Raw genomic sequence first — 72,089 nt, 5'->3', positions numbered from 1 at the left:
AAAAGAAAATCGATATTGATGTCAGGAGACTCCTTATTTGTACATATATTAGGAGTCCGATTAATGTCATAACGTTATAATTTTAGCCTAACTTATAACAAGTCAATTTTTAAGATTTCAAAGACTGAATAACCAATCCGAATCGTTCATCTTGTTCTCCATATTAATATGTGTTTCGAGACAAAATTTTACATTTTTTAGAATTTTTTTAATATTTATTAAGCTACTTTGAAAATCGCTGATCCAACGGTAATAGTAAAACCAAAAGACACCGTTGGATCAGCAATTTTCAAAGTGGCTTAATAAATAGTAAAAAACTCTCAAAAAATGTAAAATTTGGTCTCCAAGCACATATTAATATGGAGAACAAGATGAACGGTTCAGATCGGTTATTCGGTCTTTGAAATCTTAAAAACTGACTTGTTATAACTTAGACTGAAATTATAACGTTATCACATTAGCCGGACTCCATATATTAGATGTGTTTATATTTTAGTAAAAAATATTTATACCTTGTCATAAAATTGTTTATGTTTTGCATGAATATTTGTTTTTAGATTTTAACTTTGCTTATTCAACAAACTATTTAAGTCATTCATAAAATACGGTAAACATCATACATGTTATGATGTTAAGTTCAATTATATTTAGTTGAAAATAAAAATCATTCATAAAATGAAACACTAATTTCTATATTATTATTATTATAGTCATACAAGTTAGTTGTGCAATTCAAAATTCCATAGATTCCGAGTCCAAATCAGGGGTAGGAGAGATGTCAAAGAAAGAAATATTCCTTGTTGTATCGTACAAATGGTTCTGTGGCTTGTCAATTTGTTTATTATTTATTTGAAATTTCTGCCATGTTTTGTTGGCAGAGAGAATGACTTATTCGTTTGTATTCACAGAGAAGTCTGATTCTGACTCATGACCCAACATATTCGCCATTCGTGTTATTCTTCTTTGTTTAAAGCACGCACACTCGCTCACTCTTACTTCTTTTCATGTTTCTATATTTGGAGACTTCACCGTCGTCATCTTCCCTTTCAAATTAATTCAATACAATGAAAAAAAATTTAGTTACATATACCCACTTTTTACAGTCGCTGAGCCAGGATCTATTTTCGATTTACAGTCAGGTCAAGTGAGAGTATACTTAGACACCCTTGTAATTTTTAATATTTGGTAATGTATATTAAAATTTAATTGATTTATTTTAATTTCATATATTTCAGCTCTCTCATAAAATTGTAAACGTGTGCTTGTAATTGTGTTGGTATTGAAGATTTGAGTTCAAATCTCAATCTCAAGTGTCATATGTTGGATTTTATATTTTGATCTCTCTAATTTAAATTTTTTATTTTCACCCTTGTATTTTTACTATTGTAAATGTCGAATTCCACATTTTATTGCAGGCTATATGATAAAAAAAATAGTTACATGTACATAGTGGTTTGCTAAACCCGTTAGGGGTTGAACCCGTTTTGCCCGGCCCGTACCCGTTACCCGTGGTACCCGTACCCGTTGCCCGGGTACAAACGGGTAGACGGGTAGACGGGTACGGGTAATAAACGGACCGGACAACATAATTTTGAAAAAAACCCGTTGTACCCATACCTGTCTACCCGCCAACCCGTACCCGTCTACCCGCCAATCCGTACCCGTCTACCCGTACCCGTACCTGACCCGTTACAAAATTTGAATTTCAAAATTTTTTTGGCGGCACCCTATAGAATTCAGATCCAGTGCAATACCTGACTTTGTAGAATGAGATCTGAGTCATCAATTTTAATTTGGCATGAATCTCAAAACGGACCCCTATATCTAAACTCCATCTGGGATGTCCTTTAACTTGGCACGAATCTCAAAGCATAAAAATTCAGAAAAAAACAGAAAAGAAAAAGAAAAAAAAAAAACCCGCCCGTACCCGGAATACCCGTACCCGTCAACCCGCAACGGGTACGGGTAATAAACGGGTAGGGTAGTGGTTTTGGGAAAACTACCCGTCTACCCGTTGCGGGTTGTACCCGTACCCGTTCTACCCGTCTACCCGCCCTACCCGTTACCCCTAACGGGTTACCCGGAACGGGTCACGAGTAACCCGTTAGCAAACCACTACATGTACACATCTTTTACCGTTGTTAAGTAAGGATCTATTTTCACACGACAGATTTACAATCAAGTCAAAAATACTCAGACACCCTCATAATTTTCAGTTTCTTAATAATGTATACTGAAATTTTCTTGATTATTTTTTTAGATTTTATATATTTCAGTCCTCTCATAAAAATCTAAACGTGTGATTGTAATTTAGTGGGTAGAATTTTATTTTTGTTGTTTTTAAAAATTTGGATTCAGATTTTAAGTGTCGTAGATTGGATTTTGTGTTCCAATTTCTCTAATTTATTTATTTTCATTCCGCCCCAGTGCTTTTACTGTCATAAATGTCGAATTCCACGTTGTTGCAGATAGTCCGATCAAAATCTCTAACTTACAATAAAGCAGCGGATGTGAAATCGAATGGTGGCTATCGATGGAGTAGAATAAAAATAAAATTACAGTTAATTCACTTAGGGCCTGTTCGGCTGCACAGGGGGAATGGGTATAAGAATAGGAATATAAAATTTTTGAACTGAAATTTACTGTTCATGTGGGAAAAAAAAATTCAGTCTGAGTGAATTTTATTTTTTCCACGTGAACAGTATTTTGTGGAGAGCAGCCGAACAGGCCCTTAATGGTGAAACAAGGTAAGAAGAAAGATGATTACAATACAAAGAACTAAGAATTACTATAAAAGATTTGTTGTCCTCAAAATTAGCGAAGTACTACGAATGTATAGATCTTTAAATGCCAACTTTTGGTGAGGTGATGTAAATAAATTTTATGAAGTAAATATGGCAAAATAAAATAAATTTTAACCGTCTGACTTTATTTAATTAAAGCTATTATAGTCCGACAGAATAAAAGTAAAGTTAAAGCTTATTTTACTATTCATTTGTCAAAATAGTTGAAGAATATTTTTCCTATATATTTGTTCGTACAAAAGCTTCCATGGAATAAAGTACTTTTCTATATATTTCTCAAAGGAGTATAAATATCAATTAAAGTTTGTAAAACTTCCAAAAAGGAGCAGAGAAGAATTATGGCATAAAAGGTGCTTTTTGATGAAATTTAAGCACTAACAAAAGCAAATCTTAGAGCCATGCTTCTTTGTTTTGCAAACTTTATCCTTTTTTTTTTCCTCCCCCCTCCTTTTAAACTTTTATTTTTTATTTTTTATGAAAGGTTATATCATTAGCTGAGGAGGGTGATTGGAAATATTCTAACAGTGATGAAGGGACCAAACAGCTTTACAGAGGATATCAAGGATTTGCTTTTGTCATCACATGATTGCATCCAAGCTCCTTTAGCCCTTTAGGCTTTCTCCTCTCCTCTCGGAAATCTCCTCCTCATCACCTCGTAAATGCAAAGCTTCTTTACATAACATTTTAGTGAAATAACCCTATAATACTTAAAATAAGCATGAAGGATTATAGAGAATACTTCTATTAGTATGCCAACCAGGCAGGGGTGTAAACGGAGCGGATAATGCTAGTGCCATATTCGTATCCGCCTTTCAGCGAGCAGATACGGATAGTAAATGGATATCAAAATTTAAAATTAAATCTATCTTAAACGAATACAGATACAGAGCGAATAATCTATGAATACGAATAAGAAACAAATAATTATCGAATAATTGAGTTATACACTTAAGATACAAAAGAGTGTTTTGTTATTGTCTTGAAACAATTGCTAAAACTAATTTAATAGAGACTAAAAACATACTATATTTACAGGCTAAAGTCTTGAATGAAAAATAATAAAAATTGAAGGAATTGAGATAAAAATGAAGGAAAATAGCGCTATTGTATCACCATCACCAGCGAAAAAAAAGATTAAATTGCAAACTAGATGGTATTGTCATTTATCTCACAATCAAGATTGAAATAAATATGAGATAAAAATATATAACAACTTCTATCCGGAGCAGTAAAGTCATAGCCGGTTGGGAGCAATTTCGGATCCAAATAATTGTGGATACAGATACGGATATTCACCTTCATAAAATTATCCGTATCCATCATTATTTCATCATATACTAAAAATATCCGTATTCATATCAGTTTAATTCGGATTTGAATAATCTCCGGATACAGAGCAGATTATCCATATCCATTTACACCCCTACCCGGGCCTAATTTATTAGTATAAAAATCGTTTCTACATTATACTATCAATATATTTCTAATGCTTTTTTTTTCAAATATATAACCTCACATATGAAAGGTATTATCTAATTTTATTTCTACTGTTTTATACTTTTGCTTTCATATATGATCTATCTGGTCTACAACAAATCAATCATATCACATAAAAAAATATCCGCCCTATATAAATATTGGCGGTATATATTTTGATATGCTCTAATCTGTGCTTCTTACTTACTTTTAATGGCACAATTCAATAATTTAGATTGTATTTTTTTTTTAAATGTCTATTAAATAGTTCTTAATTATATGAAGTGGGATATCATACTTTGAGAAGTACAATCCATATTTTACTTTCCGCTTATACCTACATTTTCAAAGTTCAACCAGTCGATCTTTAACCTTTCAACGTGATATTCATATTAAAATGTACTTGGAGATCAAATTTATATATTTTTGAAATTTTTTGCTATCTTTTTATAATTTTTTAAAATCATTGTTTTATTAGAACATTGAATTTCAAAAATTCTAAAAGAAAATATTAAAATTTGGTCTCCAAATACATTTTAATATGCATATTTTATTGAATGTTTCGGATAAATTATTTAAACTTTAAAATAAAAATATGAACGAAAGGTAAAAGATAGGAAATTGAATCGTCTGCCCCCAGAGTCACTGTTGGTGGACCCCCTAAACCCTAAATTCTAAATCTCTAAACCCTAAACCCAGCCCCACCCCGCAGTGACTGAGGGGGCAGGTGATCTGCTTCCAAAAGATAGACTTTACTTCTCTAAATTAATATGGTAGCTCAGCTCTAATTATATTAATTCTAATGAAAATAATAGTGTAATAGTGCTAGCCAAGCAATTTATGCTTCTAGTCATGTTCTTAATTTAATGAAACTAATAGGTCTAATTTTAATGCGTATTATTGGTCCAGCTAAGCCTTTAAGACACTAATTAGTGGAACCTCTACCTTCTACTGACCAACTAACACACTTAACACAGAGCATATTTTTGCATTGATGGTTCATAATTATAATTAGAGGTTAATTATACAAACTATGATATACAATAGAGAAATTATCTAGTCTCAATAAAATTTCTTCGTTTTTAAATTTTAATTCAACTTGTTTATTAAAATAATTATAATAAGACATCAACAAAGATGCCTAATCCCTTCCTTATAAATCAAATTCTATCAGTATAATTTGATAAAGCTGATATTTTATCAGTAATTTTTTTTTTCTAATGCTACTATTTTTTTAACATATATCTTTTATGCTCCTCTTATGATTGAAACATATATAATAACGCAGTCTTAATAGCAAACAAAAGCCGAAAATATTGTAAGTTAGTGGTTGCAAAAAAATGAACGCATTATAAATCAATACGAGCAGTTTTGAATTTTATTGGCATCAAACTCTCATTTAGTCTTGTAAAGACATAAACTGAAATAGCTCTTCAATTTAAATGTTTTCATTGAATCTTATACTTGTTTATTAGAACAATGCTTATAATAAGCAAAATATGTCTGGTCTCTTATGAATCAAATCCTGTTTGTGTAATTTGATAGAGATGATATTTACCATTAAGAAAAAAAAGTATTTTCTAATGTTATTTTTTTCAATATACATTGTGTTCCTCTTATATATGATCAGATCATGATAAATAAATCAGCCTAACAGCAAACAAAAGCTGATAAGTATTTAATGGACTTGATGATGCTAGGATCTCATATTTATATAAACCAACCCGTTAATTTTGATAAAAGAGGGACCTTCTTAAAAATGTGGCATTAAAGAACAGAAACGCCATCAGAAAGGTATTAAATGATCCGTGCAATTTGGTACTATGACCACTCTACAGAATCGTTAATTATAGCTTGTTCTGAAAAAGCCTGTCAGAGCATTTGTTTCGAAGTGGCTGAACAATGCTACTGGCACTTTTCATCTTCCACCCAGAACAACTTAAAATCTTTCTTGAATCATGAATTTCATAAATTTGGCATTTGCAAATTGCAATGAACAATTTGAATTATTGAATACCCAACTTTTTTTCACGGAAAAGTCACTCTACAGTCTACACTGGAGTCTGGTCTGGAGATGGAAATGGAATGCTGTAGGGTACTATTTGCTCTATTCCTGAGTCCAAATATCTTTTGAATGATACAGCATTTGGAAGGTAAAATTATTTATGTGTGGAGTAGAAGAGCCGAATTTTTTATTAATATTCCAAAAAAATATTCAATTTCAAAATTTACACCTCAGTCTGAGAAATTTCGAAATTTGCCCAACTACTGCATTTTTTTTTTTTGCAGTAATTCAGTCTAAAATTGCAAAACAAAAAAAAAAAAAACTACAGTTTTGGATTTAAAAAAAAATTGCGGTTTTAAACTTTGAAATCCAAAACCGCAATTATTTTTGGCGATTTTAAGTTTCTCATATTTTTTTAATTAGGCAGAAATGATTATAATTTATTTATTTTTTGTATTAAAATATTATAAATATTTTATATATTTCTTTGAAAATAGATGGAATGCTATATAATTTGATTTATTTATTAGAAAGACTACTGCAAATAAGCTGGATTAACATTTTAAAAGCATGATTTTTTGATGCTATAAGAAAAATTAAAATATTTCTTTATGTATTATTGAAAAAAATAAAAATATTTTGAATCTGAGTTATTGATCCCGATTAAAAACTCACTTCTAAGTAAATAAAAAAAATATTGGGATTCTTCTATTATCGGAAAAACAAAAAAAATGTAAAAAAATATATATATTTAATGAGAATTTTTGTCAGAGAGTTGTCAGAAAAAAAATTTTGTTTTTTAAAAAAAATAGAAGGATCACAATAAATATTTTATGTATTTACTTAGAAGTAACTTTTGAATTGGGATCAATAATTCAGATTCAAAATATTTTTATTTTTTTCAATAACACACAACTCAATATTTTAATTTTTTCTTACAGCCGCAAAAAATCCGATCTAAAAAATGTTGATCCGAGTTATCTGTGGTAGTCTTCCTAATAAATCAAATTATATAGTATTCCATCTATTTTCAAAGAAATATTTCAAATATTTCAATACAAAAAATAAATAAATTTATAAACATTTATGTTTAATTAAAAAAAGTATGAAAAACTTAAAACCGCCAAAAACAACTGCAATTTCACATTTTTTTTTTGCGGTTTTGGAATCCAAAACTGCAAATTTTTTTTGAGGTTTTAGACTTAATTTATGTAAAGAAAATTGCGTTTTGGGCAAATTTCGAAATTTATCAGCATGGGGTGTAATTTTTTAAATTAATAAAAATTTCGGGTAAAATAGAGTGTTTAAAACCTCATAGTCCAGATATGTTTCACTTATGATGCATTACACGAAAAAATTATAAAAATTGAATTAATTTAAGTATAAAGTAAAAAATGTTAAAAAAATAATGTGAAGTGAATGCACTGAAATTAGTTGATAAAAAAATTACTGCTTGAATTTATATTAAATTAATATAAATTTTATAAATTTTACATATAAACATATAATTGGTGAATTACATGGGATTTAATAATTTGAATTCGTCCTTAGTCAATGTGATAGATTTTAGAGCTAAGCTTTGGTACGGACTTTGTGAGCTCAAAAACATTTTAGTTACTCTTATGTGCATTTTGCCCCCGAATAAATTGCCACAAGTGTATTATAATGGAGTAATATTATTCGGTAGGTAATCAGCAATTTTTTATTTAAAAAAATATATTCTAGCATGCATTCAATTTTTTATGTATATATCATTTCTTAAATAATAGGTGTATTAGATTTGAGTCGATTTAAATTTGATTTTCGGCAAAACAAGTTAATTTTTTTAATGTGAGGGTTTTAACGGGTTTATGATGAAATGACCAATTAAATTTAAAAACTATTAAATAATTAAAACATATATCAAATATACACTAACAGGAAACTATCTATAAAAAAAAAGATCATAGCAAAATTATAGATGCCGGATGGAAACCCTCAAAAAAATCTTCTTGCATTTGTAAATCTTATATTTAATAAAAAAAAGTATACAAATTATATTTTCCTAAATACTTTTTTTTTACAACAATCTACTTGCTATTACCTTGTCTCCTCTATGAAACACAGGACCATTATAGAGTCTATAATATGAGTAAAGTTAGGGTGTGATGTGCTCATGAGTGAGTTTGGTGAGCATAACTCCAAAAGTATATTAACACGGCTTTAAACGACAAATTCAAACTGTTGAAATTCATGTACTTCATGAGTGATGCACGTACATGTAAAATTTTAAAAGTTTTGAATTCATTTGTTATAACTTCAAGTGGTAAAAGAAATGATGAAAAATGAATATATAAAATAACTTATAAAAGATTAATTTCTTTGACCGTTTGACCTTGTAGCAAATAAATTTGAAGCTTTTAAAATTTTGCATGTACTTACATTACTTATGAAATACATAAATTTCAACAGTTTAAATTCGTCATTTAAAACCGATTCGATATACTTTTGAAATAGTGTTCACCAAACCTTTATAGTGAGCACATCACCCCTAGCTTTACTCCTATAATATAATATAATATAATATAATATAATATAATATAGTAAGCGCATGCAAAAATAAAAAAAAATATCTTGATTTGGGGACAAGAGCATTCCATTGAGTGCAACAAGCTAAAATACATTTGTGTGCTCACTATAATTTTTTAGTTAAAGTTAGATAGCTCCGAATTAGCATCCAAATTTTGCCTACACATATTTCACCAACTCGGCGAAATTATAATATCTGTCGGCAGTGTGAAAAGAGAAATTTTTTATTCATAATAATTATAAAAAAAAAGTACGGAAAACATATAGAAGACCTTGTTTTCAATCAATATAGTAAGATCGTCAGCACGGATTACTATTAAACTTTTTATTGATCGTGGGTATTGACAATGATCCATCTTTTATTTTTTATTTTTTTGCAAAATGATTTAAAACTGTAGGTCAAAGTTTTTTTTTTAAAAGAGAAAAAAGATGGATCGTTATCAATGCCCATGATCCATAAAAAGTTGGATCATGATCCGTCCTGACGATCTTACTATATTAGTTAAAAACGAGATACTCAATGTGTTTACGTACATCTGAATTTTATAATCACTATGAATAAAAAATTATAGTGTGAAAAGATAGAATTTGAAGTATGGGATATATAGTTTATGTGTGCTTGATTTGATATTTTGATACAACTTTTTTCCAGAAATTTTGATTTGTAGGGACAATTTTGGATTCTTAACAAATAAATTAAAAACTGCGTGTTAATCACCTAACCCGTCGTGTGGTATTATTTTGCAAATACTATTAAACATGAAATGTTTGTCGGGGTGTCAACACGTAAGATACGAGTCAGGTGGAAGCATTTTCATACTCGTACTCATTGTAATAATGAAAAACTATTTATCTTTATTATTATTTTCAAATATAGTATGAATCAGATCGGATAAACGAATAAAAAATATCATTGAGATCTCAATTTGTTCAAAATAATAAAAAGATAATAATGAATACAACTAATATGTATTATAAAAATTTAATAAACTACAAAATTTTATTATATCATACTTTATCTTCATACACACACACATGTATATATAGAGAGAAGAGGGATCCAATTACACCATTTTATGGTGAAACATCTTGACACCATATTTTTATAAGTAAATTTTGTGATTTTAAAATTCAAATAGTCAATCCGAACCGTTCAATGTCATATCCATATTAAAATGTTCTTGGAGACCAAATTTTACATTTTTTTGGAAATTTATTACTATGTATATAGAATTTTTTTAAATTGCTATTTTTCAATGGTCCAAAATTGTCTGAAAACATTAATTTTGTACACATCTTAATAAATACTAAAAAAATTTCAAAAAATGTAAAATTTGGTCTCTAAGCACATTTTAACATGGAGATTATGTTGAACGGTTCGGATCTTTTGGTTGGATTTTCAAATCGTAAAAATGATTTATACAAATATGATGTCAAGATATGTCAACCTATATATATATAATTTTATTTTTAAAATTATTTTATAAGATAACAGATAAAATAATGAAAAAAAATAATTATTTTCATTCTACCTGATAAGTTAGTAGAACAACAATCTTATTTTTATCTTTTTTTTTTGGATACGGCTAAACGGATAAAAGGGTCAAGGGTGTCATTGATGAGTGAGGGGGGTGTCCGATGGGCATCGGACCAAATAGGGTTCAATGAGGGGTTTAAACCGTCGGATCTGCTTTAAGATTCGCACTCGCAATTTCGCGTCTGCTTTAAAATCCGTACACACGAATCCTAAAGCAGATCCGACGGTTTAAACCCCTCATCGAACCCTATTTGTGTCCGATGCCCATCGGACACCCCCCTCTCCCGTCATTGATACCCCTAATTGTTTGGTAACTAAATTTATATAATATTTTATATCGACAGCTCCAATAAAATATTTCAGATATTTGCACAGAAAACTAGAATAAATGGACAATACAGTTCATATTTGCCTCTACTGGTTCCGGATCTTAATATGCTAACCCGAATCCGACAACATGAGAGCTGATTCATGCCTCCACCAAATCCTCATTCCATTTCATAGTTTCATGTCTTAGATGTATTAAAAAAAAAAAAAAAAGTATTTCTTATCCTGACTTTTATTAACTTCCCTAATATTTAAATCTAGCCATGCGTATCTGTGGTGTGACCCAATTTATTAAACTAACAAAATTAAATTATAATTTAAGTCAAAACTATCAAAATTGAATTTATAAAACTCCAGCTTATTCAACAACTTTGCACTTTGAAGAATTCCTCCGCAATAACTTTTGGAAGATAATATCTGTTTTTAATTTGTTAAGCCGCCATAATATCTGTAGACCGTAGAAATGGTTGAATTAAAGTCCAATAAGTACAATTTTTTTTTGAACACTTCCCATGGCATATTTGTTTTTAATTATACTACACATGACTTAGAAATCCTTGAACTTCATTGTCAATATCTCCAAACAAACAATGTGCTAGTTTCATTAGTTTAAACCTCTTTTAAACATGGGACTTGATGGCTTCATTTTGTTCCTTTTATCTTCTTTAGTTGACAAATTGTAATTCAAATATAATCTTCTCTGGATCTTTTGGTACACAGGAGTAGTAGATGCGGATGACATTCTTTCTGACATGCGCACAATCATGTGACTGTAGAGGCATAATCAAATTTATTTTTATAGCGGAAGCTGAATTTAAGAAATAAATATTATTCAACATGATTTAGAACGAGTCACATAGGTTGTTTTAGTTAAACAAATGTTTCATTAACAAGAGAGACAGACTACATAATTTTATTAAATATAATAAAAATTACAAATATAATCTATAACTTTTTTAAACGACGAAGAAGTTTAGCCGCCCCTTTTTGACTATTGAGGAAGAGTGAGAGATAATTAAGCAGTATAATAGTATACAGCCACTCGATAGTTGAGGCAACAGAAGATCCAATGACAATAAATCATAGCTTATTTGCCAAGGTTGGGATGACGTGTCGAACTATCCTGCTTTTATTGTAACGCCTAAATTGACAAATTTTCAATCCGGTGGGTTCTACCTGTCTACAAGGAGTTATGGAGCCATTCGTTTAATCAAAATTCCAGTGTCGCTTTCCGTATGTCTCTCCGTGTGGCATTCCAGAAATAGCTGTGGTGTAGTTTTGGGAACACCCGTTATATAACTGTATACAGTACAAGTTCCAGATTGGCTTGAGTTTTCTTTTTGTGATGTCTTTGCATTTGAAGTCTCTATTTTGGGCTATTGACCGGTCAACCTAATTATCCTTTAATTTTTTGGTGACATTATTGCTTTTGAAATCCCACCTTAGTCAAAATTACTGAACTCTGGATGCATGAATTTATTCAAAATTACTGAACACATGCGTTTAAAAAAAACAGGAATAGACGATTTTTTTTTTTTTTGTCAAATACTGTTGTCAAACCGCATGGATTTTGACTATTCCTGTTTTTGGAACGCAAGAATATTGTTGTCAAATATTTTAATAAAGGAATAGACAAAAAAATTCTCAAAGAAAATGCTAATATGTTGTTGTTGCATTGGTAAAATATCTTTTTGGGAAATTTTTCTACGGAGGCACAAATTGAAAGTGGTTCAGGTTTTGGACTGTAATTCAATATAATGAAAAGGATATCAAGCTTCCAAAATCAATGAACCATTTATTTCGAAAGTGCTAGTTAAGGTAAGGGCATGCGTAAGCAAGGATAAATTTGTCTAGAAGGTTGCTTTCAAGATTTTTTAGTGTTAAATCCCTGCACTAACAAACAAAATTACACACACAGCATTATAGAAGATGGAAACAAATCAACGAATAATATGAACAGAAAAAAAGTAAGCGGTTTAAAAGTAAATTTGAAATTTAAATAGTTCCATAAAATTACGTCAGAAATACGAAAATAATATTTTGTCTAGATTTACCTAAACGACAAATCCACTACACAGATAACGACCCCCAATTTCAAAATGCGGTTTCTTTCTTTATTTTGTTTTGAATTGAAAATAAAATCCTCAGGATGTCTTTTTCATAAAGTTGTCGCTTTCCTTCTTTCTCTCTCCTAATCCTCAAAAATTGATTGCTGCTTTCTATGAAACAGACAGTGAAACAACATCTGAAAAAAAAAAAAAAACTCACGCAGGTTTGAAAGTTTGAAAACTGAAAAGGGTTATTTAATTAAGGGTTATATTTCTATTAATCTTTTCACCAAATGGGCTTGGGCTTTGGGCTTGTTTCCATTCCAATAGCTTTAGGTGTCAAAGTTATAGGGTTAGCATGTTTTTGGTGCTAAGGGCAAAGGAGAGAATCTGTTTATTAAACTGGCATCAACATTTGTTTTTTAGATGAAGAACTTCCAGCAACATTACTACAGGAGGTGGAAGGGCTTTTTTTTCAGATAAGCCGAGAAATAATGGAGGAGATTACCCATGGCCTTATTTGTGGGTTAGAATCTGCGGTAGTGGCGGATCTATGTATATGTTAGAGATATTAAGCCACTTCTACAATTTTAATTTTTTTAATTATGTATATTAAAATTTTATTTTATTTTTATTTTTTTATAAGTTTTTATATACTCTAGCTCTCCTCATAAAAAAAAAAAAATGTGTCATTGAATAATATTCAAGTGATTAGAGTTTAATTTGGTGTTCATGAGGACATGAGTTGTCTTTTCATATATTATGCATTTTATAGTTTAGTGTCTCTATTATATTTTCTAGTTCTGCCCCTGTTTGATGTTACTTTTCAAGAAAAGCAGAGACATTTTTTTTACCCAACTGTTCATATTTTGAAGAAAAGAGAAGAACAATATATTTCATCTCCAGATATGGACTGTTAAAAAACATTTGAACGATTTCATTTCCATATTTTGGCTCCTTCATTTGTTGATGGTTGTCAAATATGAAAGTTTTATTGTTATGAATATTTGAAAAAAAAAAAGTTTCATGAAAAATATTTTCATTTTTTTTAAACCCTGTGCCATAAATAACCCGTAATCCATAGTACCACCTTAATTTTATTAATTTTATTTTGTAAGTTTGAGAAGAGTTAAATATGGTTATATTTTCAATCTATCTTTTCACAAATTGGTCTTGGGCTTGGGCTTGTTCCCATTCCGATAATTTTGGGCTGTAAACTTTATATTGTTAGAAATAGTCTGTTGCAGTAAGATGTTTTATTTCTTTTGAAGCAGATTTAGATACAAATTAGCTTCCTAGTGCTAGGAATGCGTATCCTCTCAATCTCAACTTTTGCGTGACCAACTTGTACGATGCCTATTCGGGGATAGCGCAGGGGACCAATATTATTTGTACTTTGAGATCTGTGCAGATCAAACGTATTTGAACAGTTGAGATTTTCCAAAAAAAAAAAAAAGGTTTTTGAGATATCTCAGAGGATGCTAATTCGTGTGGTAGTTACCTTATATTTGTTGTAAACACAGGTACCAGTGACTAATTAGTACCAAATAATTTATTCTGGATTTCTGGTTCAATGAAACATGTTAGTTTCACCGACTTCTACAACACACACACACACCAGACATACAAAGAAGAACAGAATAAGAACTAGCGAGTTAGGAAAAGATACAAATTAAGTAAAGAAGCTGCAAATTAAAGCTGAAAATTTGAAATTAGACAATTACGAAATCAATTCATGACAGTACCGGATCAACAAAAACCAACTAAAAGCGACCATTCCACATATGTTGTTTCAAGCACTGGACTACTCTGATCTTACTGAAGCAACCTTAAAACCTAATTAACAAAAATACATGCAAATTATTCACTGGATGACAACATACAAGCAAGACATAAATATAAATGATGCATCATGCAAATTAATTTAACCCGACACTCAATAACTGATTTCGAATTAATTAGGGAGCAATCCCCCCTACGCTGCTACCTAAACCACCACCGATGCCTCCAAGACTGCCACCAGTTCCACCAAGGCCGGCCCCACCAACATGGAGGCCGGCTCCACCAGCACCGGCATAGCCACCTATATCTCCAATGAGGGGTAACCCACTGATGTTTGCTCCGCCACCGAGCCCACCGAATCTGTTGAGTCCAAGGTGGAGGTTCTTTTCATCGGTCAACATGGCTGCTGATTGCTGATGATCATTTGTTGCTTTGGCAGTATCAATAGGAATGTTCCTAGCTAGTGCTAGGGTTACAGCAAGGGATAATATTAGCATTATAGTTGGGATTACAATGGTGAACCTTGACATCTTAATTGATTTCTTTCTCTCAAGACTACGTACTATATATATATATATATATTCTTCTAACGTGTTGCTAGTGTTGGTTAATATGAGGTGCAAGTTTGTAGCATTATATAGAGATCGAGATGCATATATGCAGGTGGGGAGTAATTAACTAACAGAGGTGAAATTGGTGGTGTCAGACAAATTAATTAACAACATGAAATTAAATGTGAATACAAACCTTGGGATGAAGGTAAGCTAAAAAGCCTAAAATGGCAATATAATTTGTAGTGATGCATGATTTCCATTTTGTGCGAGAATTTCATTCCGCTTAAATCAAATATTCAATAGTTACTTCTGTGTAATTTTTGAATTTTTTCAGTAAATAAAATAAAATGAGTCTTAAACATATTCTGCAAAATTTAAGGATCTTCATACAAATTTAATTATGCTACTTTTATGTATTTGTTTTGTATGTAATGAAATTAAATAAAAACGATTAAATTTCAAATCAACTAAAAATAATTCATATGTATATCAGTATTTAAGTCTTCTGAATTTAATTCCAACAACAATGCCAAGCTCAAATGCATACATGACAATTGAGAGAGAAGAAAAGAGAATTCATTTTATTGGTTCCCTTCCGTACCGGGTAAATTATGCAACTGGCCCCTCAAATCTACAATACCGTAAGGTAATATTATATATATTTTAAATAATTTTATTTAATGCTCGCTTTGTTTGGTCAAGAGACGGAGAACAGGAGAAGCCAGAGCAATGAATGCATGCTCAATTGCTCACGTACGTGACAGTTGAGATTTGTTATTTCACAATTTATACATCTACAAGAATTTGTTTTATCTCTGAAGATAAAATTAATTAAGAGCGTCAAGAGCGTCGGTATGTTTTGGATATTTTCGTCATATATAACCAGAGGCGGTTTTTTTTTTTTTTTTTTTTTTGTATTTACATATAATTTTTTTGATAATTTAAAGTAAAATATCATAATACTTTAAAATTGATCTCCATTTTGCGGAAAAATATTTTATATAATTGATTTCTATATATATTTGACTCATAGTTTGAAAGTCTGACTCCGTCTCCGTTAATAGTAATATGGGAAAATTGGTTATCTACTCCAAAACTTTTAAATTGTAGAAATGATATCCCGAACTTTAAAATTGTAAAAATGTCACTCTAAACTTCATTAATTTCTAAATTTGCCACTCCAAATAATTAATGACTGAAATGCCCTCCCTTCTTCTCCACCTTTTCCTTTGATCCGACAGCCCTCTTCTTCTCCACCATTTCCCCTGATTCGACAGCCCTCTAAGTTATGGGAAGGTTATTTAAAAAAAAATAGAGGAGGGTTCCAATGCCTCATTTTTTTTATACCTCATCATACCTCATATTTTATATCTTCATTTTCTTCATATTCAAAGTCTAAATTGTCAATCCGAACCGTTCAACATGATATCCATACTAAAATATGGTTAGGGATGAAATTTTATAATTTTTGAAACTTTTTTACTATTTTTTAGGATGGGTAGAAAATCACTGTTTTTTGAACGGTTCAAAAACAGTGATTTTGTACCTATCTTAAAAAATAGCAAAAATTTTCAAAAAATATAAAATTTTATCTCTATGCATATTTTAGTATAAATATTTTATTGAACGGTTCGGATCGACAATTTGAATTTTAAAAACGAAAATATAAAATATGAGGTATGATGAGGTATGAAAAAAAATGAGGCATTGGAATCCTCCTCAAAAAAATATGATTGAACTAAATACAACCATTTAGAATTTTACAATTTGAAAGTTTTGGAGTGACAAATAACCAATTTTCCCTAGTAATATCATCTCAAATAACAATTTCTATGAATTTGTCTTCAATAATAATAATTTTTTACCTCGCGAATAAAATAGATTGTAGTATAGTATGCTATAAATTGTGCCGAGGACATAGCAAGTCTCAATTCATCCTATTAGCTTTGTTTTGTCAAGTAGGTAAAACAAATAAAAAAACGAAGTAACCACTTTTATCTGTTGCAATGAAACATGCGACATATGTGCACTTTTAAAAAAAAAAAAAAAAAAAATTACATGACATCTTCTATTTTCCTGGTTCAATCTACGTAAATAGCCAAGAGAAATCACAGACACACTTGGCTCTTTTATCAGTACGTCAACAGAAACACACTAACTGAACAAATACTCTGAGAAAGAACAAAAATTAAATCTTAGTTCCCTCAAAAGTATATACATAGCGATTGCTTTTGAGAATAGATCTAAATTACATCGACTAATGAATTATATTAGATTTGTTGGTGATATGCAACATTTTTTTTTTTTTAGTAAAAGTTGGAGGTCAACTTACCAAATTATTTAATATTCATAATGGATCCCTTCATCCGGGTTTCGAACATGCGACCTCCCACAGGACCCACACGGAGGGCATGCCTTTGCCACTAGACCAAAGACTGGTTCTCGTGATATGCAAATTAATAGGAAAAAATTATATACTGAAAACTTGGTTTTCCATTAGCTGATATAACCAATCTTACATTTTGCAGTGTACATCTTCACTTTCCATTTAGCTGAAAGAAGTATTCTCTCTAATTCATCCTTGTTAGAGATTCTTTACTCTTTCCTATGATTTTAAGAAAGAAGGAAATTCTTGGTCAAACAATTTCTTATTATTTCTCAAGAGAAATCTAGTAGAGAAATTTTGTCAAACACTCAAGTGCATCAACTATAAAATTATTACAAAGGTATTTTTCATGCGCAGTGTGCAAGGGAATATATATGACCAGCTGTCATTCATGATCATTGTAAGATGTTACATTTTCATTCTCTAATAATATCTACCACTGTACACCTGTTAGCTAGGTGGATACTATTAATATGTCATAAATATCCCTTAATCCATACTATTAGCCTTAATTATAAGCGGCAAATAAAGGACGAAGATCAAGGAACAATCAGCAACAGAGGATTTTAAATGATAATAATAAAGTTTGAATTTATCTTACTAGCTTTGTTTTGTCAGTGAAAAAAGAAAGTAAAACATACAAAAAAAAAGGTAGTTTGAACAACTTACCCCGTCAATCTCAATCCAAGACACATGAGCAATCTTAGGCCAGTAATCACCGTCGGATTTTCTGCACTTCTCCTTGAGTAATGGATGACATGGGTTAATCTCCAACACACTGAGAGATTGAGGCAACCCATTCACCGGCAACGAATAAATCTCTGGACAATTCCACAAAATCAGCTTCTCTAAAGACTCAAGGCCGTGCAATCCAACCGGCACTGATTTGAGATTAGCACAACCACTAATGCAAAGTCCCTGGAGAGAGCTAAGCATCTTAAAATGCTCCTCTTCCTCTGCGTTGAAATCTGAAACATCACTGCAATCCTGGATATCCAAGTTTCGCAAGGTACAAAGTTTCTCTTTGATGAGAGGCAACTTTAACACAGACATGTCATCAGTGTTAAGATTAGCAAGGGATGAGAAGCTCTCACGCACCTCCTCTTGTGTTGGTGATGAGAATTTCGCTACAAGCAAAGGACAATTGTAAATACAAAAAGAAGACACACTAGAAGAAGAAAGTGTAATTTTGGATTGATGCTGGTGTGGCAACCAGAAGCCCTTTCTTGCCACAGTCAGCTCGGTCAGGAGAGAAGGGAGAGGTGGAATTTCTTTGAGTTTGTTGCAATCCTTGACTATTATGCTCTGAAGATTTGGCATACGGAGTTTTTCTTTGTTCCATGACCAATTCTCTAACTCTGGAATCTCATCTAGTACTAGTTCCTGTAACCAAGGAAACACTTCTGTGCTATCACCGTACACCTCCGGGCCTACATTTTTCACTGTTTGCATCCTCTGCAGCCAAAGGATCTTGAGCAAAGGTAGCTGACCAAGAGGCGGAAGGGATTCCCACGCTTTACAACCACTAATATAGAGGAGTTCAAGATTTTCAAGCCAAACGGTGCTCGTTCGGATCCAACTTGGCGATTTAGTCCCCATCCATCCCACAATATCTAATCTTCTGAGGTTTTGGTGAGGGCGGAGCCTTTCGAGCACTTCGTTTTCTCTCTGTTCATCAACATTGCTTCGAACCGATTCCCACGTTAGTTGGAGACCGGTGATATGCTCCTTTTGATCCAACATGGCCATTCTCGCCTCATCGCTATTTTCAATATTTTCAATATTCTTAATGTGGAGTGTTCCTTGAAGTTCTCTCAATTCACTCAAGTGATTGATTTGACGTCCCAATTCTTTTGAAACTTTGAATATTGGTAGCGTTTGGAGGCATTTTAGTCTTCCAACCTTTTCTATAGAAGCAATTACATGATGGCCTGCAATGAGGTGTCGTAGGTTCACTAAATTGTTGATATCGTAAGGCAGGCTTTTAAACTTGCATCCTAACAAGTTCAAAACTTGCAAATGATAGAGTTTATAAAGAAATTCCGGAAATACAGTGGTCGTTGATGAAATATTTAGGTACCGGATATGAACACACTGTGCAAGGCCATTGGGAAACTTCTCCAATTTACAAGGAGATAGATCTAATACCCGAATAGATCGGAGATCCTTTATAATGTCTTCCAGAATAGTAGAATCAAAAGAAGATGTCATTCCACCAAGCAAAATAAGAGTACGAAGTTTCTTATATCGAGTCATTTCATTCAGACGGGAAATACAACCTACTTGAATAGACAAATGACGTACGGTATAGGGAATATTTTGTGTATCACCTTCTTCGATCCTAAAGCATTCATCAAGTGAAACATACTCAGCTAAGTCATGCATCAGATCGTTCATAACATAGTACGTAACAAATCCTTTCTTTTGTATATCAAAAAAGGATCTTTGAAAAAGATAATTCATATACTCCCGACCTATATCCTCCATCCTCCTTTTACTCTGCTGTTGGATGAATCCTTGAGCCATCCAAAGAAGAACAATTTGTTCCAGTTCAAATAGCCATCCTTTTGGAAAGATGCTACAATATGCAAAGCAACGTTGTAAGTGAATAGGAAGATGATAGAAGCCCAGTGCCATAATTGGCATGATTTCATCCCATATATCATTTTTTCTCAAAATTTCACCCCACTCTGTGACATCTTTTTTGTCTTTTAAATGCCTTGCAACGACCTTAGCTGCCAGAGGAAAACCTCTTAGTTTTTTTGCTATCTTCCTACCAATACTATCAAATGGTGTATTATCATGGTTTGCACTATCAAGCGCAAGATCCTTAATTATTAACCAACAATCATCATTTCTTAATGGTTCTAGTTTTATTATATGATTTGCGCCCATTAACTGTGCCACCTCCCTAGATTGACTAGTAACAATAATTTTGCTACCTTTCTCTCCAGATTTCAAAGGAAGTAATAACCTCTCCCACCTCTCCGATTCAATCAACCTATTTCTTTTTTTATCATCCCTAACATCATCCAAAACAAGCAAAAATCTTCTTGACTTAATTTTCTTTTCTAGTGTAGTTTGGAGTACATTGAAGTTGGCTGGTCGACAGTTGCATTTCGGGATACCATCTGACACATATTCTAACAGCTCTTTTGTTATGCCAATTTCATCAAATTGATTTCTTACACATACCCACATCCTAGAATCAAAATACCCCAATACTTCATTGTCATTATAGACATGTTGCGCAATCATTGTTTTTCCAATACCACCCATGCCAATAACACAAATAACCTCGATTTTGCTGACGTTATTAGATCTAACTAGGAAATTCAACATCTCTCGTACCTCAATATCCCGACCGAAAATCTTAGCTTGAACAAGTGAGCTAGTGTTGGCATCTCTAACTACTAAATGCTGTCTATTGAGTTCAAACTCTGTCCTAGCACTGTTTATTGCTCCACTAACTCCGCTAGCGACTTGATTCAGCCTATCAATTAGTACTTTAAAGGTTGTTTTTGTGGATCTATCCCAATTGTTTTCTGGAGTACCTGGTTTTTTAGGTGTATCACCCCTTGAAGAAAGGAAACCACTAGCCTGAGATGCAACATCCCTCATAACCTGGAGGGGACCGCTATTCCCCGCTTCCGACTCTTGTTGAAGGCGCCAGTACTCTAGCTCATCAAGCAAATCCTCGGCTTCATATGCAACATCATGCAGCTCGGGCATCCATTTCAAAACACCTGCCGAGTGTGTCTTCTCTGCATCAGTGAGGATCGATTGGATGTGCAACAGAGCAATACGGAGCTTCTCCATGTCGTGGCCGATGCCACGAGCGGCTGCCCACCTGCTCAGATTGTAGGAGAGGAGCTTGTCGAAGATCACTTGGATGAACCATCCGGCCACTGTCAGGTCCATCTTTTTTCTATTTCTCTTTTAGCGAAGGAGTAGAGTAGGGATTGTCACTCTGTTGTTATCTGACCGGTGATGGATTATTTGAAGAAAAGTACATCCGGTTAATTTACTTTGCACTTAGTTTCTACCAAATGCCACCAAGTCTTCCTACTCAACTCTCGTTACTCTGCACTGAGTTTCCTGGCAAATGTCCCTAGTCTTCCTAGTCAACTTTCTCTCTCTAGTTTCTTCATATTTGATTTATTCCTTTTTATGTGAGTGGAGCTGTGGAGCATGGATAGGTGTGAAACTGTGAACCATTTACGTCTTTTTCTTTGGCATTCAAAAACCTGATGTTAGTCAACCAACCATACAATTCACTTCTGTTTCTTCTTTTACTTTTCAGTAGATTTTTATTAGCGTTAAAAGCCTTTCATTAGTTGCTTGGAGCGATTTTTAAGGCTTTACAATGATCAGACCAGAGATACGGTATTGGGTTGTTTGACATGGTTGGACCCAGTGAGGCAGTGACAAAGGATCTGGAGTTATGGTTCTTATTTCATACTTGTCTCCTTAAAACTTTAGCCCAAATATTAAATTTTCGGCCCACAATTTTTGGCCCAGTTTAATTTTGTTCTTTAGTAAATGGAACTACTTATAGTTGTTTAAAATTAGAAGGATAATCTCCGGCACGTGCGCCACGTGCGATCTAGGTGAAGTCGCCAAAGAAACCTTAGCTTCCTTACTTTCCCCCTTTCGTACAATTTTGCGCGCTAATTAAATTGGAAGAACTTGCCATCGCCGTGTGTGCCATTCGAATTTAACGGATTTAACGAATTGATTGATTGAAGCTCAGATCGGCGCCTTGGGGAACTCACGATCACGCTCTCCTAAAATGGGTTGCTCCGCCTCTCTCCCTGGTTCGTTGTTCTTCTCTCTTTGTAATTTATGATAGTTCTGTTGTTCACTCCGATCCGTTAAATTGCTCCTGCCTAATTGTAAAATTTGCGTAAAATCTGTTTAATTGGGTAACTATCAGCACTGGTTATAATTTGGACCAGATGTAGAGGAGATACCATGTAAATTTCTTATTAAGAGATCTACTAGTTTGACCTCAAAATGTCTTGTATTGTTATTCATAATGTTTTTCCAAATTGGGGCAAATGTGAAATAGACTATTTTCTTGGCCTTATTTACCATCTAAATATCAAGCATTCCTGTTTACTAAGCGACTTTATTTTTTTGTCTGAGATATTATTATCAATTATTTACTGAATATGCAACTTCATAATTCTCAGCTAAAAACGTGGGAGGCGTTGGCAGTCTTGACGGTGAAAGCTCTAACCCAGCTGATTCAAATAATTTAAGAGTCAAGGTATGCTAGTTTTTAAGTACCAGCCATGAGCTGTATCTGGTTTACTGGTTGAGTTATTGTACTTCGAATTCATCATCCCCTATTTAAAGTAGGATAATTGAAACCCTTTAAATCTGATATAAGGTGCGAAGCCAATAAAAGGAAATCAATCAGAAACTTATGAATTAAAACTAGTACCGAATCTGACCAATACAGTACTTGGATTTTTGGACTTCTACTGGATTTGTTGTTTCTTTATGAATGCAGCTCGTGCTGTTAGGCGACTCAGGTGTTGGTAAAAGTTGCATTGTTCTTCGGTTTGTGCGTGGTCAATTTGACCCAACGTCTAAGGTGAATTTACAATTTACATTGTCAAATATTTCTAGTAAAACAAATGGCATCTTTTCTCTTTAATTTGAAAGTTGATCATGATATCCTTGGGCCTCCCCTTATTTATTAAAGAGGTATCCATATGATCCCTCTTTTCCCATCTTTCTCTCCACGGGAGGAGCATTATGGACACTTTAAAGTTTTTGATGAAAAAAGGTCAAGAAAGGTATTTCTACTTTTGTAGTGAGATAGGTAATTTTGAGTTTTGCAAGGACTTTGACATAACATTCCATCATTTTTGTTAATCGAAGATATTTATTTTGACTTGTTACATTTCATATGGAGTTAGGTTACTGTTGGTGCATCGTTTCTATCACAAACTCTAGCCTTGCAAGATTCTTCTACTATTAAATTTGAAATATGGGACACTGCTGGCCAGGAGAGGTAGATTAATATGTTCAATTGATTTTAAAACCTTATATAATTTGGTGGTATTTCTAAGTATGTCTTTATATTAATTTGGTGGTATTTTCTTAAATATGTCTTTTTATTTAATTTTCTTTTTTCAGGTATGCCGCATTAGCTCCTCTTTACTACAGAGGAGCTGGGGCTGCAATTGTTGTATATGACATAACTAGTCCTGAATCGTTTAATAAAGCGCAGTATTGGGTCAAGGTAATTTCATTTTTTTTTTTGTACAACATGATCCTTCTATTAACCTCTCTATTTATATTTATATTGGTTCTTGCTTTTCCTTTGTATTACACAGGAATTACAGAAACACGGAAATCCAGATATAGTTATGGCTTTGGTTGGCAACAAAGCGGACCTCAATGAAAATCGAAGCGTTCAATCTCAAGTATGATTTTTTTCCTCATCTAATCAAGTTATAATGTACTTATTGGCTATCTTGTTCATGTTTGTTAAAAGAAAGAAGCACCTTATTCCCTTATTCGCCAATTCCAACCAGGAAAAGAAAAAAGAATAAAAGAAAGATAGAAAACACATTTACTTTTCTATCTCTGTATATTGCTTTATTTGATTTGTAATCAGGAGATAGAATAGTTTTACAGAGAAGTTTAGATCTAAACTAGCTATACAAACTATATCTAAACCGGAGTTAACATCTGAGGTTAAGAAAAACAGAAAAGCATAATTCAGTTATCACCAGAAGAGAGGAGAGTCTTGATTTGAATATCTCCAGTTTCCATTTGAGTGGATACGTCCATTGGATATCTAATAAAGAAAAAGAATGACATTATTTCCTTTGTTCCGTTTTCACAGGATGCACGAGACTATGCAGATAAGAATGGCATGTTCTTTATTGAGACTTCAGCCAAGACAGCTGATAACATAAACCAACTTTTTGAGGTACCAAGCTGCTTCTCTGTATTAGGATTTTTTTTTTTCCCAAAAGGATCCACTTTTTATTCTTGCTTGAAGACCCCTATGGTTTTGGTATTTGCAGAAACACCCATTCTTAACTTTTAGAAGGAATTTTGAAGGAATTTTTTTTCTAAGTTATCTTTTAGGAGTATAATGCCCTTGTATTACCTTTATAGAAAACCTTTGTTTTTTGTAATATACCTCTAATTAATTAAGTAGTTAGGTTGATGATTCTAAGAAATATGTGAAGAATAAGAGGTTAAGAAGAAATTTAAAGTTGAGGAACTTAGTGAAGAAGTTATTTTTATTAGCAAACAGAAGTCAGTCCAATTAGGTAAAAAAGCAATTTTGTTGTTCTTTGGTTCCAACACTAGGTTCTCGTGTTTCCTTATTTTTGCAAATACCACAAATCATGGATGTATGTCAAGTACAGATTATTAGTGCGTATTTTCAGCACCTTATTTTTGTAATGGCCCCGATTACTGGTATGGTATGATGCATGGTCAAAACTACATAACTGTTCAATACCGCTCCCTCTGGATTGACCCATTTCTTCAATACCGAATGTGAATTTAGGGTTTACCTGCTATATGCAGGTTTTTTGGGCTTTCAATTCACGTGTATATGCTTCACTTTGCTCCAACTAGTGCTTAATTCTTCGACCTTTGGCACCTCAAATGTATATTATATAAAAATTTTATATGTACCAAAATTGAAGCTCTCCAGGACTACCTTTTTTTAATTCAAATCGTAAGGGTTTCTTGACATAATTACTTTGCTCATTTCAATAGACCTTTTCAAAAGTTTCTTATGACTCATTCATTTGTTGGTTTGTATTATAGGAGGTTGCAAAGAGGTTGCCCCGACCGGCGCCCTTGCCTTGATCGTGGGCTTATTATGTGGTGGAGCTTGTTGGCCTATACTTCTACCATGCTTTTCAAATGAAATATGTGATTCTGTATGTTATGATTTCCGCATGCTATATGAAATGAAATATGTGATTATTGCATGTTTTATCTGTACCATCGTGCTCTTTTTCACAAGTCTGCTCGTGTTTGATTAAGATAGTTAACATGGGGTTTATTAATGTATGTTTAATGTGAAATTTACACATGGGATAGGAGTAGGGTCATTTGGCTGTGTTATTTGAATCTTAACATTTGTCATATGAAATATTTAAAGTTTCATACTGCATGTTTATATCGCAAATTTAGATATGCGTTATTTAATGCGATACTTATCGAATTTATAATATTTATGCTTTCTAAAGATATTAGTTCTTTCCATATAGTACCAACATTCGAAGTTCCCTTCGCAACTAAGCTTGAACTCTCATTTTATTATTATTAGAAGCCTTGTATGTTACACATTATTTTTCATGATTCTAAATTAATATACAACACCATCTGTAATCTTTAAAATGAAAAAAAGTAAAGAAAATGCTATTTTTTTTTTCTTTTTTGAAATGATTGGCAGTAGCTACGAAAATGCTCTCACCAAGTCTCTTCCTATAAAGTTTATAAATTAATTTCATTGTATTTATTTTTTGAACATTGTTTACCACTTAATTTTAAACTAAATTACTTCAAAAAGATTTAAAAATTTGCATGTAAATTCATCACTCATAAGTTAGATCTGTTATAACAGTTTGAATTCGTTATTTGAAGTTCATTTGGTAATTTTTGGAGTTTCACCAAACCCCTTTATGAGCTTAAGACAAGATAGTAACGCACGATTGCTCCTTTTAGCTAGTTGATGTCAAAATATAATTACACTTCCATTTAATTAACAATAATTAAAGTGATCCCATTATTGGTCACTAATTAACAATAATTAAAGTGATCCCATTATTACTCATAGTGACCATGGCATTGGCAGAGGCGTCTGACAAGACACTGACGAGGTACTTGATCTTATCATTGTCGATGTTACGCCTATGTCTAGGTATAGAAACCCAGGGAGGAAATTAGGAATCATGACTATCTTCATACCAAACAATACTGTAATACCCACCAAAAGGGACAAAAAAATATTGTTCTTGTACAAGTCTTGGAGGGAGAGATCTAGAACCGATGACAATAATTGGAATTCCTCCTGCTCCAAAAAAAGTTGGAACCAAATATCAATGTTTGTTTCGAGGTCGATGCAAATGGGATTATAAATGCCACGGCACAAGATACAGGACCGGTCAACAAAAGCAAGATAACTGTGACCAATGTTTAATAAAAAAAAAAAAAAAAATGTGACCAATGATGGTCGGGTCGGGCAAGCGAGGCACGAATAGAGAAGATGATCGCCGAGAAAAATCAAATTAAAAAAGTTTTGCTAAGCACGCGTGACACGTGCTACTGACCTCAACCGGCTCCGCAGGGAAAGTAATCATTTTCATGTGCTTTACGTGTTTGACACACGTACTTCACCAGAGCCCATGTGAACTCGGGACGTGGTGGCATTCGACCACAGTTATTCGCCTGCGGAACCTATATTTACAGCACTGAATTATTGTAAAATGTTCGTCGTGGGATTAATCAGTGGAAACAAATCGGAAATCCCGGGGGACATGCTAGTATTTTTCGCTCTTATTCCAAATATCCATTTACTCAGCAGAGGCGGCGTGGAGCTTTCGTCTATAATGGGCCTGAATTGCACATTATGTAATTCTCAATGGTACAATTAAAAAAGGCCCGTTACATTATTTGGACAATTGTAAACTAACGGGCCAGCCAGTGTGCTCAGTTGTAGTCCCTGATTCGCAGCACATCGAAATTCTACTTTTGTCAACAAATCAATGATTTAGTAACTTTTTTGTTCTATGCTTAATCTTTTCATACATATTTTTTCGGGAACTTCAATTCAATCATACGACAGAAAATGTTAATGATATTATGAAAATCACTTGAATTTTACCGTTCAGTCTCTAACTCGGGCTCCTACAATCTATAGTGTAGTCTAGGTATAATATAGATATTATTATATCTAATATATTACTATTATTATTGATACTATTATTACTATTAGTATTACTATTATTGTTATTATTGTTCTTATTTATTATTTTCATTATTTTAATTATTGTTTTTTATTATTATAATATTATTACTGTTTACACTTTACATTGACGTTGTGACTGTGATTGCATTTCATTTTAGTCTATTTTAACTTGTTTGAGGCTAAAGGCTTGATTGCTGTATGGCTGTAGCCTGTAGGTTTTACGTTACCAAAAGATCTGACAAAAGGTCAGGCGAAATTCGTAGGAAATGGGAAAAAAAAAAAAAAAAAAATCAGAGATGAGAAAGAGACAAGTTGCCAGCCGAGGCTTCCAGTTCAATACTAGGAGATTCAATGAGATTTTGGGGCATGTTTCTTGATAGCTGTACATTTTAAAATTGTCAATAGACACAAGTCTAGCAATGTTTAATGGTTTACAAAATGATAAATTGCGCACAATTTTAAAAGCAAGCTATCTTATTTCTGAAAATTTTGAGCTTTTTAAGAGAATTACGGGTAGGGGTGTAAACGGTCGGATACGGATCGGATAGTGGTCTTACTGTATCCGTTATAATTTTTTGGATACGGATACGGATATTTTTCATAATTAGCTTATTTGTTTAATAAACATCTATTATATTATTAAAATATTAGTCACTAATTATGTCATAGTGTTATATCATTCATAAAATATATATCTATATACAATTTAATAAATTATTGGTATAATATGCAATTTAATAAATCAATTTAAGAACATATAGCGCATTTGTTGTGGTTTAAAAATGTAAGTGGTCAGATACGGATAGTTAAAAGTCTTACCGTATCCTTATCCGCTAGAATTTTTCAGATACGGATATGGATCGGATAATTTAAGTAATTTTCTGGATTTGAATCCGGATAAAATTAGATAATATCCGATCCATTTACACCCCTAATTACGGGCTTGATTATCATGAACTCCTCATTGTCACATGCTATTTTAGACATATGACATACTTACATAAGAACCAATTATGCTTCCAATGGCAGCCATGTTATAACATATAACACCGTACGATGACATAAATACAATTGTTCATTGTCGATATTCTGGTACCTTTTCACGCTTAGAGTACTGATATCTTGTTAATAATAGCAATAATTGTAGTTTACTGGAACTGGTTCAGAGGTGTTTCATCCCATTTGCAAGTTCCTTGAGGTGTTAACTTTAAATATGCATTCATATTCAGATATTCTTTATACTGATACATTCTTCTAACTGGTATATGGTCTTTGTTGACATCATATTCTCTTGAGCTGAGCTGCTATTTTTTACTCATATGTAAAACAGGCTACTTGTTGGTCTTATTTCCAAAAAGAAAACTCATTTACATCACTACATGGTGTCTGCTTCAAATATGCAGAGCAAATACAAATAGAGACAAATAAAATTGAAAAGAAACAAATTACAAATCATCCGATTTTCCTCAACAGGGTTCTGTACATTGGTTTTCCACGAGCCATGGTATGTAATTCCCAATCTGTACGCGCATCAAACGGGTTCTCCTCCATCCATTCTTTTCCATCATCCACATCAATGACCATTTTACCCCTACCATAAGTGATGAATTGCTCCCTCATCCCAATAGTTATTGCCTCTATGTCCGACTGAAGAAATACCTAATGATATGCACCAGAGCTCTCTTGTTGAGTTAAGAGTAGATTCTCTCTGTTTTTTTTTTTTTTGCAAATAATACCTAATGTCTAAATCCTATGTCATGATAACAAACACTTTTTTGTTGTACTTGCAACAAAATGACAAACTAATTTATAAAGTATTGCATAGAACTAATTTGCTATTCTAACCTACTTCATTTTGTTAAGCCCCAAGTGGAATATAACAGAAGTAAACAGATTTAGAATTGAGCAATTCAGTTACATCCATTAAGACACCTTTTGCTGAACTTAGCCATGATGCCAAGTTGCTAACTGTCAGGTGTTAAGGTTGGGAATAAATTGACAATGGATTAATTCAAAATTTTTGACAATTGTTAAAACAACATTTAATTTTGATATCCAGTATTTGAATGTGATATATATTGTATCCATACAATATATAAAGAAAATGAAGAAATTTGGTGCAAGTATTACCGTTCATCAAATAATTTGAAATATGCAACAGTGTATGTAACAACCTTTAATATAACGATATTCTAATTGCATGAAATTTGATACAAAACGAATCCACAAGGCCAACAACATGTATATAACATTTCTTCCATTTTGGACAATCATTTTTTATTTAATTTTGAAAACTATTGTCAAGATTGTTAAATTGATCAATAGTCAATGGATCTCCATCCTTCACAAAAACTCAAAAATGTCAGGTGTTATTTCAAAAGCAGCAATAAATGAGGGTCATGATTCATGAACCTATAATTACCTTTCCATTTATTGCAAGGAGATCAACGATTGCTTCGACAAGTGTTCTCCGCACCATCTTCCAACGATATACATCTCTATTGAAATCAGGATTGGGGCACTGAACATCAAGAAAATATTGAGCAAGACAATCTTGGAGCAATTGATAATATAAACCATGAATAGAGATTTATCAAACTTGAAATGAATTTTGACCTGTATGGTTACAAGAACCAAGGCTCCCGGATAACTTGAAACTATGGGTCCAAAGTTTGAAGTAGCGTCTGTTGAAATGAAATGTCTAGAAAGAACACAAAATACTGTTAGAGGCTTTGGTGCTGAAATCCATCCTTGAAATACAATTAACCACTTACAAATTCTTTGATTTCGAGAGAAGAACACCATTAAGACATCTACTGACAAGCTGCACAAAATTACAACTTCAAAAATCACATCACTGCAAAAACAATTCACCGAACTATCTTTCCGTGGGAGTCACTTTAGTTTATATACCTTTTTGTTCATCTCTAGACCAAGGAAATTCGAGTCTTTCACTTTTTTAGCCATTTGAAAGAGAAACAACCCATTTCCTAAAAGAATAAAGATTCATTAAGTTGGGAAAAAAGATGTTACTATCTAAGATTATACAAAAGGATGGAAAAATCTAATCCAAATATATTCTTTGAATGTAAAAGTAGAAATCTACCACTTCCTATATCGACAATCAGCGGTAGAAAAGGATCAGAAAAAACACTATCCCATCTAATGGCATGGGTGTATGCCTGTAAAAACAAAAACAAAAGGTAACTATATGCTAGTTTGGTGATACAAAGTGCACCAGTAGGTACTGGTAATGAAAGTAGCTTGTATGGCAATAAGCTGGTTTGTAACCAATACCAAAAAAATAAAAATAAAATAAGCTTAGAAAAAGTAAAAAAAAAAAGACTGGCTGATAATTAATTGGTATAGCTTTAATATGCCTGAAATGTCAAGAACCCCATTACATCACCTTCAATGCAACATAGAGGAATCAAAATTCTCTTGTGACCTAAAAATTTGAAAGTCAACTCACTATGGCCAGCCTGAACAGAAAGTTTTAAAAATTCAAAAAACAGAAGCAGGATTCTGACCTAAACTGAAAAGAAACAATTCCCAAGAATTTAAAAAAAATCGATTGACCTGAACCCAACCAAAAGCTAAAACAACATGAACTTAAAATGACTAGCATGATCTCATATTTACTTTATCTAAAGCCACAATTCCTGGCAGTGACCTTCCTTTTAAAAACTCCCAGACAACAGTTGTGTTTTTTAAAAGTGTAATCTGAGATGACGATCTTGGGATCCGTTCCACAGCTTTGCAAGGTGTGCTACCAGCAACAAATACTTCACACCTGTTTTTACTCGACTTATCAAGACTGGCAGCCAATTGTGATGCTCCCAATGTATCTTTTTTCAATACACCAAGATCTGGAGGACCAATCCATAAAACCTTCTGCAATGAAAACTTATCTTTAGTTCTGTAAGTGCCACATAAATTCCTCAGCTTTTGATATTTACCATCCCTTTTTCTTTCCTCGTTTCTTTTTTTGTATCAATTACTTACATAGTATACTTTAATTCTAAGATAAAACAGAAATATATATACAATTCAGGCACTTCCAGTAAAGTTATTATTTTCTTCGAGTTTGCTAATTTCCCATTGCCATAGTGTACAACCAGAAAATATAAAAAATGAATTACTCAAAGTATAACACACACTAAAAAGGCATTCTATGACTAAGTCATAACCTGGCACGAAGATATCACTGATGAAATTTTCTCCAATGACTTTGGGCCTATGTCAACAGGGGTCCAACCTAAAAGGAAAAGTTGTGTGAGAAATATCAGTAACAAAATTGTTAGTAATTTTGTTCTGATATGTTTCATTGATATGACACGAGTTCTCCATTACTTCTATACTACACTCCATAAAAAGCTAAAAGGCCCCTGGAAATGAAGAAAAAGCCCAGTACCCGATCTAAGCTTGCACATAACCACTAACCTTTCACTGAGTCGATATACCTTATACCTTTCAAAAAATTCTTCCAAATAAAACATGACTTAAAAAAATGTAAAATAAGAGTACCAACTATAGAGTCAAGAGCAGCACCAACCGGCTAAAATTTCATCATAACCAAAAATCTTGGACAGCTCATGATTAGTGTTCTTAATGCAAACAAAATCAGTCGGATAGAATATCGGTATTTCCCTATTCTGTGCAATTTGAATCAATTTTTGCACTTCACCGGTTGCATCTTTTTCCAAGAAGCAAGGAGGAACTGGCAAATTTAGACCATTCATGATTTGAAATGCTAACTTGCCAATAAAAAACAAGCCATCACATTTAGTAGCTATCAGTTGCAAAGCGGGTGCCTTTTTAGAGAAGTTATTGCCTCCAATCTGCAATTAGAGTTAAAATAGTAAGTAATAAATAAGAAAATACGAAAAATAATTAAGTAGCACTATACTCAATGATACACTATCGATCTAACTAATAATTCCCACTAAACTGTTAATAATATTGTTGTTAATATATTTATATAACAAGGTTATTCTCACTATTATTAGTTTAACCATTTGCAGAGGTCATCTTCCCCAAAAATATTGAAAGTGATAAAATTACGTGTGAATATAACAAAATACAAATAAAAGGGCACACCAAAAAAATGGCGGTTTAATAATAAGCTGGTTGGGTGAGATGTACACCTGCTGATATGTACTGGTAATTCTAGGTCTAAAAACAAGTATAGTAAATTACTTTACAATTGCAAAATATGGCGGAGTTGTTGTATCAACAAGCCTTAATAAATCACCAAGCTCCTTCTCAAAATTGAAGCCGGCAAGAGATGCATGGCAGATGCGGACCACACCAACAGTTGATGCCAGCATCCTATGTGACATAGAAAAAGCATCATTTACAAAGATAGTAACACGGTGGGCCAATTTCTCAGAAAACGTGGGGCAATTTGCAACTTCTCCGCTAAAATTAGCTAGGTTTTCTAAAAGAAATACAGATCGTTCCTCAGACTCTTGCTTGATGCCGAGCTGGACTGGTGTCACTCTTAGTTGGAGAAGAGATGATAAATGATCTGCAATAAGGGTGCATGGGAAGGGATTATCAATTTATTATTCTAACATTGCTATTAGAGGCTGGTCTAGAAAACCAAAAATAATAACTGCATATAACAAATAGTTCCTCAAATGTCCCTAAAAAGAAAAATATCCCTGCAAAGTGAGAATTATCTATTCATTACTCTTGTGTTCCTCATTTGAGTCTATGAAACCAATGAGGAAGGCGAGTTATCTAATATTCACGTTTTGTAGAGTGTGGGCATTATATTTCATATTTCTCTATTTACTGGGGTAATACATGATATTAATATTGTATGAGTTTATAGATGGAAATCTCCTAACAAGAAGCCAAAATAAACCAAAATGAAAAGTGTGATCCAAATGAAAAATACTTTTGACAGTGTTCTTTTTAGCTGGTGAGTACCAACCTGATAGAGACTCTTGAGAGCTCATTATAGGATCTTCAGACTCAGTCCAATTAGTGGCAATAAGTACTTTAGCTTTTGCATTATGCACATATTTAACAGTGGAGATTGCTCTCTCCAGTGAAGATTTATCACGAGAATTTGATGTATTCAAAACAAGGTTCATATCAAACCGCACCAACACCACCTCTCCGTTCAATTTTTCAATTGGAAATTTTGAAAGAGTTTGCACAGGGAGAGACAGCTCCTTTAGTGAAATTTCCTGATCCAACGAAAGAAATTAATTACTCGTGCTAACAAAACTATGTTTTTCTCTGTAAGTAGTAAGTCCATTAACAGAGCCCCAAAAAAAACCACACACACAAAATACACCAAAACATGAAGATGTAGAAATCAACAAAAAATATTACCTTTTGCAAATAACAGTTATTTGCACATCGTGGTTGTTGCATCAATCTAATGTGCTTTGAGGAGTAATGAAAAAAACAAAATGGCAGTGAACTTTGGTTCTTATGGAAAGGTTGGGAACATAGACATGAAAAAAGCTTTAATTGATCGGGTCGAATAGATCTCGTATAAATTATGTTCAGGTCTGGAAGCATTGCTGTATATATGTTTACCTGAAAGGATGTAAGCAGATTCAGTTTATAATTTTCCTGGTAAAATTTCATGTATAACCCAACAAGCTTTCATTTGGAATCAAATTTAAGTCTTCAGAGTGGCACATATCAAACAACCCCATTTAAGAGATTCATATCACATATACCATTAAAAAACGCAACCATATTGTGCATACCCCTAGAAAATAAGAAAAATCATGGGTACTGTGCTCTAGTTTCTCCATTCATTTAAGGTGTCAAGTCAAAACTACCTTTCCAAATTGTTAATTTCTACCTGTTGCAAGATACCAATGTGAAAATAATTTGAGTACTCCTATATATTATAGGTGGGTATCCATGACACTTCACTGTATTAGAAAGGGTTGAAAATAATTTGACTACTCTTAGAAATAATAAGAGAGTATCCATCTACTTGCGTTTATTTGTAAAATTGTCCAAATCTTTATAAATTATTTTAGAATGCTTTGAATGCTTTGAATGCTTTGAATGCAAAGAAGGAGCAAGGAGCGAGGAAAACTTTAATCGGAAGAGACTCACCGTGCGAGTTACGCTGATTCTTGCTTGTAGTGTTTGCGACTAATGATTTACTGAATTGGAAAAGAGATTCGATTCGATTCTGTACCGATTCGGATGAGATATCCGGGGAGAGCGGGAATATGTTTCGTGAGTTGCAAAGAAAAAGGAAAGGGAAAATAGATGGGTTTATCCGCCGTGCGGGAGAAATTCGTATCCTCTGCATTAACTCAAAAAGGAAATCTTTTTGAATTAATGAATCTTGATCATCCGATTTGTTTGAAGATTCGTATGGTCTAAATCTGCACCAATATTATAGGCCCCTATATCATAAGCAGGGCCGGATTGGCTCCGTTTAAAATCAAACGGTTGTGATTCATTAACTCAAAAGATTCCTTTTTGAGTTAATGCAGAGGATACGCATTCGTGCGGGAGGGGCCCGATGGACAATGGAATGCGTATCCTCTGAGATATCTCAACTTTTGCGTGACCGACGTGTCCGGTGCCTATTCGGGTGATGTGGGGGAGTTTGTGCTTTGAGATTCGTGCATAACGTATTTAAACGGTTAGGATTTTCCATAAAGTCACGCAAAGTTTGAGATATCTCAGAGGATACGAATTCTGGACAATGGAAGTGGCATAGGAAAAACAATGTTGGGCAAGCTAGGCAATTTAACTTTTTTTTTTCTTTAATTTAATTGGATTATGAAATATAAATTAAAGATATATATAAAGAGATGGGCTAATGTAGCTAGCGAATTAGAGCTAATGTTTTAGTTAGTACTCATAATTTGTAATTTCAAGGTCTAAACAACTAATTTCAACCACTCAATATGACCACCACATTAAATTGTGTTTGGAGATCAAATTTTTTATTTTTTGAAAAATATTATTTTGTTAGATAGATACAAAATCGTTGTTGATAGAACCGTATTGTATCTTTGTTTTTATATTTTTATCTAGTTTTTAATTCAATTTATATTTGTTACTTCCTTTTCTCTTTTCCAGTCTTTAGCTATGTATATATTTTAACAAAATACATAAATTACTTGAGAAATATATCAGTTCCTATAAGAATTAGTTCTTATACTCTATGTATTGCAAAAAATAAATGAGGAGGATTCAAATGTCTTTATTTTTTTTGTCTCCATCGTGTTCTCCATCGTGTTTTTATTTTAAAATTTTTTAATAACTCAAAATTTAAAAGTTAAAAGTCAAAATAAAACCGTTGGATGTAATCTACATCATTTTATCTATGCACGCATAAAAATTTATGACATTCTAACTTTGTTTAATTTGATTGTCATCAGGAGATTGTAAAAATGTACTGATGTGAATAATTTAGAGATGTCAGTTTTTCAATTTATTGATTCGCATAAAATAAATTGAAATGTGATAATTTTTTATGAGCACATAGAGAAAATAAAATAGTTCAAATCTAATGATTATATTTTGACGTTTAAATTTAGAGTTTTAAGTTATTAAAGTTTTTAAAATAGAAACATGATGGAGACACAAAAATAAAGATATTTGAAGCCTCCTCAAAATAAATTACTTTACAATAAATGATTAATGTTAGAAAAATTCACTTATCTTATTATCTCTTGGTGCTATGTATTTTTTTTTATATATATTTTATCATATTGAAGTGGCCTAATTAGTGGAATATTATTTTTACTTATAAAAAGAAAAGCACTCTAGATTTCTTTATTCATGATCTAGCTTCAATAAATGTATATCATCAAATCACTTTTCTCTTTTATTGTTTATGCTAACGTTGTATTAAATTATTGCGTCCTATGAATGAAATCTTACGTCTTAGCATGCTTTTCAACACTCTTTTTTAGAGATGTTAATTTTTTTTTTTTGTCATACACAGAGCATCACAAAATACGGAGTAGTCCTTCATCTTATATTATTCTTAATGTGTGATGTGTCACATTAAAATTGTATAATATTTTAAGTTAATTTTCACAAGATTAAGAGTTCACAAAGTAAATTTATCAACTTAAATATACAAATTTTTATTTGTAGTTTTTTTGCCTCTTAATCTTATACAATAGAAATTTTAACAATTATAATTTTTATGTATCTATCACTTTCAAGAAGTACACAATTAATGGTTAAAATTGTTAATTGTATTTTGGATTTTGAAATATTAATGCAAATTTAATATGTTGATAATTTAATTTCTTGACAAGAAACTTGCGGTACTAAAACTCTATTTTTTTTTTATTATATTATGGTTCATTTAAGTTGAATCATTTAGACTAAATATTCGATGAGATGGGGGGAGGTGGAAGAATTCGCATCCTCTGATATATCTGAAACTTTGAGTGTTTTTTGAAAAATCTCAACCGTTCAAATATGTTCTGCACGAATCTCAAAGCACATATAATACTGGACCCTTTGCTATCCCTGAATAGGCATCGTACACGTCGGTCACACAAAAATTGAGATATCTCAGAGTATACGCAATCGTGGAAGACCAGTGCACATTGGTGGACTCCACAAAGGATTAAGGGTAGATACTTGTTTACCTTTGGATTCAAAAATTTTTTTAGACACAGTGGCATTTTGTACTCGTACCTATTCCTGAATGGATATAATGTCTAACTCTGGATTTAATTTACAGTCCAGTAGAAGAAAATTGTGCAGAAAAAAAGTCAACCCAGACTGATTCGCGTAAAAAAAAGAAAAAGAAAAGATGCAGTCCAATTCGCTAATCTACTTCAAAGAATTGTTAATTTGTTAGGAGAAAAAGGAGGTCCACTATCTACTAAGGATATAAATACGTACCGTGCCGTGACTAGTCACGCCGTAACTTTGATCACGTGTCTTGTCGTGATCAAATTTAGAAGAATAGTCATGACACGTGAATGGTCACAACATGTTAATCACGCCGTGGCCAGGGCACATCGTGACTATACATGACGTGTCCATACGTGGCTGGTCACATTTGTCACGTTTAACTATTTTTTTTTTTATAACTTAGGTTAGTTTATTTAAGATTCACCATTCGATTAAGATCTAATGATCTTAATTACACGTGACCATGTGTCGTGACCAAATTTTTTATGTGATATGTCTTGTTGTGTTAAATTTTCAAAAAATAGTCACATCATGTAAATGGTCACGACACGTAACTGATACAGCATGACGGAAGCGTGTCGTACAGTGACGTATCCAATCGTACTGTGATTTTTTGAAATCCCTAACCACTATTCCATTTCAATTTATAAAGAGAAAACAAAATTGTACTCTTGTTAATCTTTTATACCTATTCCTATCATGTATCCACCTCTGCCTGTGCAGTTCCATCAATCAATTTGTACTTTAGAATAGATACTAATTTGAACTTTAGATATCTGCGGGACTTCCGGACTTGCATAGTATACATGCTTAACTTTTGCTTACTTTGATCTTCCTTCAGAAATAATTTACAAAAGGGAAATTTAGCATGTTGAAAAGACTCACAAGTCATAAATTGTGAATCCACATAATTATACTAATAGAAAAGTTGTATGAATTTTTTTTTTCTTTCATTACTATCTAGCACATGCATCAATTAATTACTAGTTACTGCATAAAGCAAAACATGAAACAGTACAAAGTGGAAGTGTGTAGCATTCATGCAAGATATATACCTAAATATTAATGTCATAAATCATACCAGGCCAGGTGTCATCTCTCCTCCGGTCCTACTTGTTCAAACAACCCCTACGTCATAAGTACCAGCCATCACAAGTTCACAACTACAAAATTCCAATTTGTCTTTCCTATAAAACTGCACGACAATAATTGTAGTATAAAAAAGAACCATTTTCTCCTTGTAATTACAAAATTATAATAAACCGACAAAGCATCACTCCAACATATCAGACTTGGTCAATAGATGCCCGTCTACACTCTACAGCCTAGCTATCTGATCCCCTCTCCTTACCAGAATCACCACCACCACGAAAGAATGGCAAAACCAAGGCCTCATGCTGTAGTGATGCCCTATCCACTGCAAGGCCACATCATCCCAGCTGTCCATCTGGCGTTGCGCTTAGCGGCCCGCGGAGTCACCGTCACCTTCATCAACACAGAAGCCGTGCACGACCAAACCGTGAAAGCTGCAGGTGCAGACTGTCGTGACGGATATGACCCATTTTACTCGGCTCGTTTAACTGGCCTCGACATACGGTATGAGACAGTAAGTGACGGCCTGCCTTTAACCTTCGACAGATCGCTTAACCATGATCAATTCATGTATTCTGTTTTACACGTGTTGTCGGCACATGTGGAGGAGTTGTTGAGAAGACTGGTGGCGACAATTGATCCGCCGATCACATGTTTGATTATTGATACATTTTTTGTGTGGCCGGCAACAATCGGGGAGAAGTTGGGGTTGCCTTACATCTCCTTTTGGACAGAGCCGGCGCTTATCTTTACACTCTACTACCACATGGACCTGCTCAGGCAAAATGGGCATTTTGCATGTGGAGGTAGTACTGATATACTCATCCATCAATATATAACAGTTCTATATTGTTTTGTTAGTTATCAAATGTTTGGAAATGACAGGAAGAGAAAAAACAATGCAACATGTATTTAAATTTTGACAATAATTTACATTTTTCGTGATCACAGAGAACCGCAAGGATGCAATAACCTACATACCCGGCATGCCATCCATCGAGCCAAAGGAGCTCATGTCATACCTACAAGACACCGATGTATCATCGGTCGTGCACCAGATTATATTCAAGGCATTTGACGAGGCAAAACGTGCAAAAATCATTTTATGTAATACCGTAGAAGAACTTGAACCCAGTACAGTCTCCGCTCTCAAATTAGAAAAGCCATTTTATTCTATAGGGCCAATTTTCCCGACTGGGTTTACACGTAGCACAGTCGCAACCAGCTTATGGGCCGAGTTCGACTGCATCAATTGGCTTAACACAAAGGAACCTGGCTCAGTGTTGTACATCTCTTTTGGTAGCTATGCTCATGTCAGTAAAAGGGACTTGTGTGAAATTGCACAAGGCATAATGAATAGCAAGGTAAACTTTATATGGGTTCTCCGACCGGATGTGGTTTCCTCTGATGAGCCTGACCCGTTACCACTGGGTTTCTTGGAAGAGACCAAAGGACGTGGAATTGTCGTGCAATGGTGCTGTCAAGTTGAGGTGTTGTCGAACTCAGCCATAGGGGGTTTCTTGACGCATTGCGGATGGAACTCAGTACTAGAGAGCGTGTGGTGCGGCGTGCCGATGCTATGTTTTCCCCTCTTGACGGACCAGTTTACGAATAAGAAGTTGGTTGTACGAGACTGGCAGATCGGACTTGCGATCGGGGAGTTGAACAAGGTGACCACTGATGACGTGGCGTGCCGAGTGAAGGATTTGATGCAAGGGAAGAAGGGAGAACAGGCTAGATATGAGATAAAGAAGGTGAGAAAAATTCTTCAGGATGCAATTGAAATTAAGGGCTCTTCGCAAAAGAACTTTGATCAGTTCATTTTGGACATAACCAATTAGTTATTAATCGAGTACTGGTTTATTACAGAAGCAAAATGTAAAATAATTAATTAGAAGCAATAATTATGATGCTCGCGTTTTTATATATTAAGTGTGATTTTGAGATTTTGAACTTAATTAGAAGTTTTTATCCAAGTAATTTCAGACCAATTGTACTAATTATGCGAAGCGACTTGCATTTTTCGGGATCTCGGAAGTGGGAACCATCCTTGAAATTCTCTAATAAAATATTTGAGTGAGGATATGGTAACATGTATATCACGGATCAAGTCATCATATGGATTCATAAATCTATTTTTAAAATTTAAATAGTGGATCTGACTCGTTTTGATTCGACTTGCTTGTGAGTTGATTCTAAATTGGAGTTTCTTATTCAGAACTAGATTAACAACTCAGACTCAACTCGACCAATGAGTTCACGAGTTGAATCCAAATTGTCCTCAACTCGGACTCAACTTGACTCATGAGCAACCCTAGTTCTGTGTACTTCAAGAAATGAAACAAGCATTCAAAATACGTTCATTAAGAAAGATATTTATGGTCCTGATTTAAATCGGACGTAATGTTATAAATATGCCGGACAAATTTAAAAAAGGTACAACTATTTTAACTAGTTTCAAAATATATTTAATATTAAGCTCATTTTTATTCACAATAAACGAACAATTTATAAAATTTAAAGAGAGTTGCACGTTCAAAAAGTTCAAGCTGATCCTGCAAAATAAGTGTGTGAAATTCAAGTTCATTTTAAGTATCTGTGAGGCTTACAAGTAAAAGGCTAATTTTAGTATGTTTAAAAGACACATAAATCATAAAATTTTTGAATCCACATAATTATACTAATAGAAAAGTTGTATGAAATTTTTTATTTACTTCATTACTCTCTAGCACATGCATCAAAGACCTGGGACATCCACAGCGCAGAGACAATGGGGAGACTCCATGAGTTGCAAATCAGATTAGTGCATATTTATTTCTCTTTGAGAATGGTTGATTCAGGTTGTACAGTGTTTGCTGGTAAGGAATCAGCCGGTGGACCAGTACTGGTACGAAGGTTAGAACCTTGTCAGAGGAAAAAGAAAGAGGGAAACTTACGATTTGAACCCTCTAACTGTCTTTTATTCAAAAACAAAAAGGAGGGGCTCACAGAGTTTCAATACCGTTTAGATGTGAAGGCTCCAACAGAATAGATGTTTAGAGCAATGTCTCCTTGTTTGTTATACGCAGACGATGCTATGTTTTTTATCAAGCCAGAGGTCCAGCAGCTACAAGCACTGCAGATTGTCCTTACAGCTTTCAAACAGATTTCGGGACTCTTGGTTAACTTGGCAAAATCAAAATTGATGATATCCATGGGATCCCAAGCAACACAGCAGGAATTAGCAAATGTCTTAGGCTGTAGATTGGCAACCTTGCCTTTTACATACTTAGGGCTTCCTTTGTCAAACAAGAAATTGCCTAAGTCAGCATACTTGCCATTGATACAGCGCATGAACAATAGGTTAGGTGGATGGGCAGCCAAGCATCTAACTATAGCAGGTAGAATAGTATTGATAAACTCAGTCTTGTCATCACTACCGACTTACTTCATGTCATGCCTAAAATTACCGGTTTGGGTAATTAAAGACATTCTAAAATCAACTTGGCAAATTGGAAGCTGTCTTGCACACCGAAAGATTTCGGAGGCCTGGGCATAATGGATTTGACCGTCTTCAATCAAGCTCTTTTGATCAAATGGTTCTGGCAATGGAGAAAACCAGAAATTACATTGTGCAAATCACTGTTCCAACAGCACATAGCCACTAATGGATTACCAAATTCACCCATCTTCATATCGGCAATTTCAAATTCACTAAGCTACTGCCAATTTTTCTTCTCACACAAGATTGGTAATGGCAAAAGGATGCAGCTTTGGAATGACAACTGGAAAGATCAACTCCTGAGTACCATCCTCCCAGACCTATACACACATGCAATAGACACACAAATCACCCTTTATGAAGTCTCTCAGGTATCAAATCTCACATCACTCTTTAGGTCGATCAGCTCTGACACCGCAAATCTGGACTGGTAAAGTTACAAAATTTACTATCGGGTATGGTTCTAAACCCGATAACAGAAGATGACATCTCTTGGAAGTGGAAGGAATCGGGCATGATACAAAGCAATGAAGGACGCACCTATAATTCTTAACAGAGCACAAAGAATCTGGAAATTACAAGCACCCCTCGGATGAAGGTCTTTGGATGGCAAGCATTGAACAACAAACTTCTAACCATAGATAATCTCAATAAAAGAGGATGGCCGCTAGTCAATAGATGTGTACTATGCAAGATACAGGGGAAATCAATTACACACATGCTTGATGAATGTACTTTCTCAAAATCAGTCTATGCAGTATTAGCACATACCATACCAGCCAAAATACCAACCTTGACAAATGCCACACCACCAACAGAAATGCTGACAAGTGCAACGGTACCAAAAATTCAAAGAGAGACTATGCTTATAGCACAATTTATTATTTGGAGGGAGCGTTGTGCGCGCGCATTTACAGAAGTCAGTAAAGATGCACAAAACATCAAGGAAGAAGTCCTGTGGCAACTACAGTTTCAAAAGTCAGAAGCAACGCAAACGGGAGGAAGAGCATAGATGAAGAAAGAAGGATCATGAAACCAACAGCTTCAGCTTCAGTTTTACTTATTTCCTTATCTAATTTAGTTCCTTTATGTTATTTATTTCGAACTTTCATTTGCTTTATTTTGCTCAATTGTTTTGAGCAACATTGATTTTCTTTATGCAGTTACATAACCAATGTAACACAACAATTCCATTTTAATTAAATACGGGCTAGACCCATATTTTTAATAAAAAAAAAATGTTTTTATTTCTGTCACAATTTTTTTTTATTCTTATGCTACTTATTACATTGTAGGTTTAAATCAGGTTGCTGTAATATTTTGAGTTTTTGACAATTTCCATTAATAAATTACACCTACGAATTTTTTCTACAACAAAAAAAGAAAAAAATTAACTAGTTACTACATAAAGGAAAACATCAATGAGGAGGGTTCAAATGCCTCCATTTTTTGTGCCTCCACTATGCCTCCATTTTTAAAAACCTTAAAAACTCAAAATTTAAGACTTAAAAGTCAAAATAAAATAGTTGGCTATGATTAATATTATTTTATCTATTCAAATGTAAAATATTATGATATTTCAATTTTGTTTTGATTGTCATGAAGAGCTTATAAAAAAATGTACTAATGTGAATAATTTCTAAATGTTGATTTTTCAACTTATTAATTCATATAAAAATAAAATTGAAATGTGATAATTTTTATGAGCATAGAAAGAAAATAATATAGATCACATCCAACGGTTTTATTTTGATTCGTAAGTTTTAAATTTTGATTTATTAAAGTTCAAAAAAATAGAAGCACGACGGAGCCACAAAAAATGGAGGCATTTGAGCCCTCCGCAACATCAATAGTACAAGTGAATGATTGCAAGATACAAATATGTTTATGTCATAAATCATAGCTGGCCAGGTGTCATCTCTCCTCCGGTCCTCCCTGTCCAAACAACCTCTGCGTCACGGCACCAGTCAACAAAACTAGAAAGTTCAATTTGGTCTTTCCTATAAAATTGCACGACAATAATTGTAGTAAAAAAAGAGGAAATAATTCTGCTACGATCCTAAAAGGGATTATAGGGTCATTCTAAATCCAACCTTTAATTTGTTTTGAGATTCGTGCATAAAAAACAACATCTATGGAGATCCATACAACGAAAAAACTAAAAGATTGGATTTAGAATCGTAGAACGCTACCATCCCCCAGGATCGTAGCAGATTTATTTCCAAAAAAAAAAAACATTTCTCCATGTAAATACAAAATTATAATAAACCGACAAAACATCACTCTATATAGCAGACTTGGTCAACATAAACCCCTGTTTGTACTCTATAGCTTATCTGATCCCCTTCCACCACCACCAAAGAATGGCGAAACCAAGACCTCATGTAGTGGTGATAGCTTATCCACTGCAAGGCCACATCATCCCAACCGTACATCTGGCGTTGCAGCTAGCTGCCCGTGGAGTCATCATCACCTTCATCAACACAGAAGCCGTGCACCACCAAACCACTAAAGCCGCCGGTACAGACTGTCTCAGCAGTACTGACCCATTTTACTCGGCTCGTTTAACCGGCCTCGACATACGGTACGAGACAGTAAGTGATGGCCTCCCTTTATCCTTTGACAGATCGCTTAACCATGATCAATTCATGTATTCTTTATTACACGTGTTGTCGGCACATGTGGAGGAGTTGTTGAGAAGGCTGGTGGCGACAACTGATCCCCCGATCACATGCTTGATTTGTGATACGTTTTTTGTGTGGCCAGCAACAATCGGGGAGAAGTTGGGGTTGCCTTACATCTCCTTTTGGACAGAGCCGGCGCTTGTCTTTACACTCTACTACCACATGGACCTGCTCAGGAAAAATGGGCATTTTTCTTGTAGAGGTAGTACTCATATACTCATGAATCAATATACAATTATAAATGTATAATAGTTCTATCTGTTTTATTAATTATCTAATGTTTGAAAATGACAGGAAGTAAAAACATAATGCAACATGTATCTCAATTTTGACAATAATTTTCATTTTTCACGATCACAGAGAACCGCAAGGATGCAATAACCTACATACCGGGCATGCCATCCATCGAGCCAAAGGAGCTCACGTCCTACCTACAAGACACTGATGTATCATCAGTCGAGCACCAGATCATTTCCAAGTCATTTGATGAGGTGAAACACGCAAAAATCATTTTATGCAACACTGTAGAAGAACTTGAACCCGGTACAGTCGCTGCCCTCAAATTAGAAAAACCATTTTATTCAATTGGCCCGATTTTCCCAACCGGGTTTACACGAAGCACAGTCGCAACCAGCTTATGGGCTGAGTCCGACTGCATCAATTGGCTTAATACAAAGGAAACTGGCTCAGTGTTGTACATCTCTTTTGGTAGCTATGCTCATGTCAGTAAAAGGGACTTGTGTGAAATTGCACATGGCATAATGAATAGCAAGGTGAATTTTATATGGATTCTCCGACCGGATGTGGTTAGCTCTGATGAGCCCGACCCGTTACCACTGGGCTTCGTAGAAGAGACCATAAGACGTGGAATTGTCGTGCAGTGGTGCTGTCAGGTTGAAGTGTTGTCGCACCCGGCTGTAGGGGGTTTCTTGACGCACTGCGGATGGAACTCGGTACTAGAGAGCGTGTGGTGCGGTGTACCGATGCTATGTTTTCCCCTCCTGACGGACCAGTTTACGAATAGGAAGTTGGTGGTACGAGACTGGCAGATCGGACTTGCGATGGGGGAGTTGAACGAGGTAGCAGCAGATGACGTGGCAGAGCGGGTGAAGGATTTAATGCAAGGGGAGAAGGGAGAACAGGCTAGATATGAGATAAAGAAGGTGAGAAAGATTCTTCACGATGCAATCGAAATTAAGGGCTCTTCGCAAAAGAACTTTGATCAGTTCATTTTGGACATAACCAAGTAGTTATTAATCAAGTACCGGTTCATGAATTACAGAAGCAAAATGTAAAATTAAAGCAAATATTGTCATGTTGGCGTTATTATTAAGTGTGATTTCATCTTAGAAAGGCTCTTATCTAAATAATTTCGGACCAATTATACTAATTTGTGTTTGTTTTTATGTGAATTTACATGAGTTCAATCTTATTGGTGAAAGCCTCACTTATTTTTTATTATTCAATAATTATTTGATGTAATTATAATTAAATAAATCACCATGATATCACAGTCACAATACAAAACAAAATAGCAATGTTTAAAGATGAGTTGTGAATCAAAATCATGAGCTTTTGACATGTAAAGTTAAAAAAAAATTATCATTACAACATTTTTTTTAAGATCAAGTCATATTAAGTAACAAGATGAGTAAACCCAACAATGTGTCTGTCTTTAGGGGGTCCGGATCCCCTAAAGTAACCCAATCTTTGGGTTTTGAATTGGAACTGTCCGATTTGAATTCGTCGCTCGAGATTGCTTCGCGATTCGAATTTATCTCTCGGAATGTGTGCGCTACATTTCAGATAGATTATCTTAGATTCGAATCAGACGGTTGCAATTTAAAACCCAATCTTTGAGTTACTTCACTGAATCTGAACTCGTCTTTAGGGATTGATCCAGAATTTTGATCAGAGGTAGGCACAAAATACTAATAATAGTGCAAATTTATTTTACAGTGGAATGCCAAACCTTGCCTCAAAAGAAATTGAATTGTATCTACAGTGCCATTTAGTTGTATTCGATAATCCATATCTTGTCTAACATTATGTCTATCTAACATAGTTTGAATGCTTTAGTTTTGGTCCATCAAATTCATACACATCCTATACGCCTGATTGTGCAAACTATTTGAATCACAAATATGTTCATCAAACCCTTTTTTTCTCCACCTGAACCAACATTATCCGGTCTAAATAGATAATAACAAAGACAATATGCCTCATATTTAACGATGCTATATTTCAACCAAGTGTTGTACTGATTAAACCAATCTTTGTTAAATTTTCTCATCTTACTATTTATATTTCTTTGGAAAAAATTATGATTATAAGGTTGTAATGATTTTTTAATTAGATAAGAGCGGCGTACACTTTCTTACTCATTTGAATTGTATTGAGATATAGGTGGCCTTAAACCTGGATCAGAAGGAGGTTTGATTTGTCTTAGTTCTTGTGAAGTTGAACGAATTGGAGGCTTAGGTACCGTCTTAAAGAACTTGTTCATTTTTAATACCATAAAAATATAGAATTCAATGTCATTAGGTCAAATAATTTAAGCAATCACTCAAAAAAATCAAGCAAAAACATCCACCACTAGTTAAGGACACTTTAATAACAATTTACCCTTACGACAAACCCTTGCAAAACCCACATAAAAGGAGCACAAAACTCCTTAATTGGTTCAAGCAAAAAGACACTCGTCTATTAGTGGGTAATCAAACAACTCAAATTCGTCACACCAATTACTACTACTCTCTACCTCGGTCTGAAACAAGTCAATGCTATTCATGAGGCCCATATTCTCAAAACAACCAATCTCTTGGAGAGAGGAACAAAGGTTTAAATCTTCAGGTAAAGGAACCAGATCCGAACCTGTTATCAGACCCGGTTCAGCATGGCGATAGGATTGTTCAAAGAAAGAACCCTTAATACTTGGTAACCTGTCAAATCCTAAAGTGGATCCATCTACTGTACATGTCAAAGGGGAAATTGCCTTGATGCAATCCATCAGTGCCGGTTTCACATCCAATAAATCCCCTGTTTCATTTTGCATGTTAATGGAAATTACTGGAGGTTCACTTGTGTACAAGTCAGGTTTGGGCAGGCACGAGTAGTCACCTAATAAATCACACCACTTATGATCATGTTTTGGGTATTGCATGAACTGCACTAAAGGCAGGCCTCCAGTCCAATTTGGGTGCTTCGATGGGGTTAATGGTTCTGAAGGCTTGATCTCTGCACTTGGTATTGTTCCCATGAAGGAAAGTAGCATGCCTAGTGGAGGCATGCTCGAGGTTTTTCTCTTGACTTTATTGTCTTCTTCAAAGTGGCTGGTGGGTTTAATAGGTTGTGTTTCAGATTCTGGAGCAATGAATCCAAACCCGAGACTGGGTTTGGAAGTGGTGCTTTGTTCTACTTGAGGAGATGTTTTTAGGTCAGGTTTTGCGGGTGGTTCTTTTGGATTTAAATCTGCCCGTCTGTTATTGCCTAAAGTAGAGTCTTCATTCTGCATCTGAAGCCTGCTCAGGTAGAGACGGTATTTCTGCAAATCGGAACATAAAGAAAAAAAAAAGGTACTTGCTTTAATTGTGTTCATTCTGTTCCAATTTGGATGGATATAATTTTGTTCAAGTGTTAGAAAGATTGCTGTTACAAAGTTACCTGTAGGTGGCTTGCCACATTCTCTCTTGTTAAACCTGGGACATTCATCAAGTCCAGGATTTTCTTGGGACCCACCTCTGCAAAGAATATAATTTATTCACTCATAGGGAATATCAAATAGAAGAATAAATATTAAGAAATTCAACTAAAAATAGCTTGGCCTTGATATTTTCAAAAGAGCTAAACTAATAAACACTAGCCATCACATTTTGCTTCCCATTTTCTCTGGGATTGTTTTGTGCTCAGTTACGCTAAGACTAAACAGAAACACACAAACTGTATTGATCAAACTGTAAGATAATAGCTATCTTTAGTCACTACAAAGTCTTCTTTAACAAAAATTGATACTTACTATCGAAACCAATTTGGTTAACGGCACTGACAAACTTCTGGTGCAGATTCACTGACCAAACAACTCTTGCCTTCTTGGCCACACTCTGATCACTCCCATCTTGGTCACTGTACTCCTCCTTGCGCTTCTTGTCTTCACACGTCAACAAACCCCTTTTCTCAAACCCCTCAAACCCTGCCTCCCAAATTAAATGTAGATCATCACAGGTGAACTCATGACCCTCGATCTCCTTGACATCGTGCATCTTCTTGCGGTACACATGCTGCCAGATGTTGCGCAGTTCCTTCATGCGTACCGGCTTTAGGAAGTAATCGCATGCTCCATGCTGTACCCCTTTCATCACTCTACTTGTTTCCCCATCTACAGACATCACTGCAGTGAAAAATTACTTATTTATAGCTAGAGCTTATCTAAATACACTTTTAGTAATAGCTAATGATTCAATACTGTTTCTTGTGCATTTTGATATTACTTCTATCCTATTTCTTTTGCAATATTGTTATGCCTAACAAAATAAGCACTGCCTAGCATCATTGGTGACAGAGCAGGGAACTATAACACTTGTAATTTAGTGAGAAACAGGAAATTAGAGCTAAATGTAGTTGATAATTGGAGAAAGAGAACACTAACTTATAACAGGTAAGTCCATCTCTAGGCCGATATGTTCTAGAAGTTTGAAACCATCCATGTCCGGCATGTTGACATCACTAAGTACAATGTCAAACTTGTTTTTCCTTTCTCGAAGAATTTCTAAAGCTACTCTTGCTAAGCCACATGTAGTAACTGCATGCAGTAATTAAAAGCATCAGAAAATATCATGGTGAGGATTTGGAATTATATATCATCAGTATTGATATCATTTTCTTTCTCTTAATGTTTTAATTATTCATGATTTCAGTAAAACTCAGTGGAATTATTTGATTTATTTCCACTATTATAAAAAAAATATATTTTTTAATTATTAAATTGAAATATATAAATTCCAATACTGTATTAAATGGAGAGGATCTTGAAATAACTTATTTACTTGATTAAAATAAAAAAAATAACTACAGCGTTTTCCCAAGTAGGGAGTGTTATTTGTTTCTTAGTCAAAGCAGAAAGAGTTCAATTGATAAATGCTTTCTGGTGCTAGGAGACAGTTTATGATGATGAAAAACTTATTTGACAACGATGGCAACCAACAAAAATGGTTATTTGAAGATGTAAAGTTGTAGACATTTTCTGTATAGTTTAGATATGTTGTATACTTTAATTTAAAAACGAATTAATCATTCGTCAAACGATTTGAATAAAAGAGTTTATTCTATCAACACTAGATCAGTGACCAGTATGCACCAGATTTTGATATACAGCCAATCTAAAGCATAATAAATAATTTACAATTTTACTTATTTTTCTAGATTGTTGTTTTATCATGTGTCATGGTTGTCAAATACATTTCACTGTCAGTATATTGAATTCGCATCCTCTGAGATATCTCATATTTTGTGTGCACTTTTTGGAAAATCTCAACCGTTCAAATACATTCTGCACGAATCTGAAAGCACAAATAATACAGGCCCCTGAGCTATCCCCGAATAGGCAACGGACACGTCGTTCACGCAAAATATGAGATATCTCAGAGGATACGCACTCCAGTATATCCTTCCCAAAAGCTATTGAAGAAGTTACTGCCAGATTTAAAACGAAAAGGTTACAGACAAAATTACTTATCTTTAATGAATATATATATTTTTTTAAGTAAGGCTGTGTAGCAGATCGTTTTTGTATAATCTTTAATTAATATGCAATTATCAAAATAAATAAATAAAAACAGAGTCCAAAACATTAAGTATCGAAAGATAAATATTTTTTTTCTTTTTTTGCTGAACCAAAACTATCTCCAACTTTATATAACATTCGGCGAATGGATCAAAAAATAATCAAAGAAAACCTTTAATATTATACTTGAACGGAGGATAGTGAAATGAATGGAGAAGATGGACATAAAATTTCAAAATTATTTCTGTTTGGTTTGAACTTTCAATAGGAGGTTACGAACTTACGGTCAGTGAAAATTGCTAGTTAACCTTATGTAACCTCAATGTTTATGTTTCGATACTCTCCAAATCAGAGTGTAGCGGTAAGAAATTAAAAAAAAAAAAAAAAAAAAAAAAGATCTTGCATCTTTAAACTTAAGAGAAAAATTAATAATAATAATTATTATTGTTATTATTATTATAATTATAACTATAATTATAACATCCTTCCTTTGCATTGTATTCCCTTATCTCTGTGTCATTTACCTCCCTTCCCCTTCACCTCCTACTTCAAGTTTCAAAGATATATCAGGAGACTAACACCGGAAGGGAAAGAATATTGCTGATATCTTGGAACTTGGTCAGAAATTATTTCTGATATGGAATAGACCAATCTTTAGAGTCCAAGTCGAATTAACAATTAACTTAAACTAAAAGAAGTGCAATGAATAGATTAACCGTAAAGATGAAGGATTTGATACCCGTCCTGTCAGATTTGACAGGAATAACTGTGTACCAAAATCAAAAGCACACTTATATATGCCTCAATTTATCCCCAATCAAGTAACCAATCAATAAAAAAAAGAACAAAATTCGAACCTATATATGTCAGAGCAACACTTGATTAATATTTAATACTACTGTCTCAGAGAAACCAATTAAACCATGTACGAACGAAAAGATGGGAAGATGCAACGACAATCTCAACAAAACCAAATCCAGGTACGTACCTTCATAGGAACATTTTCGAAGCATCTTCTCCAAAATCTTGAGCCAGGTTGGATCATCATCCACCGCTAAAACCCTAAGGCCCATCGGGAAAGCCTCGGTTTGAGATGGTACCAAGTGGCTCTCCATAAATCTCCCTCTCTTTCCCTCCCTCCTCTTCTGATTCTTATTCTTTTAAATTTTTCTTTTCTGTATGGAGGTTCAAGGCTTGATGGGAGTTAAAAGAGCCGAGGGGAAGGGGAGGTGCTTGAGCGGAGGTGAGGCATTGAACTATTGAAGTGTTTGAAATGAATATTGGCGCTCTTTATTTAAAATTAAATTGGTACCTTTATTCCTCTCCTCGCTTGGCTAAGTGCACGAGAGCATAGTGACAAATGAATTATTCGGGTTCGGTTCGGCGAGATCAAAAATTCGTGATTCGAGTATAATTCGGGTATAATTCGGGAATGATTCGGAATTATTCGGATCAAAAATCTCAGTCCTGCAAGGAAGCAAAAAAAAGAATTGTTCTTGAAAAAATTCAGGAAAAATTCGTGAATAATTCGTAAAATTCGGAAAAAGTTCATAAAATTCGGGAATTATTCGGGTTTAATTCGGTCAAAGTTCGGTCAACCGAATAATTCGGTGTTCGATTCGGCATCACCCCAAAAAAGAATTAAACGGATATAATTCGAGTATCTTGTTACTATGCACGAGAGATGAGAGCTTAGGATCTAACTCTTGCTCTGCATACTGCATGTGACTAATGCAACCATTGTCGAAGACCGTATCGTGTCCCGTGTAGCGAATACAAAAATCCAATTGTTGACTTGTTGTTACTTGTGTTGTGTGAATTTGAGCTCTGTTTGCGTCTGTGTAGGATACAAATCGAATTGTGCATCCGCCGCAGAGTATCCAGGTGTATAAGATTGCATAGTTGTGCAATTTACGGGTTCCATTTGTTTTTTCGTTTTTGGAGAAGAACAAAGCAATTCGGATTTTTTTTCTTTATTTTAAAAAAAAATCATATTTTTTTTTTAGTTTCGCACAATATTTTTGTAAGTTTATATAACTATTTTTGAGTAAAGACTGAAAATCAAGCGATTCAAATACTTATATTTATAAGAATCTGTTATTAATTTTTAACCTACAATCTTCCAAAATGAAGATATTGGGTTAATCACTAGGTCAAAAGCTTCAAGTGAAAGAATTAGATGTGGTTCAATATACAATATTCGCGAGGCGAAAGAAATTTGTGCTTTAGTATATACATGTGTCAATTCATAAGTGCATGAAATAATTTAATCTTTTATATAGCTGTTTCGCAATATGAGATTTGACTTTTTTAATGTTTAATTTGGCCTAATCATCAATATACATAATATTTTTTTAGCGTAAATCAAACTTTCAAAATGGTCGGTCCATTTTAGTCTTCTTTGATATTTCGCCCTAATCAAACTTCCATTTTAGTAAAAAGGTAATAATGTGTGCCCTAATATTCTTTCATTAAAATTGCGAAAAATTTACTGTACAAAAGAATTTCTTCAAGCAATATGTTTGATGTTTTTATGCGAATAATTTACATCTCTCAAATTTTGAATTAAAAAAAAAATCAAAATCGCTATTTATTTAGTTTCATTATAGAGCTTCAATATGTTAGATGTTTTTATCCGAATAATTTACATCACTCAAATTTTGAAGAAAAAAATATGTCTAAAATAAAAAACAATACAACACATCACAAAATTACAAACTTTATATACCGGATTCAAAGTTGTTATCATAACAATCTAAGTAATACAATCAATATGATTAAATTGGTCCATGTATATATCACTACTTTTCATTTCTAATTTAATTATCTTACTGACACAATCTCCTTATATTATCCGATAATTGAATCATTAACTCTAAGTTCTTAGTCCATGTTAAAACTTTGATGGTTTTGATATTGATTGCATGCTTTTGCAATTCAGAAAACTAATAGAGGATATGCACTTTCCTTTTTGGCGAATGTTACAAAAATGGAACATGTTTGGCTGGCTATTTAAGTTTATGTGTTGCGAAATGTTCTACGGTCATTAACTTATAATTCATCAGTACTATCCGTTGGACCACCATAATTTTGAGGATGTTATTATATCCTTAAGTTTAACTTTTTGAAACTTCATCAATAAGATATAGTTAAATAAAATAAAATTTATAATTTTATGAGGCTTTTACAATAATAAAATAAAAATCAGTCCGAGACAAACTTTAAATTTTAGTGTGCCATGCATCTTCACGTGCAGAGTTAATCGCTCATCCATTTTCCAAAATTTGCATCTTCGGAAAATATTTGATCTCCTTTCTTACTGTAGCACAGTCTTGAATTGAATAACAATTATTTAAAATAAAAGAATCTTGCAAGGCAAGACTTCTCGTTGACAAATATGTACAATAATATTAAGAATGAGGCTACCTTAGCCTCTCTTTTTTAAGATTGAAAAAAAAAAGGCTATGGTATCATACATAGTGCAGATTGAATCTGGAGATTAATATTTTTTTTTAATTTATACTGTTTAACGTGATATTTATATGAAAATATACTTACATATTAAAAAATATTTTTTTTTACAAAAAAATTAGACAAAAATTTTTCTACCTATCCAAACAAATGTACAAAAGATAAAATTTGATGAGTAAGTACATTTTTATATGTAGATCATATTAAATGATTCAGATTGACAATTTAAATTTTAGAACCTGTGATATTAATCCATAGCCTCACTTAAATATTAATATATGCAGTTTTTCTAATGAGTCTGTCGGTTGTAATAGACACCAGCTTTTCTTATGAGTAGGTAGCTAGGTTGTAACAACCCTATATATATTTATAATAGACACCAGATTAATTTTAGTCCCCTGAAAATATTCTACTCAAATATATACTAAATTAATTTAAGTCCCACTGAAAATATTCTACGCAAATATTTAATGAGATATTCGTAGGCAACTAAGCACTGCACTACCTTTCTAACATGCATGTAACTCCAAATAAATGGACAGCTTTCTAAACTTTCAATTTGTTTCTTTTAATTCAAAATGAGTTCGTCGGCACAACACTTTAAAAATATTATCCCAATTTGTTAAGTGAGACTAGTAATATGCAAAGTGCATATTGATTTATGGTATGAATTTATATTTTATTTGAAAACTAAATAGTCGATTTCAAACATTAATATTATTTTCATAAAAAAATATACTTGTAGATCAAATTTTACATATTTTAAAATTCTTTTTTTACTATCTTTTATAGGTTGAAAATAGTAATTTTCAACCTATCTAAAAAAACAATAAAAAAAATATAAAATTTAGTTTGTAAGTACATTTTTATATATATGTTTGGATGCAGCGAGAATAGCGAGAACAGCGAGAACAGCGCTATTCTCATCCATCCAAACGTACTCAGGAACAGCGAGAATAGCGCTGTTCTCGCTGTTCTCACTATTCCTACAGAAACATGGAATACCAAATGAACTCTCTCAAACCCTCAATCCCTACAGTAGCTATTCTAAATGTTCAATCCAAACAACTTCTCGAATAGCTTTGAGTTAGCGCTATTCTTAAACAATAGCTGTTCTCGCTATTTTTAATTTACTATTCTCAACAGTAGCTATTCTCGCTATTCTCTAGTGCATCCAAACGCACCGGATCATATAATACATAGAGTTTTGTTGAACGGATCAGATTGATTTTTCAAACTTTAAAAATAAAATATTAATTTATAATACGAACCAATTTATAAAATATTCACCGTGGCAGAGATATATACCATTATCGTCACCCAGCAGGCTCGAGTCTTTTGTTCTGAAAATCATGTGTGTACTTGGGCTATTACAAAGTATTTGTACTGAAATATGAATGTTCCAAATATTCTTTTTATATATCCATAATGACCCATAAAGCCGCTCAATGTGAGCTACCTATCAAAATCTTATAGAACAATAAAGTTCACTATTTTAAAATTTTTTGTAATTTTCAGATTCTTTTTTAAAATGATCCTTAGTATATGAAAAAAATACAAAGGTTTGCATATTGAAAATGGCTAGAATAGTAAAATTGTATTTCCTATAAGATTTGAACATGTGTATGATGTTGGATATCTTAGATTTCTGAACTAATTTTATATAGAGAGTGGTCAGATTTTAAAAAAAAATACATAAAATTAATTTATAAACCTTTTAATTTTAACCGCTTAACTTTATTATAAATTGGTCCTAAAATTTAAAACTTTTACATATATATAGACGTATTACTCATAAAGTAGATCGGTTTCAACAGTTTGAATTCGTCGTTTGAAGCTAATTTTATAATTTTGATGAACTTAAGAACACCCTAATTCATATGAAACTTATTTTATATGAATTTAATATGTTCGTGTCAATTGAACGGTCTGATTTACATTTTATATAGTCCTAATTTTTAATAATAAAAAAAAGTAGCGAAAAGGGAATCATCTGATATTTATAGTGAGTGGAGTGTTCGTTTGCTCCATGCATAGATATGTTACCATATTAGTCCATTCGTTAAGGGACATATATAGATATGTATTGATCTGTTGAATGTGACATGCAGAGGAATCAAACTTTAAAACTATTCCCTAAGATCAGGACCAGATCTAAAATTTAAATAGAGGTGAGCTTGGCCACGCCAGTGAATTAAAAATTAAGAATTTTATTCTTTATATTTTTTTTTTTTTTGTATTTTTTAGTCTATTATAAAATAAATTACATTATAATATTTTATTCAACGTCTTCAATCTCACTTTTATATTTTGTTTCAATATCAATGGCTCTTTTCGTATCCTATGCATTAACTCAAATTTTGAGTTAAGATCAGGATTAACCACACTAATATTAAAAAGCTCCGTACGTTATAAATATGAGCTGAATTGGTCTAAATTCTGATTGTACAGTTTTGAAATTAACTCAAACCAATTGAGAACCGCACTAATATTAAAAGGCTTATAAATATGAGCTGAATTGGTCCGAATTCTAATTGTAAAGTCTTGAAATTAACTCAAACCGTACATTAATGCAGAGGATACAGATTCAGAGAAGCAGTAGGCACATATCCCATCAACATAATCCTCTGTGTTTTCCCCTCCTGACGGATTGGACTTGCGATAGGGGAGTTGAATGAGGTGGCGGCCGAAGACATGGCGGAGCGAGTGAAGGATTTGATGCAAGGGGAGAACAGGCTAGATATGAGATAAAGAAGGTGAGAAAAACTCTTCAGGATGCAATTGGAATGAATGGTTCTTCGCAAAAAAAAAACTTTGATCAGTTCATTATGGACATAAGCAAGTAGTTAATAATATGTAAAATAATTAAAAGCAAAAATTGTAATGTTGGCGTTATTATTAAGTGTGATTTTGAACGTAGAAGGCTCTTATCCAAATAATCTGGGACCAATTATAGTAATTTGTGCTTGTTATTATGTGAATTTACATGAGTTTTGTATCTTTTGACACCTCTAATGTCTATTTAATGGAATCCGGATACTAGACTTCCATGTTTCTCTTTCAAAAAAAAAAATTACATGAGTTATGTTATAAAATATATTTATGTTGATGTTCATTCTATAACTTTTAATATTAATTATCATTTCATTGCTCATTACCTCCACTACCATGGACATTTATTTTCTCATTTATTATTGTAACATCTCTTTCTAGCCTATAAAGAGGGGCTTTGTAAATAGAGAATGTGAGACACATATTATATACAATAGTGGAGAATACAATTATGTTATTGCTCTCTTTATCTCTCTTGTTATTTACTTTACTTTTGTTGCAACTTTATCTTAATTTTACAACACGTTATCAGCACGAATTGCTCGGAAGAAGTTGCAAAGTAATCATGTAAGTAATTTGTGTGATTAATTATTATATCTTTCATTAATTTAAATTTTATTTAAATTTTTGATTATATTTGTTTTAGTTTATAAGAATCATTCCTTAAAGTGGATGATGAAATAATAACCTAAAGTTATTATCTAAACTAAAAGTTTATCAAGAACCCGAATTTCGTATTACTTGAATAGAATAATAACCTGAAGTTATTATTACAATTATTTACAACCTGAAGTTCTATTATAAATTTTAGTATAAAATTAATATAATAACCAGCAGTTATTATATGCCACTGGATGTTCTATGGTAGCCAATCTGGATGAATACTAACCTGAAGTTATTCTCAATTAAAAACCTGAAGTTTTATTAGAAATTTTCATATAAAATCAATATAATAACCAGAAGTTATTATAGGTCATTGGATGAAAATATAACCTGAAGTTATTTCAAATTAAATTTTAAAATTGCGCAACCAAGCAATTTAATAACCAGAAGTTATTAAATAAAATATTTTATTATAACTTGAAGTTATATAATATTAACCTGAAGTTATTAATACATTTAAATTTATTTATTTATTTATTTATTCATGCAATTTACGTATTCTTTTATTTATATTTATTTATCTCCCTTTTCATAATCTGAAGTTATGATATTGATGACATTGATAACCTGAAGTTATGACATTTATAATTCAAAATTATGACATTCATAACCCGAAGTTATGACATTCATAACACAAAGTTATGGCATTAATAACCTGAAGTTAATGCGTATCTATTTTGTAGTACATATGACAAATATCACAAAGTTCGAATTTATCTCCTTTTTCATTTATCATAACTTGAAGTTATGGTAGTAATAACCTGATGTTGAAAAATACATATTAATGAGAAAGAAAAACGTCATGAAGATGTTTGTTTCAGATGTGGGATGATAAATCATTGGATGCGTACCTGTCGTACGCCAAAACATTTTGTAGAGCTATATCAAGCCACAATCAAGAAATAAAGGGAAAATGTGAAAACTAACTTTACCGAATATGACCCCAAAAATGAATGCCATATGGATACACATCTTGATGTATCATATTTCTTCCATAATGTCAATAAAAAAATATATATTATTACTTAGGGAGAAAATATAGTATAAAAGTTTATATTTATGTTTAATAAAAGTTTTGTTTACTTTTTAATATTTTTTTTATGAAAATAAGTTTAATGAATAAAAGTAATTTATTTTTGCATTTTAAAGGAAAATGGTTGACGCAATGATAAGTAATAAAGATCCATGTCTGGTAGACAGTGGAACAACTAATACCATATTGAAAAGTAAGAAATATTTTTCACAATTGCATCTTGGTGAGAATACTATTCACACTATATCTGGCACAAGTAATTTAATAGAAGGCTCTGGAAGAGCTCGTATTTTGTTACCTGAAGGAACAAAATTAATAATAGATGATGCATTATATTCAAGTAGATCCAAAAGAAATCTACTAAGCTTTAAAGATATTCGAAAGAATGGTTATCATATTGAAACTATGAATGAGAAAAATTGCGAGTATCTTCATATCACATCTATTAAGAATGACCAGAAGATCATAATTGAAAAGATGCAAGCAATGTCATCTGGATTATATAGTACTTATGTAAGTAAAATAGAATCAAATATGGTTGCTAACCCGAAGTTAGCCGTTACTAACCAGAAGTTAGTTGTTACTAACCAGAAGTTAGTTGATCCAAAATTATTTACATTATGGCATGACAGATTGGGTCATCCAGGAAATATAATGATGAGGAGAATAATTGAAAGTGCAAATGAGCATCCCCTAAAGGACCTGAAGATCCTATTATCAAAAGATATGACATGCGAAGCATGCTCTCTTGGAAAACTAATTATTAGGCCATCTCCAAATAAAGTTGGACCTGAAGCTCCTTCATTTTTAGAAAGAATTCAAGGAGATATATGTGGACCTATTACACCTCCATGTGGACCGTTTAGATATTTTATGGTGTTAATTGATGCATCAACATGCTGGTCACATGTGAGTTTGTTAGCAACAAGAAATGTTGCATTTGCTAGACTATTAGCACAAATTATCCAATTGAGAGCTAATTTTCCGGATTATCAAATCAGAAGAATCCGGCTTGATAATGCAAGTGAGTTCACTTCTCAAGCTTTTAATGATTATTGCATGTCTATTGGAATTACGGTAGAACATCCAGTGGCCCATGTTCATAAACAAAACGGTCTGGCAGAATCGTTGATTAAAAGATTACAATTAATTGCTAGACCATTACTCATGAGGTCTAGTTTATCGTCTTCCGCATGGGGACATGCCATATTACATGCCGCTGCACTAATTAGATTAAGACCAACTGCTTATCATAAATATTCTCCATTACAATTGGTCTCCGGAAGAGAATCAAATTTGTCCCATCTAAAGGTATTTGGTTGTGCAGTATATGTTCCAATTTCTCCTCCACAACGCACAAAAATGGGACCTCAAAGAAGGTTGGGAATTTATATTGGTTTTAACTGTTATTCTATTATTAGATATTTAGAACCATTAACAGGAGATGTTTTTACAGCAAGATTTGCTGATTGTCATTTTAATGAATTAATATTCCCAAATTTAGGGGAAGAAAAATAAAAAATGGATAAACAAGTAACTTGGAATTCATCGTTATCTTATCTTGACCCCCGAAGTGGTCAATGTGAACTCGAAGTTCAAAAGATCATAAATATGCAAAGAATTGCAAATGAATTGCCTGATGCATTCACAGATACGAATAGAGTTACTAAATCACATATTCCAGCTATAAACGCACCTGCTCGAATTGACATTACAAAAATATCTAATGAATCTAATGTGCGTAGAAAACGTGGAAGACCACTTGGTTCCAAGGATGTAAATCCACGTAAAAGGAAAGAGCATAATAAAGCAGTTGGTCCAACCCTAGAAGAGGTTGATGGTAAAACTCCTGCAAAAGTCAATAAAACCCCAGAAGAGGTTGATAGTAAAACTCCTGAAGAAGTATATAAAATTTCAGAAGAGATTAATGGTAGAACTCATAAAGAAGTTGATAAAACCCCAGAAGAGGTTGATGAAGTTCCAGAAGAAACTCAAGTACCAAATGATTATGAGATTTCTATAGATTATGTAATAAATGGTACTATATTAAATAGAAATACATGATGAAATCTTTGCATTCGCTATAGCAAACGATGTTATAAACGAAGAAGATAATGTGTCAAAAACTCTAGAAGAGTGTAGACATAGAAATGATTGGCCTAAATGGAAATATGTCATACAAGCAGAATTAAAGTTCATTAGAAAAGCGGCAAGTATTTGGACCTGTAGTCCAAACGCCCAAAGATGTTAACCCTGTAGGTTACAAATGGGTATTTGTCATAAAAAAAATGAGAAAAATGAGATTGTGAGATATAAAGTAAGGCTAGTGGCACAAGGCTTTACACAAATACCTGGAGTTGATTATGAAGAAACGTATTCACCTGTAGTGGATGCGATAACTCAGATTTCTAATAAGTCTCACAGTTGCAGAAAATCTAAAAATGCGACTTATGGATGTTGTAACAGCCTATTTATATGGTTCACTTGACAGTGATATATACATGAAAATCCCAGAAGGATTGAAAATGCCTGAAACATATAAGTCAAAACCTAGAGAGATGTACTCTATAAAATTAAGAAGATCTTTATACGGACTAAAACAATCTGGTCGAATGTGGTATAATCGACTGAGTGAGTACCTTCTGAAAGAAGGATATAAAAATAATATAATTAGTCCGTGTGTTTTTATTAAAAGATCAAATATAGGTTTTACAATCATTGCAGTGTATGTTGATGATTTAAATATTATTGGATCTCCCGAAGAGATTGAGAATACTGCAAAATTAATGAAGAATGAATTTGAGATGAAAGACCTTGGTGTAACAAAATTTTGTCTCGGCCTGCAGATCGAACATCTAAATAATGAAATATTTATCCATCAATTAAATTATGTTGAAAAAAAAATATTAAAGAGATTCAATATGGATAAAGCTCATCCTTTGAGCACACCAATGGTTGTATGATTGCTAAATGTAGAAAATGATCATTTTCGCCCACAAGAAAATAATGAAAAAGTGCTTGGTCCTGAAGTACCATACTTAAGTGCAATCGGGGCATTATTATATCTTGCAAATAATACGAGACCCGATATCTCATTTGCAGTAAATGTGTTAGCAAGATATAGTTCCAAACCAACCAGAAGACATTGGAATGGAATTAAATAAGTATTTCGGTATCTCTACGAAACTAGAGATATGGGGTTATACTATAAAAATGATACAAAATCCAATTTAGTTGGATATGCAGATGCGGGATATTTATCGGATCCACATAAAGCACGATCTCAATCAGGATATGTATTCACCTATTGTGGAGCTGCAATTTCATGGCGATCGACAAAACAAACTCTTACGGCTACATCTTCAAATCACGCTGAATTGGTCGTCTTATACGAGGCGGGTCGAGAATGTGTTTGGTTACGATCAATGATTCAAAATATTCAAGAAGAATGCGGACTTGAAAACATGAAGGTAAATCCTACTCCGCTATATGAAGATAATGCAGCATGCATTGCACAAATCAAAGAATGATATATCAAAGGATACCGAACTAAACATATTGCACCAAAGTTCTTTTCGACACATGACCTACAAAAGGAAGGCGTAATAGATGTTTGCCAAGTCCGATCAATCGACAATCTGGCAAACCTATTCACAAAATCTTTACCGACAAAGATTTTTGTACAACTCACAAAGAAGATATGTCTACATCGATTGAAGGATATTTGATGATATCAAAATAAGGGGAAGCATTATACGCACTGTACTCTTTTTCCCTTAACCAAGTTTTTATCCCAATGGGTTTTTCTTGGTAAGGTTTTTAATGAGGCAGTACATGGTCCTGAAGTATCATATTAATATCGATCCTGAAGTATCATATTAACAGCGTATAATGAAAGATGAACATCCAAGGGGAAGTGTTATAAAATATATTTATGTGGATGTTCATTCTATAACTTTCAATATTAATTATCATTTCATTGCCCATTACCTCCACTACCATGGACATTTATTTTCTCATTTATTATTGTAACATCCCTTTCTAGCCTATAAATAGAGGCTTTGTAAATAGAGAATGTGAGACACATATTATATACAATAATGGAGAATACAATTCTGTTATTGCTCTCTTTATCTCTCTTGTTATTTACTTTAATTTTGTTGCAACTTTATCTTAATTTTACAACAAGTTCAATCTTGTTGGTGAAAGCTTCACTTATTTTTTGTTATTCAATGGATGGATCGGACAAAGCGACAAGGATAAATGAGCAGAGAGATGAAGATAGGCGAATTTGTACTATCGTCCCGTTTTTCATCTCGTGAAAAATTGAATAATATGACGAGAAAGACAGAGAAGAGAGTAGGTGGTGACTGGTGACTGGCAAATAAAGATATGAAATCCTCACAGCATTTCTGCGCCGCTTTTGAAATTATACATCTTTTTCCCTAAAATGAAAACAGCGTCATTCGCCAAGCACGTTTTGTAATTATATTTTTATTCTGGGCAGAACGATGTATGTGGGCCAGTTTAGGCCCATTAAACTAGACCGTATTCGCAGTCAAAACATAAAAAGTACACGACAATAATTCCTATGTATAAATTATAATCGGTAGTGAAACCATCAAGGTTATGCAAAGCAGGAACAAATCATTAACTGGGATGATTTCACCAAAGATAATATAACTGGACTAATCTAAAAAATATCCAAAATACATGAGACTATAACCAAAGATAATATAACTCGATTAATCTCAAAAATATCCAAAATACATGGGACTATAACATCAATCCATATCATGAACAGCTACAGCTACCTCCTTTTTGGATAATCATGGTCTCCTCGGGCTCGGTGACATCCGATAATCTCGATTAGAGTTGCTAAAAAAGTACTTAGTCCTTGATTCGATTAATTTTGATTTGAAAAAAAAATCACAATTAACTCATTCGATTGAATTGAAGTTCGTTTTGAAACAAATCAAATTAATTTGGTTCAAATCTTATTTAAACTCAAACTCAAACTTGGTATAGTTCGTTAGAAATTGGTTTGCGGACTATTTAGGTTCAAATCTCAAATTAACATGTACCATTCAAATTAGAGTAAAGTCAGTGGCTCAGTGTAATTAAGGTTTTATTTCAAATAGGTACAAATAAGTACCTGATATGATCAGATGAGATCTAATTTTTAAAAAATAACTAAGGGTAGTAGGGCTGCCAAAAAAAGCTCGTAGCTCGTAGGTCTTGTGCCTTATTGTATCGTGACTAAGTTAATTTTTCACGTACTGTGTCGTGCTTTGGCCAAAATGTCAAAGAATGGTCATGGCACGCAACATGATCACGCCACGTGAGTCACACCGTACCCAAATGTGTCGTAACCATTTGATTATAATTTAGCTTAGTTTATTCAAGATTCACCATCTGGTCAAGATCTAACGGTCATATTTACACGTGACTCATGGAACCACGTGCCGTGCCGTAACTAGATCTTTTGCGTGCATGTTTTGCCGTATCAAATTTTTTAAAAACGATCATAACACATAAATAGTCACGGCACGGAACACACAAGTCATGATACGTACCCGACACGTGTGTTGTGCCGTAACGAAACCGACTCCGTTGTACTATTTTTGTCGCTCTAGTCGCGAGGCCTACCTTTATCGCACCAACGATTAAATGCTACACCTTTCATCCTCTTTTGATAATGCAGGCACTACCAACCCGTCACAATGCTGTTTATTAACCCACCTAATTTTTTCCTACACGGAGATAACCGTAAAAGCAATAAAAGGAAACCTGTGTGTCAAACCGTGCAAAATCGTACAAAAATTAAGGGGAAATAAGTTCTGTTGGATAAAATAAGGGCACTGTTGGATCAATTTGAATTCGTACTTAACTTTAATAGCTTGAAAAGTACTTAAATAAATTAATAAAAAAACAGTAGACCTCTCCGAAAATCTCTCAAACCATGAAGTTAGTGCACAAAACATCATTAGCGGTGACCTTTACAGAATTTAAAATCCACCGATTAATACAACAAGTTGTTTTTTGCCTCTTGGAACAATTGAACAGCAGCTTAGAATCGAAGATCACCGCTCTCAACTTCTCAAAACACTTTTCTTTTCATTTTTATATATAATGAATTAATGATATGTTCGCTGAGATCGCTTGAACTTGAATTCTCTGCCTCTTAACCGTCTCCAAAGATACACTTTCTGTGATGAGATTACTTGAAATAGTTAGTTGCGTCTCTTAATAATCTCTGAAAATCAAGCATTTGTTTATAGAGCGATCAAACCCTGCTTTTGAATCATTCTCTTAATTAGCTTTCATGTACGGATTAATTTTCCAAAATAGTTGTCAAAGATTAAATGCTGGAGGAAGAAAACGAAAACAAGACGGAGAATTATTTAGAGTTGAAACATATCATTACCAGCATAATTATTCATAAAATATGCTACATGTATTCATTAATAAATTAATACATCCCAAAATTTACATTTTTTTTTCATTTTTGTTGAAATATCCTATCTTTTATATTTTTACCGCATATCGAATATTAAGACCATCTGCTTATAGTCAATGGAATATGGTCATTTATTTTCATTTCACTTTATATTTTGTTACTATTTTAAACGGAAATAATAATAGAGTTATTAACAAAGAAAAAAAATTCAATGACTACAAATAAATTGAATTTGAGTGATCAATTTGTAATAAAAATTAAATTTAGTGATCTCCGATGAAATTTACCTTGTACAAGAAAAATTGCATAAAAAAAATCAGGCAGCTCTTGTCATGCACACGATGTTGAATAAGTTTATAATTGTAAAAGAAAGTACTCTCTTAGGTATAACATTCAGATGTGGCAAAAGAATTCATTAACATGTAAATGTGAACCTAAATTTAAATATATATGAAATCGGGGCAGATTCGAGATGGAGCATAGTATAGTTGATTAGGGAAAAAAATCTTAAAAGTGTAGCTATTTAAATATTTCAAATTTGTCTTCACCCTTAGTATGATATTATTGTGAAATGTAATTAAGATGTATCGGCTATTCATATGATTAATGGTGTGATTAACAGATATTCATCCGCAAATATTTGAAATTTGTTGTATTTACTTAACAATATCAATATTTGATGGATAATTAAAATGTATTTGATTATTTTAAATTTGATCGACATAATAATGTGAAGGAATATAGATCATACTTCAGAAATTTTAAAAAATAAATACATAATACCTCTATTTCATGGGAATAATTTTGGTCCGCCGTCCATTGAACTCAAATTTGAATTTGATGAATTTTGTGTCCGTCCGATTCTTTTTAAGATTCATGTGTGTCACTTCAATATATGTGCATATCCACTTTAATTTTCGTGTACATAAATTGTAAAGCGAATTGGACGGATTTAGAACCACAGACTCAAATTATTCGCCTGTTCCATAGCTAATAGCTAATGGTTATAACAAATAATAGAATAATCCCTGATAGCCCTTATCAGGTTCTCAAAAAAAAAAACAAATAATAGAATAATCAATAATGACTTTAACGGCCTTCTATATGAATTCAGATCCAATTCGGTACCGGGACAATAAAAGTTTTAAATTCAAACCATTATTTAATCAGGCACGAATCTCAAATCCAACCTTCTATAGTCATAAATGAGTGAGTCTATGGTACTATGCATATCACGGGTTGTTACTGTGCTACAACTCTATATTCGAGTTTTCAAATCCTAACGGTCGATCCGAACCGTTCATCTTGTTCTCCATATTAATATGTGTTTGGAGACCAAATTTTACATTTTTTGAAATTTTTTTACTATTTTTTTAGATATTTAGAAAATCACTTGATCTGAAAATTCTGGACCATCCAAAAACAGTGATTTTCAATAAATCTAAAAAAATAGTAAAAAAATTTCAAAAAATGTAAAATTTGGTCTCCAAACAGATATTAATATGGAGAACAAGATGAACGGTTCGGATCGACCGTTAAGATTTGAAAACTCAAATATAGAGCCGTAGCACGGTGTCAAATCGTAATATGAATAGTACCATAGACTCACTCGTCATAAATAATAGACACCAAATTCTAATTGTTCGGCTGGAGTTCTGCCATGTCTATTTGTAATTCATGCGGTCCCGAAGATAAAACAGACTCCTGCTATATAGCGGCTGTAGATATGAGATAAAATAATGGTAAAACAACGGACTATTTATAACTATAATATGCGTATTATGTAGTGTTTAATATGCATATTATGTAGTAGTTTGTGTTATAAATTTACATCTTTATTTATAAAATTTAAATAGTTCATTCGAACTATTTAATATGATATTTGTATGAAAATATATTTAGATATCAATTTTTTGTTTTTTTGTTTTTTAGATATATTGAAAACCACTTGATCTAAATATTATGAAATATTCGAAAGTAGTAAAAAAAATTCACTTATCTAAAAAAATAGTAACAAAATTCTAAAGCTGTGAAAATTTTAAATTTGCCTATGAAGGTCTCATATTGACCGGTTCGGATTCGTGCACGATTTAATATTTTAAAACATAAATATGAATTTATAGAGCCTCATTCATAATTCATAGTTTCATACTAAAATAATTTTACCTTTCCTATTCTTAAGCAAAAAAAAATTTCTTTTAGCATAAAATTCTTTTTGAAAGATTGCCTTGTATTTTTTTTTTTCTTTGTAAATAAAAGATATGTATTAGATTACCAGTCCCCCATTTTCTTTTTTTTAAAGGAGACAGGTCAATGCTTGGCTCCCCTCATGGAGACATCAACCTGGCTAAAAAGAAATGAAACACTCGTTTAAATTTTATTATTATTCAAATTTATATTAGCTTATTTTAATGTGTTCCCAGGAGTGTTAATTACTGTCCTTTCATTTATATATTTTACTTGGTAAGAGACAATACCATTCTAGAAGCTCTAAAATTAAGCATATTTAAATCAATCATGTGGCACTAATTTTATATGTTTTAAGTTTGAATATAATGCACCAGATTAATTAGGTTGTAGAGAATTAAACAAGTACCATTTGAAATTTTCTAATAACTAAAAATATTCAATACACTTGGTGTCTACCACTAACTGATCACCATATAAATGAATCTGTTGCTACTTTCATACTATATGGTCTAAATTTCTTCACGCCACACAAATTTTTATCCAATATCATATTTTATTTTTCCTCAAATTTAAAAAAAATATATATATATTTGTTGCCCGTTCATGTCAGACAAAAAATTGGTCAATATCAGTGAAATTTGCCCGTGACATCACACAATGAGCTTAATTTCTGTACTGCTGATTTGATTAAATTAGAACAAATTAAAAATTCAGTAGCTTGAAAAGAAATAATTAAAATTCGGTGATCTCTAAAACAATCTACCTTAATAAATCTACAGAGGATTGTAAAATCCTAATAGAAGAATCATCATTAAAAAATGAAAATACCCATTGAATTCATGTGAGCTTTACACTTAAATTAACTGGTTGTTGGATCAAAATCAGATGGTTGGAAGTACCATTTGAAATACCTTTTTCCAATAAAAATCTTGTATGTCCCTATTCTATATTTAGATCATTTATTGAGATTATAAAAATAAATTCCAATGACAATAATAATTTTTTTTTAATTGATAATAGTAGGACGAAACTATAAAATTGAGATTGGAGGTTGAATAAGCTCTTGTAGTGTAATATTATTTTATAATTAGAACTAAAATCTATAAATACTTCTAAATATTATAAGTATAAAGAACAATACTGATCATTTTTAATTTTCAAATCCATCCCTATTTTTATTCGATAATAGACGTATGTTCACCACAAAAACAATGCTTATGATTTATAATTTTTTTACTTTCAGAAAAAAAAAACATGAGGAAATATAAGTCATAATATATATCTTACAAAACATGAAAAAAAAAAAATTCTATATGTATCTTAAAACTGCACCAAAAATACTTCCCCAGTGTTATATTTAAGATATCATCAATTGCATGTATTAAAATAAAAGATAAACATTTTGTAACTTTAAATATTAAATATTGTTTTGTAATGATAGGAGCCATCTACAAGCAATTGCACACAACGCACGTAGGCGCTAATCCACAGGTATCCAGCAATGCAGATCGTGATATGCAAATTAAATTAATGAAAAATTTGCGAGGTTGAATGGAGCTAGTCAAGATGAATTAATCAGTAATAAAATCCATTAAAGGAACATATTTCACAAAATCAGGACATCAGGTACTAAACCTTCTAATTTATTTTAAACATTTTTTTTATTACTTTTTCCTATTATATTTGTTTGGTTATTGTATAATAGTTTTATTTCGGTTGAAATATAAATAGTTCATATTATATTTTTTTTTCATGTCCAAATGGTCGATCTAATTGTACAATGTGCTCTGCATTTTTAAATTTGTAAAATACCATATTTTATTATTTTTTAGAACTTGATACTGTTATTTTATTTTTAAAAGATGGGCCTATATTAAAAAAAATTAAAAACATGCATAACAAAATTAGGATTTTTTTTTAAATCCGAAAACTGAAAATCTATGTCAAAAATAGTAAATTTTGATTTTTCAGAAGATTTAGTATATTTAGATATATACTAGTATTTTGCCTGTACTTTGCTATGGATTCAAAATTCAAAATTCAAACAAAAAATAAAAAAATAGAAGCAAATCAGATCAAATATTTTCATCTTTAACCATATTTGTCTTTTTATAATTTTTCTTTATTCAACAATGAATTGTTTGTCTTACATCTCCTTTAAATAGAAAGGTAATCAATATTTAGTGAGTAAACATATTAATTACTTTCTTATTTTGTTGTAATCAATAACATAAAAAGAAAGAAATAAATGTTATCAATTAATTGCTTTCGTGGCAATATTTATATGAAAATATTGTAAAAAGAAAATCAACGTAGCGAGTGTTCAAAGAACTAAATACAGACTTGAACACAATAAATGTCAATACATTGTTATTTAAAACCATAATTGTTTTTTTTATATTAACCGGTTAAAACTAGCAACTTAAATCACAATTATTGACGGATTAGAACATCTAAATGTTTAATATAAGAGGAGAGATGGGAATCAACGGGAATCTTTACAATCACTTATCATACACTCATTTAAATGATAGACTTAGTTGGAGATGGGAACCAACGAGAAACTTTACAGTTAAGTCCTTATACAAAATTCTCAACTTTAGCGGTATTAAACCTAAAAATGCATTGTTATGGTGGAAAGTTCCAATACCCCTTAAAATTAGAATATTTATGTGGCTTACTCATCGCAACATAATTTTAACAACTGACAATTTATAGAAAAAGGGATGGACAGGTGGTGATACGTGCCAATTTTGTCAACAACCAGAATATTTGTAACATGTAGCTTTACAAAATCCATTTGGTTCTACATGGGCTCTTGCCGAAATGTTAGTATATGATGGTCTCGATTCTCAGACATTATTAAGTTTGCTAACTAACTGCCTAATACACATCGATCAGCTTTCTTGTTAATTTTTAGTGAAGTGTGTTGGACAATATGGAAGCATCACAATGAATTTTGCTTTGATACCGGTAAGAAGAAAACAACCCGACAAATTATATTACTTATTGTCTCACTTGTACATTACTGGACAAGTAAGGTGAAATAGAGAGTGATTGACTCCACAGCCTTGTAGCTTCCAGTGGACATGGATGTCGTCCCCCTTGCTAGTTGGCATCCATATGATGCAGCCGAAGAGCCTCATGATGAGGAAGAACCAGGGAATCAGATGGTGCCATATGAAGAAACAACAAATTAGAAGAAAGTTGATGCCTTCAAGGCCAATTTTGCAGTTATTACTATTCCCCACAGCCCCAATGAGCGGCTTAGTTTTTTTCATAGTTGGATTTATGTTATTGTTATCTTGTGTTGTGTCAGTTAGTACGCACTTGGTTCCAATATTTTGTTTGTCTTTGGTATGTTTTATGGTTTCCAGCCGAGTTATGGCTGATGGTTTATGTGGTATATTGTCAGGGTTTATTAGAATACAAGTTTCAGATTTTTTAGCTTTTGAGATTGTAAGTTAACTATTTTCTTGAATGAAAATGGACTTAGGTTTTTTTATCAAAAAAAAATATAAGAGGAGAGATGTAAAATGCATTGAGATATTAGATCCACAGTTCAGACATTAAAAAGCATCATTTAAAATATTTATATTTTGTTCAAAATACATGTATATGTACGGCAGCCTAACTCCTATTTTATTCTGGAAATAAAAATAGAAGCAGCAAATGGGCCACTAAGCAATAAACATACATGCAAACAGCCATCAATTGTGATTTGGCAATATTAAAAAGGATAATGATAATTGTCCCCACACTTCTATTTTTCTATTTATCTCCGCACTAACTTCTATAACTGTCTTGAGGACCACAAAAGTTCCAGCACTATTTTTTTCTTCTAAAGTATTTGTATGTAAGAATGGAAGTATTTATATCTATAAGATGAATAATTTTTACATAAATAATTGTATCTCCAACTAAATCTCAAATTGCATTGGAAGAACCATACATGTTTTAGAGGTGTGTTTTTTTTTACTTCATTCAATCTCGTCCACATTTCTGACGATCTATAAGAAATTTTACAAATCTAAAACCACGAACGTCTTCTACGTAATTTTCTCTTTCAAATGAGATCCACGATGACATACTTTCGGACTCGTCGTCACACAAGTATTTATACCTCGTCGTGCAAATATTTATACCTATACTTAAAAGTATTTTTTACATATGACACTGACTGACATATGAAAGTATTAATATCAAGTATTACAAGTATTTATACCTATACACTAGAGTATTTATACCTATGTAAAAAATACTTAAATAATCACCTCGTATACGTTTATCGTGGTAAATATTTTTTTGTATGGATAAATAATTAGTGGGACCACAGTACAACCTCTAATTTTAGAAGTAGACCCTCTAATTTTAGAAATGTTTAAATAATTAGTGGAGACCATAGTACAGCTTTTAAATAATTATCACATTCATTATTTAACGTGGATTCTAATTTTAGAAGTATTTAAATACTTAGTAGGGACCATAATATAATATTCCTAAATTGTAGCTGTAGGGATAGATGTGGGATATGAGTGTGGGGATGAATATAATTATTCTATTAAAAAAAAGCTAGCCGAATACTTAAAAAAATAAAAAAAAAAAACCCCAAAATTTTTAAAATGGCAATAATCAGAGCAGGGATAAATATCAATAAGGAAACAAGAGTAAATCATACTAAATTGAATCAATATTGACAAGGTTCTTTTATTATTTTAATCTAAAAATCAAACTCCCCAATCCAATGATCCTTCTTTTAGTGTATTTTTAATGCACTCTTCGGTAGTATCTCCAGCCAAGTTACTTGTTTATCTTATAAGAACATTTTTAATGTTATTTTCTCACAGAAATCTTCTTTATTTATTTTTATTAAAAAAAAATGAGTGCATCACTGCCATGTAATTGAAATATATTTAATTTATGTTAAATAAGTATAGAACGCGAGTTGCTTAGAATAATTATAACTTTGATAATCTGAATGCGCATCTTATTAGATTTTCACGATTGAGTCAAAACATACTTTTCTCATATTAAAAATATATATCTCATATTAGATTTGATCATTCTTGGTACGTTCACGTTTTTTAATATTCGGATAATTGTCAGCTTGAGTATTATATTATACATTTAGATCGTTGCAAATTGGAATTTTCAACTTATGAAGCATGAATTCGAATAATTTTGTACCTGAATTCTTGCATTTGCAATTTATCTGAATTCGGATTTTATTCGGACGGTATTTTTTATTATATTTTTGGGTCATTTAATTTTTTTTTATATTAGCAAGTCTAACTAA

At 32.7% G+C, this 72,089-nt stretch overlaps 7 protein-coding genes across 11 annotated transcripts; 4 read left to right on the top strand and 3 right to left on the bottom strand.

Moving 5' to 3' along the window:
* Positions 1-17,268: 17,268 nt before the first annotated feature.
* LOC144567549 (putative disease resistance protein RGA4) lies at positions 17,269-21,638 on the bottom strand. 2 transcript variants are annotated; one of them, XM_078317716.1, is made up of 2 exons: positions 18,153-21,638; positions 17,269-17,701 (listed from the first exon to the last, which is right to left on the bottom strand). In XM_078317716.1, exons 1-2 carry the CDS (start codon positions 21,406-21,408, stop codon positions 17,697-17,699), a joined length of 3,261 nt encoding a protein of 1,086 aa, XP_078173842.1. In that variant the 5' UTR covers positions 21,409-21,638; the 3' UTR covers positions 17,269-17,696. The 2 variants fall into 2 exon arrangements, with proteins under 2 accessions (XP_078173842.1, XP_078173841.1); XM_078317715.1 differs by having other exon boundaries at positions 17,269-17,706; positions 18,157-21,637.
* Positions 21,639-22,073: 435 nt separating this feature from the next.
* ARA6 (Ras-related small GTP-binding family protein) lies at positions 22,074-25,648 on the top strand. Of its 2 annotated transcripts, XR_013515370.1 has the most exons (9): positions 22,131-22,304; positions 22,683-22,759; positions 23,006-23,089; positions 23,418-23,512; positions 23,638-23,743; positions 23,838-23,927; positions 24,353-24,439; positions 25,051-25,204; positions 25,297-25,648. XR_013515370.1 is itself a non-coding variant. In XM_078317310.1 (8 exons), exons 1-8 carry the CDS (start codon positions 22,280-22,282, stop codon positions 25,336-25,338), a joined length of 606 nt encoding a protein of 201 aa, XP_078173436.1. In that variant the 5' UTR covers positions 22,074-22,279; the 3' UTR covers positions 25,339-25,648. The 2 variants fall into 2 exon arrangements, 1 of the variants encoding a protein (XP_078173436.1); XM_078317310.1 differs by lacking the exon at positions 25,051-25,204 and having other exon boundaries at positions 22,074-22,304.
* Positions 25,649-28,777: 3,129 nt separating this feature from the next.
* LOC144567503 (uncharacterized) lies at positions 28,778-34,716 on the bottom strand. Of its 3 annotated transcripts, XM_078317647.1 has the most exons (13): positions 34,541-34,716; positions 33,794-34,003; positions 33,387-33,645; positions 32,650-32,975; positions 32,001-32,286; positions 31,636-31,703; positions 31,088-31,339; positions 30,552-30,627; positions 30,359-30,435; positions 30,220-30,269; positions 30,062-30,146; positions 29,868-29,966; positions 28,778-29,104 (listed from the first exon to the last, which is right to left on the bottom strand). In XM_078317647.1, the coding sequence occupies exons 2-13, from the start codon at positions 33,983-33,985 to the stop codon at positions 28,898-28,900; spliced, it is 1,977 nt and encodes a 658-aa protein (XP_078173773.1). In that variant the 5' UTR covers positions 33,986-34,003; positions 34,541-34,716; the 3' UTR covers positions 28,778-28,897. The 3 variants fall into 3 exon arrangements, 2 of the variants coding, with proteins under 2 accessions (XP_078173773.1, XP_078173775.1); XM_078317649.1 differs by lacking the exon at positions 33,387-33,645 and having other exon boundaries at positions 34,541-34,692; XR_013515427.1 differs by lacking the exon at positions 28,778-29,104 and having other exon boundaries at positions 29,903-29,966; positions 30,062-30,165.
* A 3,705-nt stretch (positions 34,717-38,421) lies between these two features.
* LOC144567322 (UDP-glycosyltransferase 86A1-like) lies at positions 38,422-40,158 on the top strand. Its single transcript, XM_078317427.1, has 2 exons — positions 38,422-39,006; positions 39,152-40,158. Exons 1-2 carry the CDS (start codon positions 38,484-38,486, stop codon positions 40,039-40,041), a joined length of 1,413 nt encoding a protein of 470 aa, XP_078173553.1. The 5' UTR covers positions 38,422-38,483; the 3' UTR covers positions 40,042-40,158.
* Positions 40,159-41,243: 1,085 nt separating this feature from the next.
* LOC144567102 (uncharacterized) lies at positions 41,244-42,115 on the top strand. Its single transcript, XM_078317156.1, has 2 exons — positions 41,244-41,588; positions 41,699-42,115. The coding sequence occupies exons 1-2, from the start codon at positions 41,244-41,246 to the stop codon at positions 42,113-42,115; spliced, it is 762 nt and encodes a 253-aa protein (XP_078173282.1).
* Positions 42,116-43,972: 1,857 nt separating this feature from the next.
* LOC144567321 (UDP-glycosyltransferase 86A1-like) lies at positions 43,973-45,797 on the top strand. The gene is made up of 2 exons (XM_078317426.1): positions 43,973-44,567; positions 44,726-45,797. The coding sequence occupies exons 1-2, from the start codon at positions 44,045-44,047 to the stop codon at positions 45,613-45,615; spliced, it is 1,413 nt and encodes a 470-aa protein (XP_078173552.1). The 5' UTR covers positions 43,973-44,044; the 3' UTR covers positions 45,616-45,797.
* A 1,160-nt stretch (positions 45,798-46,957) lies between these two features.
* Positions 46,958-51,305, bottom strand: LOC144567320 (two-component response regulator ORR26-like). The gene is made up of 5 exons (XM_078317425.1): positions 51,133-51,305; positions 49,011-49,163; positions 48,381-48,752; positions 48,029-48,105; positions 46,958-47,909 (listed from the first exon to the last, which is right to left on the bottom strand). Exons 1-5 carry the CDS (start codon positions 51,257-51,259, stop codon positions 47,049-47,051), a joined length of 1,590 nt encoding a protein of 529 aa, XP_078173551.1. The 5' UTR covers positions 51,260-51,305; the 3' UTR covers positions 46,958-47,048.
* Between the last annotated feature and the right edge of the window lie 20,784 nt (positions 51,306-72,089).

The sequence above is a fragment of the Carex rostrata genome, chromosome 16, assembly GCF_964058835.1.
Source record: "Carex rostrata chromosome 16, lpCarRost1.2, whole genome shotgun sequence".
In the NCBI taxonomy this organism is placed as follows: domain Eukaryota; kingdom Viridiplantae; phylum Streptophyta; class Magnoliopsida; order Poales; family Cyperaceae; genus Carex; species Carex rostrata.
Note: the sequence above shows the minus strand (reverse complement) of the source record. Positions and strands in the feature narration are given on the sequence as shown.

Coding starts and splice junctions, on each gene's coding strand:
- LOC144567322 (XM_078317427.1), top strand. CDS start 38,484: ATGGCAAAACCAAGGCCTCATGCTGTAGTGATGCCCTATCCACTGCAA. Junction 39,007..39,151: donor TGGGCATTTTGCATGTGGAG/GTAGTACTGATA, acceptor TCGTGATCACAG/AGAACCGCAAGGATGCAATA.
- ARA6 (XM_078317310.1), top strand. CDS start 22,280: ATGGGTTGCTCCGCCTCTCTCCCTG. Junction 22,305..22,682: donor TTGCTCCGCCTCTCTCCCTG/GTTCGTTGTTCT, acceptor CATAATTCTCAG/CTAAAAACGTGGGAGGCGTT. Junction 23,090..23,417: donor AATTTGACCCAACGTCTAAG/GTGAATTTACAA, acceptor ATATGGAGTTAG/GTTACTGTTGGTGCATCGTT.
- LOC144567102 (XM_078317156.1), top strand. CDS start 41,244: ATGTCTCCTTGTTTGTTATACGCAGACGATGCTATGTTTTTTATCAAG. Junction 41,589..41,698: donor TAACTATAGCAGGTAGAATA/GTATTGATAAAC, acceptor GCAAATTGGAAG/CTGTCTTGCACACCGAAAGA.
- LOC144567321 (XM_078317426.1), top strand. CDS start 44,045: ATGGCGAAACCAAGACCTCATGTAGTGGTGATAGCTTATCCACTGCAA. Junction 44,568..44,725: donor TGGGCATTTTTCTTGTAGAG/GTAGTACTCATA, acceptor TCACGATCACAG/AGAACCGCAAGGATGCAATA.
- LOC144567320 (XM_078317425.1), bottom strand. CDS start 51,259: ATGGAGAGCCACTTGGTACCATCTCAAACCGAGGCTTTCCCGATGGGC. Junction 49,164..51,132: donor TCGAAAATGTTCCTATGAAG/GTACGTACCTGG, acceptor TACTGCATGCAG/TTACTACATGTGGCTTAGCA. Junction 48,753..49,010: donor GATGGACTTACCTGTTATAA/GTTAGTGTTCTC, acceptor TTTTCACTGCAG/TGATGTCTGTAGATGGGGAA.
- LOC144567549 (XM_078317715.1), bottom strand. CDS start 21,408: ATGGACCTGACAGTGGCCGGATGGTTCATCCAAGTGATCTTCGACAAG. Junction 17,707..18,156: donor CTTGGATTGAGATTGACGGG/GTAAGTTGTTCA, acceptor TTAAAATCATAG/GAAAGAGTAAAGAATCTCTA.
- LOC144567503 (XM_078317647.1), bottom strand. CDS start 33,985: ATGCTTCCAGACCTGAACATAATTTATACGAGATCTATTCGACCCGAT. Junction 31,704..32,000: donor TTATGATGAAATTTTAGCCG/GTTGGTGCTGCT, acceptor TTTTCCTTTTAG/GTTGGACCCCTGTTGACATA. Junction 30,436..30,551: donor GATTGTCGATATAGGAAGTG/GTAGATTTCTAC, acceptor TTATTCTTTTAG/GAAATGGGTTGTTTCTCTTT.